Below are 72,089 nucleotides of genomic sequence, written 5' to 3' on the forward strand. Positions count from 1 at the left end.
TCCAGGTAATTTATTTTAATGTTTTGTAGAGACGGATCTCCCTTTGATGCCCAGGCTGGTCTCAGACTTCTGGCTTCAAGTGATCCTCCCACCTTGGCTTCCCAAATGGTTGGGATTACAGGCAGGAGCTATTGTGCCCCGCCAGAGTATGTTCTGATATTCCCTTCAGTTCTAACTTAAAAAAACATAGGTAATGTGTTTGTAGTAGCAGAAAGTGGAATGGACTTCAAATTAACAGGAACAATGTTTCTCAAACTTTTCCCAGTATTCCACTCAACAAAAGTACCACATGGTGTTAAAGGGTGTAAATAGGCCTCCATGAATGAATGAAGCAACAAGTCCAGGGGCTCTGCTCCCCTCAAGTCTGCCAGGTCTCCTTGAGGAATCAGCTTCTTGGTACGCCTGTCACCAGAGGTGGCTTGACTGAGGTGCCCATGAAGTTCATACTGTAGGAGCCCTTACTCTCATGAGTTCCCTCTAAGGTCCTGCATTTAATTTTGCATCTATAGTTTTTGATTCATTTTCTTTTAAAAGAGTCCCCAAATTGCAAAAGCTTCCAATGCCACATTACTGGTTTCCACCTCTGTTCAAACTCACGTGTGGTACACTTGCTGGGAAGTTCTCACCTGTGATGTGTGTTCATACTGGGCCCTATACTAGCAACTCATTCAGTAGCCACTAGGGGCATCTGGAGTACAAGTATAAGGTGGTTGAACTTCTCTACTTATGAAAATTTAGCCCTTGGCTGTCTAAAATAAATAAATACCTTAATTAATTAATATGTGTGTGCTGCACTGAGCACTAACAATATCTATCCAGCCTTCTAAAACACTAAAATCATACCCTTTGAGGCAAGGGTTTGAGAAACATAATAATTAGGCATTAGTTTTCAATCTCTTCTTACAAATGTTCTTACTGCATTCTACCAAGAGTTAGTGCAATAAACCCTGTATTTTAACTCCTCCTTACACAGATGATGGCAATTAAATGCAGGCTCCCAATCTATGATGCCTCTGTTAGATCTTCCAAGCCTAGAAGTATCTCTAATATGATAGGAATCTGGACTTATCACAAGCCTCATTTCCAGATGCCAGTTGATATGATGTGATAAGGGACTGAGGTCTTCTTTCTTTCTATTCAGTTATTCCGAAAGCAATTTTACTTTACACATAAAATACAAAGTAGGTAGAACTTGTCTTTGGGGTTGTTCTACTTTTCTTCTCAAGGCCCCCTTACCTCTCTAACATCTACTTTGTTCAATTTGTTTTCAATGAGTCATGGAATCCCAGAGATAGAGGGAAACTTAGAATTCTTAGAGCTCAACACTTAACTGATTCTCCAATGATATCTACAACATCCTCGCATGCACCACCACATCCAACTAATTTTTGTATTTTTGGTAGAAATGGGGTTTCACCATGTTGGCCTGGCTGGTCTCAAACTCCTGACCTCAGGTTACCCACCCACCTTGACCTCCCAAAGTGCTGGGATTAGAGCTACCGTGCCTGGACATCAAGTCACTTTCAATAGTTGCACAGCATTCCATTGGAAAGATGTGCCAACACATATTTTACCAGGCTTCTACTAGTAAGCACAGCTGTTTTTAGTATCCTTCTGTATTCTTCTTCTTCTTCTTCTTTTTTTTTTTGAGACAGAGTCTCACTCTGTTACACAGACTGGAATGCAATGGTGCAGTCTCGGCTCACTGCAATCTCTGCCGCCTGGGTTCAAGCAATTCTCCTGCCTCAGCCTCCCGAGTAGCTGGGATTACAGGCGATATGTGGAAGCCATTAGCTACCTAAATAGACCCAGGGATGGAGAGTTCACTGCCTCCACCCATTTGACTTTGCTCTAATTGGAGGACTGTTCTTCCTTACATCTGGCTGGAACCATTTTCCTTACCCGTGAGTTTGAGCATCCTACTTCTCTGTTCAGTGATTTCATGATTATTCTCTTTGTACTTTGGCAGAATTTCTGCAAAGATGCCAACTGATGATTTAGTCTCTTATTTCTACAAGGTCTATTCTCCATGAACAAGAAACTTTAGAAAAACATGTAAAAATATACAATCCCCATAAGAACCCCAAAGAATAATTAATACCAATGAAGTTCCAAGCACAAGCTAAAAAGAGGAGCCTGTCCCTTGCCTATTAATTGCTACCTCATGCCTTTTTTGTCTCAGTAGCACTGTGGACAGCCTCAGGATCAATTCAGGACTAAATCCTGAACTAGAATTGACAAGCTTTACTATGAGTGGGACCTGAACAAGACACGACTTCTCTGCAAGTCTCCTATTTTCTCATCTGCAAAATAAAGGGGTTCATCTCAGTTTCAAAATGTTTTCCATCAGCCAAGTACCATGGTTTGGGTGCCTCAATTATTACGTGACAGAGTACTTACTGAGATTTCCAGGTTCCAGAATTCAAGCCATCACCAGCTCAATACATGTAGAACACTGATTTTTTTTTTTTATACTTAAGTAAATTTAACCTTCAAAAACCATTCGCTATAATACAGTAAGTTGGAAAGTTTAAAATCACATCACTGGGTAGATAGTAATTTTTATTTCTAGTAAGTACTTATTAAGGCATTTCAGTCTCTGTTGATATTGGGTTATTGCATATCATAAGAGAACTGTCAGACGGTTATGTGTGAATGGAATCATATGAATTACAATAGTTTACCTCTAAACAGTCTTATTACTATATTCAGATAGAACTTAGAGGTCTTTCTTTGTGAGTCAACTGTGTTAATGCAGTAAAGATTAAAAACTATGTGCATGTGGTCAGCACCAATATTTGTAATTAATTTTTATTTACGGTACGCTAAATAATACATCAGGTTAAAATTTTAGCAGTTTATGTGAATAGTCATTAATATGTTTCTTTTCTATTGCCTTATTCAGTTTTAGAAGTATATTAAATGAGTTTTGGTGTTCTAAAAAGCAGAATAAAGGCATGTGCAGCCTAGATAAAGCCTAGTGAATGTGATTATTTAGCAGCAATGCAGATTGTTCTTACAGCCTTCTCTCTCAGTCCATTGTGATACTCTGTATTTCGAGAGATGAAAAGAACTCTAGAAACAATTAATTTCTGTGAATAGAATTAATCCATTAGGACAGAGACAGACCTTGGGAACCATGAATTATGTTAGAAAAGGAGAATGGTGAAGGTACGTCTTGAGTCACATACTTTCCAAAGTGATAGAAAGAAAGGATGATGTGTAACTTCATATGTGAGTGGACAGAGCCAAATATGAGATAATATTTTCAATGACATATCAATATATAAAGTGACACTATGCGACATTATAGAGATTTTACTCATTTCTAGAATATAAACATTCTCCCTATCACTAATAACTGATTATGGCATGCCTATAATTAGTGATTTTGTCCTTGGTGTGTGGAAAGGTGCAGGTTATATATACATCATGATAGCTAGCCAGGTGCTGGATACATTTTAGGTGCAATTAATTGTTGTATGAATTGAGTGAATAAGCATGAAGTAATTATGTGGTACTCTAAATCTATTATTTTAGATCAAACCAGAATCACAGGTCTTCACTCTATTGCCCTGCTTTCCATTACTTTGCCTTGATTCATGCTTGTTCATTCACAAACATGGAATTTTTGTTTTCTGCTTAACCAAGATACAGCCATTTATTGTAGTTTTTTCATTCATTTTTGTTCATTTCAGAGGCTTCCTTCTGTTCTAGGTGTTTTGGTTGGTTCATGGGTAATGCCTCTCTTTCCTCTCAATTCTCTTGAAGCCCTTGGCATGTCTAACGATGTGGCATATAGCTGACCATAGTCAATATTTTCAGTACTGAGTTTAGCAATATGAACCAAAACTGGCTTGTTAAGGATAGTGAACAGGATATAATGGAAATAAAATTTCTAGTTCTTACAAAGATGCTATGACAAAAATATATAACAACTGACACAAATTTTGAAGAAGATCAGTTGGCATAGGACTATCACCAAAGAAAGCTGCTCAAATGTCAGTCAAGGTTGTCCAAGAGGCCAAAACATGTTCCTTAATATGACAACATGGCTCCATGCTACCACATTTTCACTCCAGCAGAATGGGCTCACTGGACTTCACTGTGGAACCCGCAGGGGTAGTGTTGTGAAATATCACCCTATGGGACCTACAAATGGGCCAAGGAAAATCTAGGTAGAATTTAAAAAGGGAAAACGGAAAGAAGAATGCTTGGTTTCATAAGGACTATGAAAGTTTCAGTGAGTGTATGAAAATATCTAGGATATCATCTTCTTCATGAGCCCGTGAGTTGTTTCATGTTGCTTGGCCCTCTCCCTCTCTCCATCTCTGCATCTTTGTGAGAGTTGCTTCTGAGAATGCAAAATAGGGGTGCTTGTGAGCTGAGCAGAGACTATAGATGGACACAAACTGCTCTTCCATTCCTTGGAGTCACCAATGAGAAGACAGACCCTTGAAGGGGGGGCGTCGGAAGGATGTTGTCAATACTATCTCATATGATTTGTTAAGTGTGTACATATAATGAAAAAACGTGATATAATAACTGCTCCTTATTGCATGTTTTCTCTGTTTCAGAGAGACTTCCAGAAGGTAAAACCTTACCTGAAGAAAAATCTTTATTTTAGGCATGAGGAGACTGAGGTTCTCATAGTTGATGCACAGCAGAGTCAGGATCTGTCCTTCGATCAGTACTGGATTTGTCTTGAATCTGTTCTTAAATCTGTTCTTAGATCTGTCCCACTCCAAGGCATCTTTGCCTCCATCCTACATTGCCTTACCAAACATGGAGTTCTTAGGGACAAGTGCCTATTTTGCATCTTGATGTCTGAACACCAACACATTCTACAGTTGATTAAAACAGTAGCAGAAGGAATGTTCTTCTCTTCAACCCTCTGCCCTTGTATTACAAAGTATTTCCAAAAAGAGACAAGTATAAGGAAAATATGAGAATCGCCAATCTACAAAATGAGTGGTTTTTAACCAAGGTGATTCCGTCCACCCCAACCAGAGGACATTCTGGCAATGTTTAGAGATAGTTTCAATGGTCGTGACATGGAGAGGTGCTGCTTGGCATCCAGTGGGTAGAGACCAGGAATGCTGCTAAATATCCTACCATGCACAGGGCTTTCCTCCATGACAAAAATTATTTGGTCCAAAATGTCAATGGTGCAAAGGTTGAGAAACCAAATAAAGAGTTTAGCAAACTAGACATTTTTAAAGCCTTTTTCATAGCCATCTTGATTTTTCCCTTCTCCCTAAAGCAGGCAGCCTTGGGCATGCTTTATGTATATACTACTAATGCATTTACTATTATCCTAAGTATCTATAAATAATACAATGGATTGTTTTCATATCATCTGTACATATCCTTCCCTGACTCATTTTTTTTTACTTAAAATTAGGTTTTCAAGATTTATGTTTTAAAAATATTTTTGTTTTAAAAAGATTTATCAATTTTAATAAATTTAACCCTAGTTTATTCATTTAAATATTAGAAGTATATTTATTATATGAACACAACACAATTTATCACTCACCTTTTGATAGATATTTAAATTATATCTGATTTTTTCTTTACTATGGTGATTCAATAAGCATCCTTGTATGTCTGTATACACTGGACTTTCTCCGGGGCTTACTGAGAAATGTCATATCTCTGGGTTACAGCAATATACATCCCCACCAACAGTGAATATGAGTTTTCATAACCTTACATCTTCTCCAGGCATGATATGATCTAATATAATTTTTGTGAGAAATTCCTTCTTTTACATTGCAGAGTCTTCTGGGAGTTCTTAACACTTAATCTTAAAGGATTATCAGATTCCTTTAAAATGTTATGTGGACAGTCATTAATATGTCTCATTTCTATTGCTTTCTATTCATGTTTAGAAGCAAATTAAATGAATTAAAGTCAGTGACTTTTTCAACAAACCGTATTGCCTCTTAATCCAACTACCTAAGTGTTTATTTCTGAGGTTGAACTTTCAAGTTCCAGTAAAAAATTCAGAGGTCACTGTAACTCTTCTTCTACCTTTGGCCATACTTAGATACCACAGAATTAACCTTTTGGTTCCATTCACTTCTTTTTACCTCCACTGCTAAACCCTTGGTTTGAGTTCATAATTTTTCACAGAATTTCAGCAATAACATGCTAACTGATTTTCTTGTACTCAGTACTACCTGTCTCTAATCTGTTTTCCACCCATAGACAAGATTAATCTTTCTAAAACACAAAAAAAGGACTGGGTGTGGGGGCTCACACCTATAATCCCAGCATTTTGAGAGGCTGAGGCAGGTGGATCACTTGATGTCAGGAGTTTGAGACCAGCCTGGCCGATATGGTGAAACTCCATTTCTACTAAAAATACAAAAATTAGCTGGGCATGGTGGCACATGCCTGTAACCCCAGCTACTCAGGAGGCAGAGCCAGGAGAATCATTTGAACTTGGAAGGCAGAGGTTGCAGTGAGTTGAGATCATGCCATTGCACTTCATCCTGGTTGACACAGCAAGACTCTGTCTCAAAAATAATAAATAAACAAATAAATAAAACTCAAAAACCGTTTACTGGCTCTTCCCAAAGGAGTTCACACACTTTAACCTGACCTGGCTTGCCTCTACAGCCTGTTGCCTGAAACCATCAATAGTCCAGAATCCTATCTAGAGCACTACATTTTCCCCTATTCAATAAGGGGCAATTAGAGCATACAAAGTGGATATGCTGAACGAAGGAATGATTCATGTTCTGAATGGAGCAAAATGGGATGGTGTGAGACTTCATCACACTACATAGAATGGTGCACAATTCAAAACTTATGAATTGCTTATTTCTGGAACTTTCCATTTAGCACTTTCGGACCACAGTTGAACCCAGGTAACAGATCACTGAGAGCAAACTCATGGATGAGGAGGATGGCTGTACTAGCATGCCCTGCAGTGCCAAGCTTCCCACGCCTCTGGTCTGTGCGTGCTAGTCTCCATGCTGCAGTGTCCTTGGCAAACTCTGCTCAGCTACTTCTACTCATTCTCCAGGTCTCCTAAAGGATTAGGACATCTTCCCTCACCACCCTCACAAGTGTGAATGCCCCTCTTTGTATTGCCCTGACACTGTGTTATACTTCACTAACACGTTTCATTGTTGTTTGTCTCTTTCCATATCTGGTTTCATTACTAGGAATTTAAGGTCTTGAAAACAATGTTTGTATTTTATTTGTCTCCACATCTCTTATTTTTGGCGCAGAATAGGTGTTCATTAAACGGTTGAGGAGTAATTGTAACAGCTTCCTTGACTATGGAATGTCTCCCAGCCCCTCAAATCATAGACCTACACTTGGGTGAAACCTGCGTCCAGAGACCTGACATTCCCTTCTTCAAAATCTCATGTGAGAGAACTGAAGATCTCCTCTGTTTTCTCTGCAGGACTTATGTAAGACCCAACCTACCATGTTGACTTGCTCCAAATTTCCTACATATCTTGAACTTACCATATTGTGGAATGTGTTCTTTCTAAAGCATTTTCATTAGTTTTTAAAGCTCGCATGCATCTCAAAGAAAATGTAAACCACATGTTTGACATTCATTTACACTTAACTACTTTTTTTCCAATAAAAAAGAAAAATGTAAATTGATGTTCAAATGCCTTTGAGCTTTTTAATAAATGCAACGTTCAAGTCGTTTTTCTTTCCATGGAATTATTACAAAGGAAAATGCCTTTGAACAATAGAAGGTCATGGATCAATCCCAAACTCTAAATAAGTGGTATTTTAGTGGGTTTTAAACTTGGTTAAAGTTCTTATCCCAGAGCACTGAACCACAAAGCTCAGTTATATTTGTTCTCTTCATCTGTCAAGGGCAAAAACAGAGGGTATTGACATTTTATTTATCTTTGAGGCTTTAAAGTATAATTTGTTTAAAGAAAGGGTTCTGTACTTTGAACATCTGGGTTCTAGCCTTGACTCATGCTACAAACAGGAATTATATCTGTATTAGCCTGTTCATACACTGTTATAAAGAAGTACCTGAGGCTGGATGATTTATAAAGAAAAGAGGTTTAATTGTGGTATGATTCCACAGGCTGTACAGGAAGCATGGCTGGGGAGGCCTTAGGAAAGTTGCAATCATGGCAGAAGGTGAAAAGGAAGGAATCATGTTTTCTCATGGCCAGAGCAAGAGGAAGAGAGGGAATGGGGAGGTGCTACACACTTTTAAACACCCAGATCTCATGAGAACTCACTCACTGTCACAAAAACAGCAAGGGGGAAGTCTACCCTCATGATCCAATCACCTCCCACCAGCCCCCTCCTCCAATATTGTGGATTACAAATTGACATGAGATTTGGGTGAGGATACAAATCCAAATCATACCAACATCCCTACTCTACTTACTTCATAACCTTGGTGGGAGAATCAGGTGGCATGGAGATGAAGGTAAATGGTTACAGTAAAGAGGACTACTCATGGTCTGAAAGTGGGAGAGTGATTAACACAACGCTTTTAGAGGGAATAACTACAGAAGTTTTTAAAAAATGTATATTCCATCACCAAACTATATATATGAGTGTTTATTGTACTCAAGATTTTAAATATCAAAAAGATACAATTTAAATGAACATATGTGAGAACTGGTTAAATAAATTAATGAAATATTAAATGATTGTTAAAAATCATATATATGTATAGGTATATATAAGAAAGTATAATACTTTTTTTGGTAGGGTACATAGGAAATATACAAGTGGTTACCTTTGGGGCAGAGCTTGGGGAAAGCTTTTAATTTTCATCTTATGCTAGCCTACTCTTGGATTTTCATGCCATCATGCCATGTACATGGATGGGGAATAGGCTTATGGGAGGTTTTCCTTTTGTCTTTACATTCTCCTCTATACACACACACAAACACAAATATAGAAATAATGTTCAAAGAATGATGGAAGTAGACAGTCTAATAGAGGAGAAGATACTAGAGAATTTTGTGCCCTTAGCCTAGTAATAAAGGGCAGAAGCTCCAGAGCAGAAAAATTTGGGTTTGCATCCTGGCCAAGCCCCATTCTAGTTCTGTCACCTGGGGAAAATTACTTGAACTCTCCAAACTTCAGGTTCGCTGTATAAAACTGAGGGCAATACCTACCTTTTAAGCCTATTATGAGAGTGAAATTATAAAATAAATAATGAATAACAATAATGCATAATCAACAATGCATAAAGGCACATACAGCTTGCAACATGGGAAACCCTCATTAAGTTATGTTTATAGCTATTGTTTTTGTTATTTTATTAACATAATTATTATTACAATTAAGATAGCTAACACCTTTAAATCTCTTTCTTCTTTAAGAAGACTATTTCAAGGGATAGTCCCTCAGCCTTGTTCAGGGCTAGTTTTAGGCAAAAGAAACGTGAATGTGCTCCCAGTATGGCTTAGCTGTTACAGCCAAAAGGCTCAGGAGGTTCAGGGTAACCAAGTCTATATGCTGAAGCAACAGATTTCATTTGAAACATTCCCCACGTACCTTCTATGGCCCTGAGTGTCAGCCCATGTTGCATGGAACTCTCAGCTGAGACATGGCTTCTTAACCAGCTCACAACATTTAGCTTTTCCATTATTATAATGAGCTCCAGTGCCAGGTTCGGACTCCAGAATCCCTGGTCTTCAGATTAGTATCCTTCAGTGGACCCATGGCTTAGTGCCTCCCCAGAATAGAATTTTCTAGAGTTTGGAAAAGTTAAAGTGCACTCCTGACCCAAAACCATTTCTTGACTCTGAAAAGAAATTGTTCCTGGAAGTGCTTCAGGGCAAAGCTTTGGAGGAGCAGCTTTCCATTTTGCCTTGAATTGCAAACTCACATTAAAAAACATTAAGGATAATAAACTGGAAATTCAATTACTAGGCTTGAAGCCAGAACACCGCACACTCGATTTGGATTTGCATCTTAACTTATAGCTTGTTCTTGCCAATATTACTTACAATCCAGACCTTTGCTCATGGTATAAAAAGCACTTCATGAACAGATGATTTCTCCCCAAGTGCTTTTTGATGGAGCTGCCCAAATGTCAATTTGGGTATGAGTTTAAATTAGGAAGAAATTTAAAATATTTCTCTCTTTTATTTATAAGTTTTTATTTTTGCACTTTGGGAATCTAGAGAACTACAGGACAAGAGTTTCAAATTCTAACAGCGTTGAGTGTCTCCTCTTGGATACCAATCAGGGTTTCTATTGGACCTACATTCAAATGGTTTTACAAACTCTCATGTGAAGATGTTAGTCACTTTTCCTAATGAAGATGATTCCTAATATGAGGGTTGGATAAAGAATAAGTGGATATGTGATAGCCCTGCCAAAGAAACCAACTTTGAGTATAAATTTTTGTTAAAATAAATGTTAGTTGAACCCTCAGAGATAGAGGGTAGAATGATGGCTACCAGAGGCTGGGAAGGGGAGCAGGGAGAGGAGGAAAAAGTAGGAATGGCTAATGTGTGCAGAAACATAGAGAGAATGAATAAGACCTAGTATCCGATAGCACAAGGTGACTACAGTCAACAATAATTTATTGCATATTTTAACGTAACAGAAAGAGTATAATGGGAACATTTGTAACCCAAACAAATAATAAATGATTGAGGTGATGGATATCCCATTTACCCTGATATAATTATTATATGCTATATGCCTGTATCAAAATAATTATGTACCCCATAAATATATGCATCTACTATGTATCCATAAAAATGAAAAATATAAAAATCTAAGTAAAAAAAGACAAAAAAAGAGTATAAAATTTTGGCTGGCTTTGAATGTTTCATTAACTCAGGTATCCATTTGCAAGTGTCCATGAATCTGGATAAATAACTCCAAAGGTAGATCTTCTCAATCCCTGAAGCATAGTATGTCTTAGCCCTGAAAGGCACAGGCAGTACTTCCTGGGTGTAAACTGCAGCTCTGTCACTTAGCAGCAGTGTCAATATAGACAAGTTGCTTAAACTTTTGAGCCTCAGTTCTCTCATCTATGAAATTGGTATGCAGATGAGAGAGCTTCGTTTATAGGGTTGTGTAGTGACTAAAGACTTAATCATGGATGTAAAGTTCTTAGAATAGTGCTTGGCACTAGTAAGCACTCAGTAAATATTAATTTTTATTGTTATCAGATGGGACTTGTAAAAGTTTTCAAGAATAATTACATGATTCTGCCTGGGATAGAGAAAACAGTGGTTTCTCTTTGGATGCCTTCCAGGAATTTTGGCTTCTCTCTAGAGCGGTGAATCTCAATCTTGGATGCATATTGGTATCACCTGGTGTCAAAGTATAATTTTCACAAGTTGAAAGCTTGACTCTCATACAAATGTATAGCGAGTACTTGCCAAAGAGTTATTTAATTCATTTAAGGAGGGAGCCAGCAGGATAAGTTTCAACTGGTTCAAAGAGAACTAGAAAGACCAAGTAGACATAGATCCTGAAAGAATGCTGGAATAAGATTGCTAGGTGAGTTACAAAATTGATTAATATTTTATGGAGAAGAAAACCCTGTAATCTTGGAATTAGACAGAAATTATTTGCATCTCAGCTAGTGAAAAAAGTATTTGCATTGTTAGTGTACAAGAATCTTTTGCATTGCATGTATCAGACTTTTATAATAGTTGTCAAACTTCAGCACATGTCAGAGTCACCTGAGAACTTGTTAGAATTACAGAAACACAAGCTCTATTCTATTTGAATAAGCTTGGGCCTCTGTTTGTTCTACAAGGCAACATCTGCTTTTATGGAGTTGTGTAATATCCTAAGTAAATATCCTAGTAAATAGTAAAATAAACGAAGGTACATTCCTGTAAAGAATTAGGTAGTCTTTGGGCAGGCATGTTAAACAATCTTCGATCATGACAGTGAATGGCTATGTAGTCATCTCTTAACTTGTCCCCATGTTTTTGATTTTTTTTTCAGTACTGAGTTGCAATTAAAAAAACTACTTGTGGCTAGGTACCATCCCCAGCTTCTGACTAATTGGCCTTAAGTACAACTTAGGAATCAAGGTCATAAAATTTCCCCAGATAATTCTAATATGCTTTCAAGGTTGACAGCCTCTGGTCTTTAAGTTTGCCTCATTTCCTGACTGCATTCTCCATTGTACTCAGTGTCAAGAACATGGTATGTACTCAATATTATGTATTAAAGACTTAATAAATTAAATGAGTACAGACCAATTTGGAATGACTGGAGTTGCAGTAGGCACAGATTTATTCACCCAATCTTCAATAGAAGTGGACGCTTCCAAGGGATGGTTATCACCTCCTCTGTTTCAGGAAGACAGCAGAGACATCCCCAGGTAACATTCTTTTATAACTGGTTACACAATTCACACCACTGTACCCAATTTACAGGTCTCTTGGATGTGGCTAGACTATCTCTTCCTTCTCATCTGTTCTACACATTCTTTTTTCAGTCAAACACAAATCTTATTTTTTTTTCCTGGAACATAATGGAAATATTAATCATTTACAAAAGTCTTAAAAGGGAACTTTCTTCACAGGGTAAAAATGATACTTTATTTGCTTCTGTTTTGCTCTCACAACCTCAAAGGCTGTCATCATCACCCAATATTTTGCCACTTCAAGATTCTCACATCTTCCCCTCAAGGTGGAGCTTTCTGTATGGTGTTGCTGTAGGAAGTCAATAAGGTGAGTAGTTTAGGAAATGGACCCCTCAGCCCTCATTCCCTTATGAATATCCATTCTTAAGGAGTCATCAGTCTTTTCCTTTGGTTGTCATTATTTCATTCTTCTCCTCCTCTTTGCTGTTGTTTGGTCATTCCGTAAGCAGGAATGAAAATTATCTTCACTACTGTCACCAGAATTCTTTTGCTGGGAGGAAGCTGCTTGATGTAGGAAAATAGCATCCCTAAGTCCTTGGGTTCAAAATGAGGCTCTGAGGGCATGGGAGTGCCTAGGACTTCGGCAAAGACAAGATAATGGCTGAGCTGCGTCAAAGAAAGTAGCTGCATCAAAGAGAGGTATTTGTTTCTGCTCCTGAGAGGGAGGACAAAAGACAAGGAGGAGCAGAGAAGAGACATGGTGATGGTGGAAATCTGGGTGCAGCACGAAGCTGGAGAGCTGGATAAAGGCTCTGGTGGCAGAGGGGCTAGGAGACTTGTGAGAACAGACTGGCTTTGCTCAGAGCTCTTGGAATTGCTGTGGCATGAGTCCCACCTCTTTGCAACCCCGCTCCCCACCTCTTCAGTAAAGTCTATTTCTCACATATATGTCTAAGGGGAATATGTGGCCTATGTAAATTATAAAAAGTCACATAGAATTTTACGTGTGGATGAAGGTAACAGAGTCGACATACATGGAAATCATAGCCAACGCCAGGAGGAAACTGTGCTTATGGAAACCCAGGAGAGGATTTTGGATGTATTGAGGTACTAGAATGGAGTTCAAGGCAGTTCTATGTAGGGTTACACTGAATTCACCCTTTCCACAATGATTTAATGGAAGGATAAAGAGTAAATAGATCTCTGCTAGATACTGTGCAGGATTCCAAGACCACACAGAGACATCTCATCAAAGAACTAACAAGCTAGTGGAGGTGAGAGACATCTACAATGAGCTAAATCTTAACATCAGGAAGACTGTATCTTAGAAATGCAAAGAGTAAGAATAAATTCAAAGGAAAAAAGATCTCTTCCGATTAGGAAGACTGTGAAAGTCATGTGGAAAAATGGCTCCTGAGCTGAATTTGGAAAACTAAATAGCACTTAGATATGGGGATGGGAGAATATAATAACCACCACCACCATCATCATCATACCTCTGTATAGATAGGGATACACCTACGTAACCACCACCCCCGTTAAGATATACAAAATATTTATCGCTTTAGTTTCCATATGTCCCTATCCAAGTGACGCCCCGTGACCCTTCACTACAGACAAATATTCTGATTTCTGTCACCATGAATCAGATTTGTACATTATGCTGGCTGTTCACTTGCATTATCTCATTCGATCCTCATAAAAGCCCTTTGATGTAAGTAAATTGACTGTCTCCATTATACAGATGAGAGGCCTGGCTTGATTTAGTAAGTAATTTGCTCCAAATCACATAGCTAGAATTTGGCAAAACTGGAACTTGAACCCAAAGCTAATTTTAAAGCCCAGACTCTTATCTAATTCACAGAGGGAATAACATAAGCAAGATGAAGGAAACTGTAAAATATGTATGGACAACAGTGAGTAATCTGGTTACAGTATAAGGTATATGAAGAAAGTAAAGTTTAGCTAAAATGTTCTGGTCTTCTATGGGTCTCTCTTCCAACCAGAAGTACTGTGTGTATCTGTAATCCTTCCACTTATAACTCTGACCCTTAAACCTGCAGGCTTCAGTCACCTTGTAGATGATTTGTACATGTCAAAGAGTGTTCTATTTATGAGACACAGGATAACTCCCAGGTGGCCCTGTTAAATAATAGTGTTGATTTCATAGTATTTGCTGTTATTTATACATATGCATGTACACATTTGTACAGAAATAAATACACATTGTACACACGGGCATCTGTGCTGAAGTATGCAGCCAAGTGTCAGCACATTATCAGATTTAAATTAGCTGCCTGACTCTATTAATAGCTCTGGTTTTCCAGTTTCTGAAATTAAAGATCCCAGAACAGCTGGGCTAAAATCTGAACCAGAATGGAAGAATACAACCCTGTAAGCAGTAGTAGTCTGTCGATAACTGCTAAATAAAGTTTGTTGCTTCATAGGTTTGTGCAGATGCCTATAAAACAACCCTTGAAATGCTAAGTGCTTTTTAAAAACAGCATAATCTTCAACCAGGGAAAGGGGTTGATTATGCCTTATCAATCATTTTGAAAACCTTGCTGACATCCCATTAAAATTTGAAAGCAGGGCTGAATCCAGGAGCAGATAGTATCCATGCAGGCCATGCGGCTTCATGAAAGGGCAGTAAGAAGCTTTCTACCCACGTATCAAAGTTTCTTTCCTGCCAGTTTATTATTTCTGGAATCCCAACATTAAACATTTGGACTTTTGAAATGCAACGGTGTCTTAGCTCATTCTGTGTTGCCATAAAAGAATACCTGAGGCTGGATTTTTTTTTTTTTTTTTTTTGAGATGGAGGGGCTGGAGTGCAGTGGTGCAATCTGGGCTCACTGCCACCTCCTCCTCCTGAGTTCAGGTGATTCTCCTGCCTCAGCCTTCCCAGTAGCTGGGATTACAGGCACCCGCCCAGCTAATTTTTTGTATTTTTGGTAGAGACAGGGTTTCACCATATTGGCTAGGCTGGTCTCAAACTCCTGACCTTGTGATTTGCCTGCCTCAGCCTCCCAAAGTGCTGCAATTACAGAAGTGAGCTACCATTCTTGGCCCAAGGCTGGGGAATTTACAAAGAAAAATGGTTCTGCATGGCTGTATTAGAAGCAAGGCACCAGCATATGCTTCTGGTGAGGACCTTGGGAAGTTTCCAATCATGGTAGGGGGGAAAGAGAAGCCACATGTGTCACACGGTGAGAGAGGGAGCAAGAGAGAGAGGAAAGGGATGCCATGCCCTTATAAACACCCAGCTCTCTCAGGAAATAACGGAGTAAGGATTCACTCATTACCACAGGACCCACACCAAGTCAGTAATGAGGGATCCACCCCCATGGCCCAAACACCTCCCATTAGGTCCCATCTCCAACACTGGGGATCAAATTTCAATGTGATATTTGGAGGGGACAAACATCCAAACCATAACACAGTTCAATCCAATATCCCTTCTACACTTGATTCCTTGACTTCCTAAGTACTATGTGCTCCTGCCTCACTGCTTCTTGAACGTGTAGTACGTGGTGTTTGCCCTGCCACTTAGTTCACGCTGTTGACTAACTCCATAAGTCCTTCCTTCTTTTGCCGGACAAAATGCCAGTCACTGTTTAAAGCTCATCTCAAATCACCCATCCCATGACATTTTCAAGATACTCCTCCACTGTTTCCCTACCTGCCCAGGCAGAATAAATCACATCTGCCCTGATCTTCCCTCAGAACTGTGTTCTTGAACTATGGTTACAAGTGTTACATCTTTTCATGGTGTGTGTCTCTTGCTAGAGTGAGACAACATTTTAGTTAAACTTTACTTTCTTCATATACCTTATACTGTAACCAAATTACTCATATCTACTGTGGCCTTAAAGTGTGAACCTGGGGCTGGGAGTATTGGTTTTACCTGGGAGATAGAATATCAGAATTTCAGGTGCTTCCTCAGGTCTTCTGCATCACAAACTCATTTTACTAATATCCCAAGGTGGATTCACATAGACATTAACATTTGAGAGAGCTGCCCTAGAGGACAGAAAACATGGCTTAGTGAACCTGTACTCACTCATAGCACCAAGCAGGCTATGTATTCATATGCAAGTAGATGCAAGGAGCCATATGCCAGACACTGTATTAAGAGCCAATGATTTAAAATGACCAGGACATGAAGCATGTAAATTAGAGCACTTATAAGTGCTGTTAGAGGTTAGAATTCCACAGATGAAGTAAGAAAAGGCCAAGTCAATTGAAAGCCTTGAAAAGGCTTTATGAGTCCCAAAAACACAAAACTGGAAATTATTCAATAGGTTCCTTTACTGTGGGACATCTCAGAGCACTTGAATGCATTTGTGTCTTGTGACACTACAACATGTATCATGCCTCAAACTTAATTAATCATAAAAAATATTTATACTTTTACTTATTTACTTACTTATGCATGGCCAATCTTGTGGGATTGTTTTTCAAAACATACATTGGAAATCACTAGTCCACTTCCACATGTTTGGATTTTATTTTATTTGACCTGGTGACAGTATTTGTAATGTCTTCCTTAGTGAATGAACTATTGAACACCTAACTTTCTTCTCAACCAAATTGTAAGCTCTTGAAGAAGAAGGAGAATCTTACACTTATTTGTTTTTCTTCTCCAGCTTTCACACTGCTACTCAGTCAGAATTTGCTGAAGGTTGTCCTGTGTCTGCCTTGCAACCAAGCAAAGCATGAAGGCAGGGTGGATTCTTGATTGAGAACAAGCTCCATGGGGTTTAACATAGTAAGGAATTTTAACATCGTAAGGAAGGCACTTGAATGCAGGTTGTAATCCTGGCTCAGGTCCTAGCTGTGTTGATTTTGAACTGGTCACTTACCTTCTCTAGGTACTAACGTTCATTTCACGTGTTAAGCATAGCTACTGTTTGACAGTGTCCTATGGTGTGAGGATCTGCAAGTTTATGAGTCTTCAACAGATATGAGGCAGGCTGATGGCTCATGCCTCTACTCCCAGCACTTTGGGAGGCTGAGGCAGACAGATCAACTGAGATCAGGAGTTCGAGACCAACCTGGCCAACAGGTGAAAATCCTTCTCTACAAAAATTCAAAAATTAGCCAGGTGTAGTGGTGGGTGCCTATAACCTCAGTTACTCAGAAGGAGGGTCACTTGAACCTGGGAGGTGGAAGTTGCAGTGAGCCAAGATCATGCCATTATACTCCAGCCTGGGCTATAGAGTGAGACTCAGTCTCAAACAAACAGACAACAATAACAACAACAACAACAAAAACAAAGAAACCAGATATGAGATACAAGTAGAGACATTTGAATTGAATTTTAGGGAAAATTCTTTACTCTGCTTTTCTGAAAATAGCTTTTGACAATTAGAAACAATAAATATTTTAGGATGATTTATATGAGAGCCATTCCAGAGGCTATAGGATGCATATAAAATCTTCTAGAGAGAGATTTTTCAGGCCTGACATTCTTTTATCTGTAAAATGGGAATAATAACATTGGTTTCCCTTTGTCATTATTCATTTGGAACTTTAATAAATCTGATAAGATTTAGCCTTACTAATTTTAAAAGCAGCCACTAAAATATAAAATTAGACTACAATCACAACAACAAAATGTTGAATATGCACTGAATTCTAAAGTATTGTTAACACAAGACTAAAAAAAATAATACCACACACTTATTTAACATGGGTCTTCCAAGCTACTCAAAGCACTTCACCCTGGCTACCTGAAATATTAATATCCTCATTTTATGGATGGAGGAACAGAAGTGCAGATTGAAGGTAGCTTAGTCAAAAACCACGGATGTCCTATTCTGAGCTGGGCATTGTCCCTGGGTCTCATGTTTCCCAGTCTGGCCTTTTACCCTCCAAGAGGTATGCAAAGAATGTTCATTTGACCTTCAGCCTGGTTGAAAAAAGCTGTCTCCCCATGAAATATGTGTATGTGCAGGGTGAGTTGCATATTTATATGATTTCCTGAAACCGGCAGATAAACCATGATAATTGGAAATGGCCGGTGTGCATTGGCAGATTTGAAATACCGTAGCACTTAATGTAAGTACCAATGCTTCTCATGATAAGCAGCCTTCACTTACCCAAAATTGAGGCCCGTGATTAACTGGCAATTGGCTGATATTAATTATGAAGGATGCCCTATTAATCTCTCTGCTGATGGGACCCTGGGCAGGTCTGAGACCAGCCTAGGTCTGCAGGGGGACTGAGTTGGGAACACGCAGGAGAGCCTGTGACCCTCCCTCTCAGTCCATATCTGCTTCCTAGTTCCTGGCAGCCCCAATTGCATGAATTTCAAGCTCCATTTCCATCTCAGTGAGGTTATGTCCAATGTGATTGTACTTTCCCCTGTCAGGGCCCATCCACCAACCTTGCTGTTTTATCTCCCCCTTGGCCTCCAACATTGGAGGACTTGTAGAGCCTTATGATGTGCTAAACATTAATATTCACTAACTTGCTCCAGGGAGCTACGCTTCGCCGAGCGCATTTTCACCTGAAAGGAGTTGTTTAATATAAACATTTGGTTAATATTCTGTACATTTGAAAGTATTTTATCAGCATTGGTGTAGGACCAAAAGTCATTTAAATTCAATGGGAACTGATTATGCGCCCAGAATCGGTCCTTTCCAAAAGAGTATGTTTCCCCCCTAATATAATGTATACATTATCAAACTCACTTACATGGTTGATGGGAACACTTTGTGGACAAACCTGCAGCCCTGCATTTCTTCTGACTAAGTATTCATCAGCTCTGATGCTGGTGTTAAATGAGGAAAATATTATACAATATTGCTTTAAAAGCTGTCTAAATATAATTATCAACATCCCTGGAGTGATAATAATTATCATAACAAGAGTTCATCAGAGGAAGCACATGGTTTGATGAGGATCCTCTACTCTCGAGTTACCGCCCCTTCACAGAAAAAGAATACAATAATGTTTCTCTCCTTCTTTACCCGTCTAAACAACCTTAGCTCTCTGAACTGTCTTTCGGTCAATTTTTCTTACATGTATCTCTGTTACACTCATTATCGCAAAGAATTGTTAGATAGACAAACAAGCAGTTCCAATAAGGGTTGGAATAGATAAATGAAAACTACATTCCTATGTGTCTACTGAGATTTACTGGAATTACATTCCATATTTTTGGTAAAGTTTTCACAAAAGCAATTGTTTCTTTCTACTTAAGGTCCCTGTTGGATACTGATTTTTCTTTCAACTTTTTTTTAAACTTGGAAATATAACTTACTGGAGAATAAATTGAAATATATATATATATATATATATATATATATATATCTCTACACACACACATATATATATATATATATTTCTTCTTCAAGAGCTTACAATGTGGTTGAGAAGAACAGTTAGATGTTCAATACTTCATTCATTATGGCAGACAATTCAGATACTGTCACCAGGCCAAACAAAAGGAAATCTAGACATGTATTTATATGTACACATAACATAAAAATCTGCATGGCCACTACTCGCCTACTTTTTGATAGCAACTCTCTCCCTACCCTATATTTTACTGTAGTGTATACTGTATTCTTAAGTGTAAGAATAAGTTTACTATATTCTTAAGTGTAACTGGAGTTTGTTCATTTTCAATGATGATAAATGGATTTTTGGATGAATTGTCAATAATATTGACAGGCACTTGGGAAATTTCTGTCTGTGTCTATTACACGCTATGGTGCTGGGAGCATCCTCATTGGTGTATATACACAATTGTACGCATATCTTGGAGTTTAACTGTTAGGTAATAATTTTTGCATTTCTTTTGTTTTATTGGATAATGCCCAACTGTTTTCCAAAGTGGTGGCAGCAGCTTTAATTCCTACCAGCAGCATAAGAGAGTTCTGGGTGTCTCACATCTTCATTAATACTTGATATTGCTGAAATTTTAAATTTGAACCAATCTGGTGAGTGCATTGTGGTATCCTATTATAGTTTTAATTTGCATTTTTCTGGATATGGATGAGATTAAATACATTTTTGATCTGTTGAAATATGGATATGGATATTGAGATATGTTGAGATATGGATGTGGATGAGATTAAACACATTTTGACTGCTGGGAATTCTTTGGTGACGTGTCTCCTCAAGCCCTTTGCCCATATGTGGAGTGGGCTGTCTTGTTGACTTGGTGATTTGATAAAAGAATGACAGCTCTATTATTGTGTATATGTACAAAGTACTCAGCATTGCCATCTGCAACTTTTACACAATATAACCATGATAAAGACAAAACCATGAATGGTGTACATTGCCTAGCTTAAGTCTGCTGGTTTGGATATTCTTATATATTTCCATAGTGAAAAAAATAAGGATTACTGAAGACTACCATTAGGGTCATATCTCAACATCAAAAGTCCTTTGCTTGTAGTTGGAAGGGCTCTGACTCCTTCAAGGACCATTTAGATTGCTGTAGCAGGGATTTAATAATGCATACCATAGAGTTCCAGAAAAAAATAAATTTCTCTATCAGTGAATAGCCAACTTATTCACAGGACCTTGGAAGAATACCAAAAAGTAATCTCTTGGATTCAAGAAACACTCATTAGTGCTCTGACAGTGGGAACACTGGCGTCCTAATTGGCAACATAACCACATACATGACAGTCACAATGAGTCAGACCATGAAACACTCAGCCCAGAATTATTTATGGGGAGAGAGAGTTGGACAAGAATATGCCCAAATCACCCTCTGAGATGCTGCTTCAAATGGTCCAGACACTGTCAAATTCTAGAACTCTTTCAGGATTTATCTCCTACAAGTAAACACTTCTTGATTCTATCAGTGATCTTAGAATCCATACATTCCCTCTCTGTGTCTCAAGTTCCAGTCTCTAAGAAAGGTCATTTGTGGTTCCAGTTGCCCGATCCTCCCCAAAGAATGTGTCTCTTCTTGACTACAAATCTTTTAAAAATCACTTCGTAGGCCGTGTTTTAACTTATAGAGGACTGTATTTGGGTTAGATGCTGATTGGGATACTGGAGTAGTGGCTACCATATAAAAATCCTTTGCAAATATGTTTGAATAAAGGACATGGCTATGGCATGTGTTCACTCTCAGGCACAGAACAGAGGCTCATATGATAACTTGCTGCTAATAGGACCCTTGGAATAGGTGGGGCTGCACAGCTCCTTCTGCTCTCTTCTCTTTTTGTGATGGAATCACTTGACTTGAAGCTGAACATATGGCAACTGCTGTCATATTACAGAAACCACTCCCTCTGCCATGGCAACCAAGGAATCAATGCACACTAAGGGCTTGGGCTTACTCAATAAACACACAATGGCATAATGTACAGGCATTTTGTTTGTTGTTTTTAGAATAGCTGTAGATAATTAATATGTGTCTTTAAACATGTTTCTCAAGTCTTTCTGTTAAGAGAGATGCTTGGAATTTATGTATCTTCTTTTACTTCATTTCTGAAGCAATTCCTTAATGAAAACACATTTTATTTCCAAATTTCAGGGATATTATTCATGCCTAAATTCACTGGATTCAATTCTGTTTTCTCCCAAAGATCTTTGAAATTAATTCACCAATATATTGCTGCTAAATTTGATAAATAGCACAGGGATTAGAAGAACTGTCCTGATGCATCTAAAACCTATAGACTAAATAATTTGGCTCAGGAGTGATGAGGATATCAGATACATGCTTTCTGCTTAGTATTTTAAGGGTACATGTTTAGTTTTGCTCCTGTGTTCATCTTGGTGCGTTCTTTCCTCGCTCAGTTCCGAAAGAAAATTGCATACTATTGTCTATACAAAAGTAGTTCCATTACATAAAGGGTTGGATGGGGAAGAAATAAAAGGGGGAAAATTTCTGTGAGAAAGCATTGCCAGGGGCTGTTTCTTCAGGCTTTACATAACCTCGTTCCAAGAAAAACCAAGCCAAAGTGTTGAAAGGAGCAATAATAACTGGGACTAGGAGGCATAAAAGTTTGGTTTCCACTTCTGTCTTACTTTCATTGTCCCCAGCCCCTCAGACAGAGCTGAGTAGAACAGGCTGTGGTGCAAAAGGCCTTTCTGGATGAAAACCATGTTTCTTTAGCCCTCAGCAGTGCGCTGTTTTCTCTGTGTCATGCTCACCCATTAGCATTTTAATCTAGCTTCATATGGCACTACTCTGCAGACGGAATTGCTTTCTTGCCTTTGTTTGTTGTATGAGTGACAAACATGATGGCATTTTCATGATTGGGAAAATGCCATGAAGTTGTAAAAATGAGGTGACTTCTTCTTGCCAAGCCCCAAGGAATGGGAAAGCAGAAATGGCTCCAATAAAGACTGCAAATGTTCCCAATATTAAAATGCTGAGGAGACTTTCTCTGGTCAAAATGAGAAGGTCTGGTGGAGCCTAGAGACTCAGACATGATCCTGAATTTCTCTATCTTCTAAATGGGATGTGACTCATCCGACTCTTCAGGAAGTCATTCAATCAATCCTTTCTTTAATATGGACATCTCCTTCTTTCCGTGGCTTCTAAGAAGCATTGGAAAATAAGATACATATTTACATATTGCTTTGGTGGCATAATGGTGAGTTGGTAGGCTGTTCACTCTTATAAAGCTATTTTCAAATTGAAGGGTTTCTGTTTTATGACTTCATCACTCCTTGAGGTCTGTACATTCTAACTTACATTTACCTGGTATTTCCCAAGAAATTGCGTATGGATTGGGTCTGTAAGTAAACAACCTCCCAATAGGAGATTTTAAGTAGAAAAAAAAAGTGACAGTTTTGGGGATGGGAAGCAAAGAAACTATTGACAAAAAGACTCAAACTCTGTCAAATATTTTTAGAGATTTATTCTGAGCCAAAGATGACTGACCATGGCCTGTGACAGCCCTCAGGATATCCTAAGAATATGTGACCAAGGTGGTCAGAGTACAGCTTGGTTTTATATATTTTAGGGAGGCATGAGACATCAGTCAAATACATTTAAGAAATACATTGGTTTTGTTCAGAAAGTCGGGACAACTCAAAGTGGGGGCTTCTAGGCTATAGGTAAATTTAAATATTTTCTGGTTGACAATTGGTTGAGTTTATCTGAAGATCTGAGATCAAAGGAAATGTTGAGGTTAAGATAAAGGATTTTGAAGATCAATTTTTATTGTGCAGAGAAAGTTCTCAGACAGCAGACTTCAGAGACAGCAGGTTGTAAAATGTTTCTTACTGGATCTAAAAGGGTGCCTGGCTCTTAGTTGATTGTCTCCTGGATCTGGAAAGGAAGGAAAGAAAACAAAGGAGAAAGGGGATTCTCTATAGAATGTGGATTTTTCCCACAAGAGACTTTGCAGGGCGATTTCAAGGTGTGGCAAGGGAATATATTTTGGGGTAAAACATTTTGACCTTCTTCCTTGCTATGCCAGAGTCAGATTGGAAAGTAAATTATGATATACAGGGTTAAATAAAACCCATCTAATGAGAATTTATGGTTTGTAGGGCATGACTCCCCAGACTCCTTAGATAGAAATTTGAGCAAGATAAAAAAAAAAAATCAGAGCTTAGTCTTTGAAACGATCTTATAAAGGCTGTCTCTTTTCTATACAGTGTATATTTCTAAGCACTTTCTATCGTTTTAATATTTGTTGAGATGTCTTCAGGTGATGTGTACAGTCTAAGTGATGAATATCCAATAACTTTTCAACAAACCTTCAATCACCATCCAGAGTTCATGAAAGACATAGCTCATCAAGCACAATACTCTTTCTTGCTGAACCACAACACAGTCTCAGAATATTTTTCAGGGTGACATTGCATGCAGACTCTACCAGTTGATCATGGTTGCAATGCAAGATGAAATAACCTGCCCTCCCTGGACTGGGCTCAGCCAGTGATGTGGTTCCTCTTCTTAGGATGAGTGGCCAGATATAGAAGACAACCTTAGTATGGAAAATATAAATATTCAACTTTTTCTGCAGCTCCTTCCTCCTTCTGCTTCTAGTAAAGCATTACAGATACAGCAGGGACACCTTTGACAGGCAAACATAGTTTCTTCTGTCTCATTCCAGGTTACCTCCACCCTTATGTCCTTGTGCCTTCTCTCAGTATTCCTCAAGGGTTTGGGTTGCTTTCTCATGGTGCATCCTCTAATCCCTAATGGAGTTCTGGGTCTACAGGCATGGTAGGCAGAATTCTGAGATGGTCTCGACAATTCTTGCCCCACTAGTGTTCACATTCTTTACTCTCATAATCAGGTTGCCTACTATGACAAAGGTGAAGGGATTCTGCAGATGTAATTAAGGTCCCAAAGAAGTTGATCTTGATTTAATCACAAGAAAGATTATCGTGGAGGGCCTGATCTAATCAGGTGAGTTGTTCAAAGGCCAGGACCTTTATAAATAAAGAAACAGAAATTCTGCTTGCCTTGAAGGATAAAACAGTTACGTACTAAGCTACCTGTGCAAAGGGCCAAGTGGCAAGGGCCTGACAGCAGCCTCTAGCTGCTGAAAGCAGTCCCTGGCCAACAGCTAGCAAGAAAATGGGAACCTCAGTCATACAGTCACAAGAAAATAAATTCTTCCAACAATCTGGAGGAGCTTGGTGGTGGACATTTATGTTGTTCGTCTCCAGGTGGTGATGTAAATGACCAACATCTTGTTTTCAGCTTTGTGGGTACCCAGCTAAAACATGTCAAGCTCCTGACTCACAAAACCTGTGAGGTAATGAATTTATGGTGTTAAGTTTGCAGTCATTCATTATGTAGTAATAGAAAATGAAGGCATGACTTACTTGACCCTTTCTACTGCCTCTCAAAATCAGCAAGTGGTTTCTTTTGAGTGTCTTGCTGTTTTTTCGTATAGGAAAATTAGCACAGTATAAGAACAACAACCAGTGATAATATTGAAGGAATTAAAGAAATTTCACAAGCTCTTATGTCACAATAGTTATTTCTAGTCCATACGAAAACCTAGAGATGGGATCATCACTCCCACTCTTCTTCATTACCCTGGGGCAGATACTGCTTGTCCAAAGATGGAATGGGTGGAATCCCTGTCTTAGGAAATACCCAGTGGTGACGTAAGGTGAGCCTTGTCTTAGAGAAAATCTTAACAGCCCCCAAGCTCTCCTTGGTGAATTCTCTTATTTGCAAGTGTTAAAGTGCTTTACCCTGCCTTTAACTCCACTCCCTGCTCTTTTCCATGGACACCTTATCTCCTCATGAAGGGGCACTGCTTTTCCAAGCCATTTAGTAAGAAACGAACATTATTAATCATTCACATTTTGAAAAGCTGCAGACAAGAGTCTGTTTTTTCATGTGTCATTCATTGCTTGTGGTAGCCAAGTTTTTCATATATACCTATCACAGAATTTCTTACGATGGATAAAATGGGTCCTCTCTCTTTTTTTGGAAAGGTCTTTTTGAGTCATTTTTATTTGGGACTTCTGTTAACTTATACTCTAAATTGGGGAGTGATAATATAATAATTTTACCTACTTCATAAGGTTTTGTGAAGATTCAATTAGGAAATACGTGGTAAGTTCCTAGCACCATAAAGCACATAATACATGCTTAATAAATCTTAGCCATTATCATAATGATTATATTCAATATCTAGTATGCCTCCAGTAGTATGCAAGACCTTCAAGAGGGAAAGCAAAAACTATTTTGTACCAGCTGCATACGTCACTATAGAGACCTTTAGGTTCAACGTCACAATGCTCCTGTCATTCAGCAGTGGGTGGGGCTTGGAGACAGGCTATAAATTGCGGCACCTGAGCTTGCAGAATCCAGACAACCAAACTCCATCAATCAAAGAAACTTAATCCAGGGAGGTAGGGTAGGGGGTTGAGATCAGGAGGGGTCATTTATAAAAATCTCTTATTTTGCGTTTTTTCTAGACTATTGAAGAAATAAGGGAATAGAGTGAATGGTTATAAAACTTCAGAATCATAAAAGTTTAATGTGAGAGTCCCAGTTGGTTATGAAGACCATGGGATATTGGTATTGGGTACTTAAAATATGCCAAATTGGAAAGAATTATGGGCTTTGCCAGAGTTCCTTCTCTTTCTAGGCATGTAGAAAGGCTTATTTACATCATTAGGTTTCCAGTGCTGTATATATACACGTGGGTACACACATGCATAATATACCATAAGGCAGCATAGCTGATCACGGACCTTAAGGTATGTTTCTTTGTCCTTTCTATCAGTTCACAAATTATACGTAGGCAAGAAGCGTTGCCTTATAGACCTTCGATTTTCAGTTTTCTGCTGTTTGGTCTGTATAATCTTTGTGTTTTACATTTTTAGCCCTTTGAAAAAATGTCATCCTTTTCCCAGGGTTCTTCTGCTCACTGGGTCAGAAGCATCCAATTACCTGTCGTCAGTTGCAGTTCAGCCATGTTAATACTAGAAGTATAAGAATATCATAGTCCCAGAGTGATATAAAGACCTTTCCAAGGAAGATGAGATACCCGGAGGCTGTGAAGGGGAAGTCTGAAGGATTTGACCACGTTAAAATGAAAAGCTTCGGTTAGCAAAACACCAGAAACAAATTCAAAAGATAAAATACACTCTGGAGAAGCCCATTCTCTAAATACATCTGACAGTTCACAAACAGCAATTGCAGTCCAGCTTAAAAATGAAGAAAATGGTAGGAAAATAGGCAATGTGCACTGAGGCAATATATAAGAAGAAACGGGAATGCCCAATTAACCAACAAAAGCCTGCTCAATCCTAACAAGTGAAGATAAAATCTTAGTAAAGATGAAAATTTATTGAAGATAAAAATGGATACTCTGGCCATATATAAAAGCATTGTTGGTAAGAGAGTGGGGTAATTGACATGCTCCTGGTACATAATAGGCATTCAAAAACTTCTAATGAGTGAATACACTGGGGGTATCCACCAGGAATAGCAAAAAAACCCCATCAGTGCCTGAGTTTGTGGTCCAGAGTTTGAGCAGTGGTCTAACAAGGCACAGGCTCTTCCTGTGTCACGGGCTCTTCCTGTGTCACGGGCTCCACCTCTTAAGCAAAGAAGCATGCCTTATTTTGGTAACTCATCCAAATAGCAGAACTTTTTTTTTTTAAATTAATCTTATAGCATTTATTTGGTTAAGTCTGAGGCAGAACGTTTTTCTCCTTTGTAGCATCTTTGTTTTGTTTTGTTTTAATCCTTGACGTTTATTACCAAATTACATCTTGGTGATTTTTCAGGATATGGATAGGCCTTTCTATTCTCAATTAAGTCTTTCTTTCCTTTAATTCAGGAATCTTTTAATCATATCTTAATTTATTTTTCTGTCATCCCTCCCCATGCCATAAGCTACCAGTCACTGTACATGTTGGAGCTCTCTTTATTGTGGTATAGATCTCTAATGTCATATCTTTAGTCATTATTTTTTATCAGAGATTTCTGTTCTTCCAGGGACATCTGGCAATGTCTAGAGACACGCTACTGGCACCTATAGAAATGCTAGTGGCTTCAAATGGGTAGAGGCTAAAGATGCTGCTAAACATCCTGAAATGCCCAGGACAGCCACGGCCACAACAAAGAATGATTCAGTCCAAAAATGTCCATGGTGCTAAGGAGGAGAAATCCTGTCCTAGGGTCAAGGCTGGATGCTGATAAGGCTAATTTCAAGTGATTTCAAATGATTGTGGGGAAAGTACCCAGAACTTGACAGAAGCAATATGCAGATACTTCCTCTTGTAAATCACATTTCCCTAATGCTAATGCTGGAGCATTTGGAAGTATGTGTATAAATATTTGAAGTACAAAACCAGAGAGATGCCCTTATGTATTTAGCTTCTAGTTTTAAATAATAGATACTACAATAAACCTTTATTATCTGACATGCTCTGGGTTTGTGCTTTTTGTGTGGGTTACATTTTCTAGTTAATGAATGTTTAACCACAAAATATGTTTGTTTCAAGCTTTGTTTTTTAAAAAGATAGCATTTTCTAACTGAGGTGCTTTTAATGTCCCTGGATCATGAAGTAAGTTGAAAACCCTTAAATCCTGTATAAATGAAAGAGGGGAGAGTATTATGGTTATGAACACAATTTTTTCTAGGTATCAGATTGGACTAAAATGCTAACTGAACACAATGTTAGAATTTCTGAAAGTGATTTTAAAAATAAAAGTCAACATCTAACAATTAATAAACATCTGTCTAAAATTTTATTAAGCACTTCAGTCATGTGTACAACACTCTTACCCTGATTAAGAAACTCTATAAGACTAATGAACTGATCTGTATTCACTTTACCTCTTTTTTTCATAAATGCACATATTTGAGTAGTTGCTGTTCTAATTGTTTGCAAATTCATTTGCATGATTTCCTTCAATATTTCATAGAACCTACAAAATTAATTACTTGATCTCATAAGAATAAGCACCCTGTCTCCTCCCTTTCTGTATTAAGGCTAATTTAAAGGGAGGAATGTAATTTAATAGAATATCATTGTTTACTCACATTACACATGCATAATGAGATCTCAGTAGGAATGGATGCTGAATGCTACCTTTGAGAGTCAATTAGTACCTTGGGGCAAAAATATGATAGTCTAACCATGTAGTCATTAAGACTTCCCAGATGATAGACTTCAAATGCTCAAACCTGTAGTTTCTAGAGCTCCTCTCAACTCTTCTAAAATACTAAAAAGCAGGTTCAGAGGAGGTTGGGCAAAGGTTACAGGAGCCAGAAGTCTCCATCCTCATCACTGCACTGGTTTGTCTGGGTGGCATAATTTGCAAATCTCACTGATACCCTACACTTGATACAATAATGTGATAAGCTAGAACAAGAAAAATTATTCTCTCATCCATTTTTCTTTTTTGGAGCCATTTCTTGATATTTCCTCAATATTCTCTCCATAAAGAGCTGAAATAAAACAGTAGGATGAACCCTGAAACCTGACACAGAGTTTGTTTGATGCAAGCTTTGATTAACATTTTATATTTTTGGTTTCATTCTTTTTCTCAGTTGTTCTTTACATTAACCAGAGCAATCTTAAGTATTATATGCACACTCATTCAAAGATTTTTTTTAAGTTTAACAATGACCATCTTTCTTTATAAGCACAGTTAATTTTAGAGGTTACTCAATCCATTGTGCCTTTGGGTGTGGCAACACTATTTATTCCAAGTTGGTTGAACCACACTTTTGCTTACACATACCCATGTTCTAAGGAGAATTTAAGTTAGTTTACAAAGATGCCATAACAACCACAAAACTATGTTCTGTTCATTTTTTTATCACTGCCTGAAATGTTGAGGGCAATCAAAATAGCAGGTAATGCAAAGAATCTGTTGGTCATTATTGGACACTTATTGCAGTTGAAGACACTGTAGTCACCAAGTAACTTCTTCAGTGTCTGCTGTGTCCTTGGCACTGAGTTGGATACTGTAAAAACATTACCTGATGAGTTTTACCTCAGAAACATTTGCCCTATTCAGAGCTCAGCTATTCAGGAAATTTCTCCAACTAAAAACAGTCAAAAGACATGAATTCAATCATTGATCAAACCTTTGATCATCCCAAATAATGGAATTGTTCCTCTGGCTCTGACTGGAGACTTATTTACTCACACTTTGCCTGTGGTTTAACAGTCATGATTTTCTGATTTCCCATTTAATGATGCTTTAGGAACAGTGAGTTGGAAGGTGATAGAAGATTCCAATTAGTGGCTGGCACAGAGGCTCACACCTGTAATACCAAAACTTTGGAAGGCTTAAGGAGGTAGATCACTTGAGCTTAGGAGTTTGAGGCCAGCCTGGCCAACATGGTGAAACCCCATCTCTACTAAAAATACAAAATTAGCTGGGCATGGTGGCGTGTGCCTGTAATCCCAGCTACTCAGGCGGCTGAGGCAGGAGAATTACTTGAATACAGGAAGTGGAGGTTGCAGTGAACCAAGATCACGCCAGAGGGAAGGAAAAAAAAAAGAAAGAAGATTTCCATTGGCGGCATAGTAATGGCTGAAAGCCTCTGCAATACGAGGAGAAATTTGAAAAACAAACAGATAAAAGACAATACACATCAGACTATGAGGGCAGTAAGCACAAGGATACCCAGTAATAAGAGACAGTATAATAATGGATGGCAAAAACGTGCTTAACATATGATGTTTAAAAAGACAGAGACGTAGGAGATACCATAAATGTGCTTCTTGTCAAAATATTTACACTCTTAAAAATGCTTGGACCTAAGAAAGAAAACCATCAGCTATCTGGAAGACTCAGCCACTCTGGTGGATTGATTTTTCTTTATAGCAGAGGTTTGAGCATTGTTGATGAAGCACAGCTAAGAGTAAACTGCAGGATGTCATTAAATGCTGGGTTGTCTGCCATCCCTTTCCATAGTTTCTAAGGAAAAGTCAGTGATTGAAAGCTCTAATGGTGAAAGAAAATTTAGGAGTCTGTGCTAAGTCTTGAAGCTAAACTAGAATTTGAATAGGTAGTGGGGTTTCACACTGATTAAATATGAAGGGTTTTTTTTTTTATTCTTTATTCTCATCTTATCTCTGGATAGTAATCCAAGAAAATGGACCACTTGGGAGTAGAGATTCTGAAAGCGCTCGACACAAAATCTTCCATCTTCACTATTTTTCTCAGCCCTCTTCCATCTCTCTTCCTCAATCCATCCTGAGTCAAGTTATTCTCCTCCAGCATGACGTGAAGAGCAGAGTAAGGCAGTAGAATCCACATGCTAGGTTTAAATTCTGAAGCTTACAACTGGTACCCTTGTAACAAGATGTTGTATCCCTGCAGATGACACCAACACTCACAAATTATGATCCCATTGATCATGAATCATCAGGACAATGCAGGCGATGAGTATTTTGAAAACCACAAAACCCTTTAAGAAATATTTTAAGTGTTAGTTTTCCATTGAGTGATAAGATTCTTCAGGATTCTTCTTTTCTTTCTCCCCATACCTAGTACCTCAGGAGCCTGATTCTGGGGACAAACTGCCCTTTGTGACTTCAAATTACTTAGCAGCAATACCAATGCTGTGCTTATTATTGTAGGTAGTTTAAATCTCAGCATGAAGAACAAGCAGGTGAAAAACCTCCTTTTCTTTCCAGCATTTGCTACAGGAAAGTATAAAAAAATGGCTATTTGGTTAATCAAGTGAAATGTACTAGGAAATTATCAATGTATAGATGGCATTGGATGAGAGAGGGAGCAGTTATGACTCCAAGTCAGTCCGTCTGGAGGTTTGGGGAGATAGAGTGATTGATGAATGTCTGTTCAAGCCATCATGGTCTGCTAGATTCAAGTCCACAAGCAATTCTTATTAATCAAATGAGTGGGGGCAGAGTGGCCACTCATACAAGATGAGCTTATTCTCATCCAAACCAGTCTGGCTATCATTCCATTTACTAGGAGCAAGGCCCGCTGTGTCTCACTCAGACCTGTACTCTGCTTGGGTTTTCCTCCTGATGAGAAAGAACTCATTGTTCCAATTGATTTGAGAGTGAATCCTACTTTGTGTCCCTGGGGAAATCTGCAAATGCCCAGGGCTCATCTTGTCCTCTCTCATCACCATCCTGCCTCATCCCCTGGAACCCCTCCTTCCATTGGAGCCAGGATGATCTATTTAAAATGCAAACCTAACTACTACTCCTGTTATTTTCCAAGTCTTCCAGAATAAATTCCAAAATTTCTTAGCATGGACTACAAAACCCTCTATGACCTGGTTCCCTGCCTGGCGAAATAGCCTTCCACCTGTGTCTGACTAGAAATTGACGACCTAACAATGCCAGAGTACTTACCATCCATGAGGCCCTTCTCCTCTTACCAAGACACTGTTTACACCTCCATGCTTTTGTGCTGTTCTCTTTATTAGAACTTCCTCTTACAATCTCTTTTCCTTGCTATTCTTTCTCATTCTTCAAGATTTAACTCATACTTGTTTTTCCAACAAAACTTTTTTGTAACTCCAGAGTGGGAGCTTGGGAGGTTGTGCTTTGTGCTCACATCAATCAATCTTTGCGCATAGCTCTCTGCTTGTAATGGTACATTGAAATGATCTGATTATGTGTTCTTTTTCCCATTAGAAATGTGTGCTTTACAAAGACAAAGACTGAATTTTGTCTATCTTCAAGCGCTTAGCAGTAAACTTGGCAGTCTACTCAGTAAGTGTGTGTCAAATTGAATCATTGTGTTTCTAGAACCTTATGACCATGTGGTCCATTCACTGATTCATGAGTGGAGGTATACTTTGATTACCAGGCAAAGGGGAGAACTGGAGTACGTTCCAAGCAAATAGAGATTCCCTGGTGGCTGTCTACATATTCAACTAAATAAAAATTCCTATATTTCTAAAGTCATTTTAACATCTCCCGTGTTGCCTGCATCATAATAGGCATTAGGAGCATCCACTAGTGACCAGGCAGATCACCTGCCCTCAAAAGATTTGTTTTCTAGATAAACAAAGCTAACTCTAGGTGCTGCATGAAAAGTCACAGCCTTGCGGTTTCAGTGAAGATACATACCAATGCTCTTGAAGGAATCAGTAAAGACTATAGGGTAAGAGACACTGCAAATGCCATTGGAAAATGGCTAAGATTTTTAAAAATAGCGATAGGGAAGAGGTAAACCGAAAATGGGAGATGATGCCTTCTAGTCAGAGGACTATTACAAGCAAAGAGATAGAAAAGCCCTGAGCATCGTTAGATAACATGAGCACTCCTGATAATTCACAGTCTGACCCTAATGTAACTCATCTTCCATTCATTATCCCCATCTCCAGGCTCCAGCCGCCTTAATTCCTTTTGCTAGCCTAGTGATTCACAAAAGAATGAACAACAGAATTACTGCTGGACCACAGATTGCTGGGCCCCATTTCTAGATTTCAGATTCAGTAGTTTGAGTGCTGCTATGATCTGGGGCCAGGTTTGAGAACCACTGCAAAACTTCCCTTTTGACACCATCATGGCGAAGACCTGAAGGCATCATCCCCACTCCCACCTCAGACGCTATAGGAGAAGAATTTTAGAACTCACCCAGAGCCTTGGGCACTTTGCATCTGAAGGAACAACTGTCTCCAAGAATCACAGCCAACCGTCCATTGGCAAAGCGGCCACCACCATTTCAGTTGCGGAGCAAGGCAGTGTTTTCCTGTCACTCTGGCAAACGAAAGACTAACTTAGACCATCTGGTTCTGTAACACCCTCCTACACCACTGCTTAAAAGCAGCTGAACATATTTTCTCTTACATTTTGTCAATAAAATATTGCTCCCCCAGGCTGTCGGCTTGCCACATTTGCAGCCCTTAAGCAAACTGGGAGCAGTTAGTGGTGGTACCAAGAGGACAGCCATGGGGTAGAGCCCCTCAGCCTTTTGCTGTTGACGCTCCACAACCCTCTTGGGGGCAGAACCTTAAACCAATGCCTCAAAATAGTTTTTAAAAGCATAACCAAATATATATGAAGATTTTCCTGGCTGCTCTGCCCTTTCTGTCCTGTTAATTTTGCTTGGCTTTAAGAGAGTGAAGAATCAACGCCCAGCATTTCCAATGGCCAGGTAGAGTGTGTACACATTTATTAAGATTAATTAAAAAGTAACAAATTGTAAAGTAATAACATTAACAACCAGTAGAAAAAGTGTAGACATTTTGACAGTCTTTTTGAATTTCATTAAAAGATGGTAGTGACAAAAACCCCAGAGACTATTTCTACTTTACTAAAGAAATAGGTCACAGATTCAATTACAGTCACTGAAGCATGGACTCAATCTATCATGGCAAATTAAGTACATTTTAGCAACCTACTTTCCTTTAAAAATTTTATAGACACTTTCAGTGGAAGAAGAAAGACTATAGAAAAAAAAAAAAGAAATTGCAAAACCAAGTCCCACCCTACTCCCCCCCTAGGCTTTGAGTAAGCATTTGGCTTATTTGCTTTGGGTATAAGACAGAAAATCATTAAGAAATACTCAACGTGCTCACAATTATTACTCTTCACTCTTTCATGGTTTAATGATGCAGATTTGGAATTGGGAGTGGGAAATGGCTCCAAATTAGAATCGCTAAGTCTTCAAAGTAGGGCTTTGTTCTCCAGGCGGGGACCCACCCCCCTGCTTTTAAAACAGGACTATTTGTACTCTATAGCTTTTATGATTTTTTTTTCCTTTCAGTCTCAGCAGACCCATTGAGTTCATTTCTGGAAAGATAAATAAATAAAAAGACTCGTATGGCCTGTGGACATTTGGTTTAGCCAAGTGCTCATATGGGGACAAGGAAACACCATTTTGCCCATAGCAAAACTGGTTTCATGTTGACAACTGACGTTTATGAAGGGCCTCTTGCCCAGTAGCGAGCAGGGACCATCTTCAGGCCACCAGCCTCAGTCAGTAACTGCAGAGAGTGAAGGACTGAGATCCTTATGTGCGCCCTTTGACAAGTAAGAACCTGAAGACAGCTGGGGCTTTCAAAACCCAGGCCAGGAGCTCAAGTGTAGGTAGTTCTCCTAAACGGCAGGGCCACCAAAGGCCCTACTCAGATCAGTGCTTAATCCGCTGCAGCCCCGCCTTTTCTCTTACAACTCTGATGGGTTTTTTCCCAATGCCTCTGTGTAACGGGCACAAAGAAGTAAGCAACTGTGTATGCTCCCCAGAGAAGGGTGATGGTGCTACATGCATCTCTAAATTGTCATGCTATTGCCCAATTAAATCAGAACCTCTCATTGGGCAGGATGAAGGCTAAATTCACTGATAGAATGTCAGTAGAACTAACAGGTAGAACTAAAATTTATTAATTATTATTATACTTTAAGTTCTAGGGTACATGTGCAGAACATGCAGGTTTGTTACACAAGTATAAACATGCCTTGGTTGTTTGCTGCATCCATCCCCCTGTCATCTACATTAGGTATTTCTCCTAATGTTATCCTTCCCCAATACCCCTACCCCTGCTATTCCTCCCCTAGCCTCCCACTCCCTGACAGGCCCCAGTGTGTGATGTTCCTCTCCCTGTGTCTATGTATTCTCATTGTTCAACACCCACTTATGAGTGAGAACATGCAGTGTTTGGTTTTCTGTTCTTGTGTCAGTTTGCTGCAAATGATGGTTTCCAGCTTCATCCATGTGCCTGCAAAGGATATGAATTCATCCTTTTTTATGGTTGCATAGTATTCCATGGTGTATATGTGCCACATTTTCCATTTATTGTGGCACTGTTTATAATAGCAATAACTTGGAGCCAACCAAAATGGCCATCAAAGATAGACTGGATCAATTTTTAATTTGAATTGCAAAATTGCAACTCCCTTAGAGATTAAGTTTCACAGCAACTAGCACTCCTCAAAATATTGCAGATCCAGAGGAATTCACAGCCTACTTGCTTGGTAGTATCTCTCTCTATAGACAGATAGATAGATAGATAGATAGATAGATAGATAGACAGATAGATTGATTGATTTTAGAGATGGATAGAAATAGAGTTAGAGACAGAGATAGAACTGAGTCAAGAGCTACCAGGTCTTCTTACAGTACCAGCTCTTTGAAACTACAGAGTTGGTGTGTCCACCTGTGTGCTGTGGAACTCCCATCTGTGAGACTACTCTGGAAAGAGAGAGCAATGAGTTTGCGATGACTCATGAAACCGGAAAGGCTAAAGACTGGCAGCAAACTGAAGCTGTAGGTTCTCCATATAAAGATGGTGAACTCACATGGGCACTCATGTGCAGTAGCCATACTTGTCTTGAATAGACAAGGGGACAAAAAAAGATGTGTATTTAGGTGGTTTCCTAGCCTCCCACTTAGTTTAAGATGGTGTGCTACGTACGTTTCCTCTATTTATCCTTCAGCTAACTTGATATAGTAGCAAAGCCTATTGGATCCTCTGAGTCTGAACGTGTACTAGCTGATGTCCTTCCTTGTGCCCCTCCAAAAAAACCACTAAATATACCTAAATATATTTATAAATGTATAATATATTCAGTAATGTTTAGCATATAATAATTTTATATGCTAAGTATTATTTTATAGCATATTTACACTCTTTGCGCTGAGATGGTCACACTGTGAAAGGCCCCTGGGAACTGAGACCAAAGAGGAGTTGTTTCCATCTTAAGTTCAGTGGCCAAGTGCAGGAAATGCCTTCAGGATTTACAGCAAGTTTCTGTCCTCAAACGTTCTAGTTTAGCTGTTCCAGAGTGGGCCAAGTTTTGGTAGCTTTTTTTTAAGCTTTGTCAGGTGATTCTAATGTGTAGCATGGTGTGGTATCAGTGATTTCAATTTTCTTTCTCTTTCTGTATTTGCTGAATTTGTATAGTTTGAAGTCACTTTCAGTGTGACTCCCCTATGCTGCTCTCTCCTGCTCTTTAGAGAACAGTCAACTTCCAAGACCAATCTTGTTTCTGGAGAAGCGTTCTTCCCACATGGGAAAGGCAAGGATGGCGCTAGGCCTGGCGAGTCTCTGCACAGGGCCTTTGACTATGCCTGAACACATGTTTGCTAAAACTGACAAAGCAAGACAGGAGGTGGGGCTGGCCAGAAGGACAAGTGCTTTTCTTTGCAGCCTTCAAAATGGTTTTAAATCCCTGAGATCAAGGCTGATAAGAAGGATATCTGAGATCAATGCTGGGCAGTATGAAGCCAGGTAAGAAAACATCTGTAAATACATGAGAGACAGTTCAAGGCTCTGGATAAAATCCACCTTCCTTTTGCTGGAGTTTTTTTGTTTTTTGTTTTGAGGCAGAGTCTTGTTTTGTTGCCCAGGCTGGAGTGCAGTTGTGCCATCTCGGCTCACTTCAACCTCCGCCTCCCGGGTTCAAGCGATTCTACTGCCTCAGCTTCCTGCGTAACTGGGAGAACAGGTGGGTGCCACCATGCCTGGCTAATTTTTTGTATTTTTAGTAGAGACAGAGTTTCACCATGTTAGCCAGGATTGTCTTGATGTCCTGACCTCATGATCCGCCAGCCTCAGCCTCCCAAAGTGCTGGGATTACAGGCATGAGCCATGGTATCTGACCTGTTTGAATTTTTAAAAGGTAGAATCAGATGGTGCACTAAGCTTGGTGTCCTTGGGAGATGGTCTAGCTTAATGGTTAGGATTACAGAAACATAAGCTAATTTGCCTATGTTGAATACTCACCCTGCCACTTGCTAAGTCATTTGGGACAGGATACTTAATTCCCATGTGCCTCACCTTCCTCATCTGCAAGATGAGGACAATAATCACTTCTGAGGATTAAATGACTTAATGCATGTAAATTGCTTAGTCCGGTGCTTGACATAGATGATGCGCTAAAGAAATGTATCCATTGTTCTATGTATTATCAGAGGCATTATCTAGGAGAACTAATTGCTGGATGACTCATGCTATGTCTTCAGTTACATTTTATTTTCCTAGCTTAAATCATGGAATAATAGACATATTTTCAGAAAAAAGATATTGACATCCACCCCCTGGTGGCTCATCGGTGAGGCAATATAGGAAAGTGGGTTTGGAACTGGAAGTCTTGTAACTTTGAGCTACCTGTGCGTGACTTTGGGTTAAGTCCTTGGCATTGTTTGAATCCAAATTTCATTAAGTTTAAACGTAGAAATTCTTGATTTTCATTGGATCCTAAGATTTTCACTAGGCCTTATGAAAAATTCTTCATGTTTATGTCACACTTTACAGAGAACTTATAAATCATTGCATTCAAGCCTCATGGTAACAGGTTGAAAAAGATACTATTATCCCCAATTTACAAATGAAGAAATGGAAGGCAAGACTTTTCCCAAGGCCACCAAACTAACCAGAAAGGCAAGTACTTAAGGCTCCCATGTTCAGCAATGTTTCTAATAGACTGTAGGTGCATCATTTTAGATAAACGGCATATGGAAACATGCCTAGGAAATTATAGTATGCAATGTAAGTGGCATGTTTTGCCATTATTTGGGGACTTTCCCTTTGATATTATGCAAAGAGAAAGGTAGTACAGAAATAACAAGCCTTAGGTTTTATAGTCAGTTACTCATCATTCATTAGCAGTGAAATTGGCGCCCAGTGACTGAATCCCTATACCCAGTGCTGACTTAGAATAGACATCATAGTATTGATGCCTTTTATCATTTACCTCTCTTTTCTTTGCTGATTTTCACTTCAGAGTGAAACACTGCTGACCTATGAAACAGTGATCCTTGTCCACATGGAAATTAATTAGCTGAAAATTGTCTGAAAGATAGGACAGTGACTAAGAGTTTGGAAAGCTGAAGGAAGTTCTCTAGGAAGTAGGCTAACCAGAGTTTTTTTGGTTGAGTTATTTCCTTCCATCTGAGTCTCATTCTGTCTTCCCCTACTCCTGCTCCCCGAGAAGCTTGAATATCTCTTGACGAACTTGGCATAATAACCATGCACAGCTGGACAGCAATATGGCTTGAGAAGGAGTGATCACAGCCTGTGATGTTAGATGAGCTTCAATTTGTTCAAACTACTTGCTGTGTCAGTCTGACTCCAGGCATCAGTGTGAAAAATGAGAAATTTAGTTACCTGTATAGATAGTAATGACAACAGGCATACCCTGAAATTTTATAATATTTTTGAAGTTACTAAGCACACACGTTGCCGGCAATTGTTACCACAGTTTGGTGAAATAGGCAGGTTTATTCTTTTTATGACGAGTAAACAGACCTCAGACTTGGGGAATTTTTTGACTGGTCCTGCTTTATAGGGGCAGACTCATGTCTTTACTTACCCTACACTTTTGTGTGGACACCAATCTTTTGCCTATCCAGGACAACTACTACCAGGACAAACTATTCTTTTATTTTGTAAAAATAGACCCTCTTTTTTCAGGGGAGTGCCTACCTTTCCAACTACAAATATTTGTGTACTTCTACAGTGTATTTATCACACCTTACACCCTGGACACGATTAATTAATAAAGGGTTGGACATCCAGCCCAATGTAGGCCAATGTCTTTCTAGAATGTTTCAAATTGTAAATAGGAAATAGACGTTTACAGCCATGGAAGCTTAGACAGCTGTGTTTTTCACTGTGTTGAAAAAGCTGGTTTGTATGGGAAGAATAAAGCCAGCAAACAGAAAAGCAGAGTTGGGAAAGAGAGAACCTTGGTGGCATTGAAGTCCCTGGTCCCAACTCTTCCTAAGACTGTGTCCATTGGAAAAGTGATCCTTCAATAAATTCTCTCCTTTTTCCTAGACCTGGGTTTATGTCGCTTTTAATCAAAAGAGTTCTAATCAATGGATTCTCATATTCCCAAATGAATTAAGTGACTCTAACCTTAAAAACCATTTTGATTCATGTCAAAAAACTGACTCAGGTATGCATGTTTGTCCTAGCTCAGTAGCTGCTTATTTAATTCATCCACACAGTTGTGGACATCATTAAATGTGATACAGAAAATTGAACAAGGTTGCTAATTAATTAAGCAGATCATATATACTTAAGTTCTCACTATAGAAATTGGTTCATATACAAACAAGTGTTCACTCTGCCCCCTACCAAATCTGCATCATTTAAAATCACAAGGATCATTAGCTTTAACATCACATAAGCAAGATAGTTATTACATTCCTGAACAGATTTTAGTGAGATCTTATTTCTCTGCTTCCCTGATCAAGAATATACATCCTTAAGGGCACAGGAGTATCTTTGATTGGTTTACAACCTAGAATATGGAGATGGATTACTAGGTTGAAAATCTCAGTCTGACATTTACTCTCTGCATAACTTTGGCCAAGTTTCTTTGTGTCTCATTTATCCCACTTGTAAAAGGAGAAATAATAGAGCTACTTCTTATTGTTATACATAGGCCAAATGAGTCAATATCTGCAAAATATCTAGAATATTGTTTAAGGCTTAATACATGCTACAGAAATATAAGCTATTAACATTATTCTATGAATTTTTATTTTGTAATTATTATAAATATATCAGTTCAAGTTGTGCTTTCAAATGTCAAGAGGAAAAGCATGATGTCTAAATGGAAAATCATTTCAGCATTTCTCATAAGTTAAAAGATGTTAAAAAACAGAGTTAATGGATGATTTTAAGTGGTTCTGGGTGAAAAAAAAACCACTCATGATACTACAAAGTAACAAAGGAATGTTAGAGGAAGAGAGATGTTGATGAGGAATTCCTGAAATTTCCATGTTTAAGAAAATAATATTTCTAAGGGCTAGGAATTAAGTGTGTAATTATAAATTTGGAGATGATTTCATTTTAGCTTGAGCTGTGTTGAAAGCAAAGGCTAGCAACTTGGAGCTGGAGACTAACATGTTTGCATCTCAAGCACCAAGAAACACGCACGCAGAACAGCAGTTCTATTTTATATTACATATGAAAAAGACTTGTTTTTGGCGTTCAGGTTGTTGTTATAGAATATGAGTGCCAGAGTTCATTAATGGAGATGATATGGTAAGAATGGCATCTTAACTCTCAGGCAATTCACTCAATTAACTTTTTCAGTTCTAGAAAAACAAAGGGGAATTTAAAAATATTGTTTCTTCTTGTGCACTCACTATCCTTAACGCAGAACTACCCGATAGCGTCTACTGGAACTTTGCAAATGGCATCACAGAGAAAATTAGAAGGGTTTGTAAGAGATTTTTCTCTCAAATTCAGTTCTATTAAGCGATGACAGTCATTGTATTTCAGAACCTTTAGCTCTTTAACAAAGTGTGGCAACATTTTCAACTTTGATTAGAGTTTTTAATAGTTTCTTGTGCAAATGAGGCCAATTTGCTAATACTGAAGACAGGCATATGGATCCACGTATACTATTTAGGTTGTGTAAAAACTTTAGGGAGTACTATGTGGAGTGTGTTAGGTGAACATCTGAGAGATCTGAGATTGATGAAGTGGGAAAATTGGGGATTGGTGAGAACGAGGTATGTGTAATTGACATCCACTCATTTAGTTACAATGTAGAACCTGTTTTTTGGTAGATGCACCTTTATTTTTTTTCTCTACATCATCTTAAAAACTATACATAAAATTCCCAGCAATATAATTCTTACATTTGTAAGCATTTACATTAACAAAGCCTTTTATGGACATTCTTGCCTTTGCTTGTCACAAAACCCTGTGAGATAGGGAGGTCCTACCACTCCAAACTATTGTAATAATGAAGAAAAAGAGGCTTGAAAAAATTAGTGTTTGAGGAGACAGAATGCTCTTGGAGGTTGTATTGGATAGTGCTTCTTGAAGATGTCTATATAAAGGACCTAGCAAGTGTTCAACCTAAGTGGATGTTTTTATTCTTGGTATTTTTTCACACCTCTTAACAGTTCTCTGCTCAAAATGTCTGAATTCTCCAGGGTTACTGAGTAATCCTCTGCTTTTTAGGCACCAGGTATCACTCATGTAATACCTATGAATTTAATTTTTAAGTTTTCTAAATCGAATGCCTAAGGCCTTCTTCAGAACATTTTACAATAGTTTATTGCTTTTTAAAAATAATTGTGTATCAACCAGGATAGGCCTAGAACTCTCATAAGTTTTTATATATTAAAAGAGACAATGTTTTATAATTTGTTAAACTCCAAAAAATATTCCCATTTTCTCCTTCTCCCTCTTAGCAAGGAGGGTTTGAGTACAGTTGGCTTCAGTGTAGGGATTCTGATTAGGTTAAGACAACAAGCCACGCTTATCTTCCCAGCTGAGATTGGTTCAAGGATAGATCTTTAACGACGAGACGGTGAGTCACAGGTGAGGGAACTTCAGGAAGAGGCGCTCTTTTCTCCAGAGCAATGCAGTTCAGTGGGACCCTATAAGACCTGAGCCTGCTTAGATTATTTTGTTACTACAAGGAAATTACCTGGTTAAACTAAAACTATCAGGTGATATTAGCTGTCCTCAAAGACTGGATCCATGATGACATCTTTTAGCAACCAGGACTTCTGGATTTTTCTACTATGGAGCCAATCCATTCTTTTTATTGTTTAAACCAGTTTGGCTGGGTTTCCTACCTTATGCAATGTGTATTTGGCCCTCATAAAGGCACATGCTAACTCCCTTCTCTAATTTCTCTCTTTTCCATGAACTGTGAGAAAGGGAACGCCAGGGCCACGTTCATGCTTATCTCCAGGTTTTACCTGCTGTTCCTGAGTAAGTAAATAAATATCCCATATTGACACTTGAATAAGTAAATATCCCATGTTGTATATTTGTGAAACAGTGATGATAAAAGTATTATTTAGCCTACAGGTTGTTGGGAAAATCAAATGAGATAATGATCATAAAAATACCACACCAATATTAATTATATTTCTGAACAGTGCTAATTTAATCTAGAAATTGTTGTCAGGCCCATTTCCCCTAATTTCTTCCCAGAGATAAATTTATAATAATCTGGTAATAGACCTGTAACCAGGAAGAAGCAAGAAGGGTTATGTGCAAATAGGTCATAGGTAGAATAATAAAACGATAGTGTCATAATTATTTTATGTAGGGCCTGATTTAATGTTTTGTGGAATATTCTACTAAATAAAATCATCTTGCAGACTGTAAGCAGCAGACTAAGATATAAGAGCTGGAATTTGTACACCGTGATTGATTATATTACAATAATGTAGTTCAAAGTAGGCATCATTATATCTCATCTAGAATTTCCTTCCAACGTGAGGAGATGTTTCTGCATGGTAAATTTGCTCAATTTTGCGGCAGCTGTTTCTGAGCCGGAGACCTGTGCAACTCCCTGGGGCCGGAATGCTGGTGTTTCTGGAAGCTGGGCAGCATCCCTTTGACTCCAATATAGAGTGGGCATGTGTCCTCGGCTTTCCCCTTTGGTCTAACCGTTGTCTACCCCAGGCCTACCGTTTTCAGGAAATGCTATACAGTTGCATAAACAAGTTCAAAACCAGCTCCATTTTTCTGGTCTGACTGAATCGGGCTGTTTAAAAAGACATTTGTGAGTACTCCTTTGTAGTTAAATTCATTCCACTTGCCCCATCTTGTGGAAGAAAGGAAAATAGCCAGATTCTTCCCCGCTTTGGGTATATGCCCTAGAAGACAAAATTCAACCCATTTATCTCTCTCTGTCTATAATCTCCTCTCTTTCACACGATATATTCCAAATACATCATTCTGAAGAAAGGCCAGTATTTCCTCACATATTTACAACCTGATATCCTTTCTTTACTGATAGGAGACCAGTATGTTGTGGTTGCCTTCAGAAGTGCTAGACAGAACTATTCATTGCCGCAACAGAGAACTCAAGCTCTGCAACCAGAATGTAGACCCAAGTCAGAATCCATTTGTGCAGGTTGATCTCTAAATCTGCTGAGTTATTCTCAGAATCCTGGAACAATACTGATCACTATATTTCCAGGTATTTGAGATATTCTCCTCTTCTTAAGCCAGCCTACCTTGCATTTACTCAATGGAGATCTGTTTAGAGGAAGAGTAGATGAAATCAATTCATGTATCTGTTCATTCACCAAATTGGTTATTTATCCATTCAGTCACCCTTTTAACTTTTTTTTTAACTTAACATTTATTTATTGAGGATCTTATATGCCATGTACCATGCCAGGCACTAGGGAGAGAGTAACAGGCAAAACAGCCACATTATCTACCTTTGTGGAATTGGCACTTTTACTTGGAGTTGGGTACACAGATATTAATTAAACAATCAGACACAAATATAATTGAAAATTGTGATGTCTTTGGAGGGACATTACAGAGTACTGTGAGACCATGAAAGACCTGATATATGGAGCCTAACCTTTCAGGAAAATGGGACATTTGAGCTGAGATCTGAAGGAGCAGACACTAAAGAAGAGACAAGGGCTTGTGGCAAGGGCATTACAGGCAGATCCTGTGAGCTGGGAAGAATGCAGTGGCTGCAGTGGAGAGAAAGGAGAAAGAGTGGCTCCCAAGAAAGCGATAGAAGCAGTCAGGAACCAGATTATGCTGGTCTTTGAAGACATGTTAGGAGTTCGACCATCTGACCACATGGCTTGCAAATAGAAAGCACTGTTCTTTCATCAAACAAGGCCGGTTAACTCTGACCTTCCTTTGCTCTGGCTCACAACAGTTGTGACAAAGGAGCCAAGCCAGTGCTTTCTGGGTGTCCCTGTCAGCTTCTGGGCCAGCAAAACATGATAGGTTCCACTATGTATCCTGTGCCCACCCATTCCAACCTTTGAATCACAACTGCCTCTTTATAAGTTGCTGTGTAATTTCTCAAATTACAGTTTCTTTGTGGAGGACCTCTACGGTTTACCTAGCACCTAGGGGTGTTTGTGGGTACAAATGACTGTTGATTCTGTCTCTAAGCAACAAAGAACAGCTTGCCTCTGCAAGCAGTCAGCCTGAAAGTTGCACAACACTGACATCTGCTGTTTATATGCAGTTTGAGATTGTACCGGGTCATAAAGAGGCTCCTGAGAGTAGTCCATGTTATAAAATACAGTAAAACTAAATGTTTGAAAACATTGGGCAAACACACACACACACGCACACACGCACGCACGCACGCACACACATGAACAGGTCTTCTACAGTCTTTGGTCTTGAACTTCTGTTTTTTCAATAATATACAAGAATAGAAGGCTAATTTCAACATGATGTTTTCTTACTGTCAATATTTGCCAGTTGGACAAGGTGTTCACATGACGGAAGATGAAGTTTCTGTTTGGCTTTGGAGGAAAAACAATTGACAAAAACCTAGATCAATGTTTTCACTTAGCAAATATTAATACAAGGCATAGAAATAAATGAAAAATGGTGTCAACTTTAATCATGAAAGCAGCTTAATAATAGTGATTTTTGTGGATGACATATAATATTTGCATAGTAATTTACGATTTCTAAAGCATTTTAAGATGTCTTTTCACATTTCTTCAGTCATTCAACCATTCATTCACTATATAATGAGTGCCCACTTTATGTGAGTGATTAGTCTAGGCTGCAAGGATTCTCTTGGTTTCTCAGGGTAATTAAGAAAGAGTAAAGCATAATACTTAACCAAGTATGCATTGGATTCAGGCTTTGCTGCTCTAAGCATCCATGCCCCTGTGTGTTAAATGGCCAGTGATAATAACAATGCCTATCATATCAAAATGTGAAGATTAAGTGAAAAAAAAATGTAAAACATTCACTACAATGCCTAGTACGTCACAAGGTACATAATTATGAACAATGACTTTAGGTATGCCAGAAATTATTTTATTCCCAATTTTTAAGGTAGGACACAAAGGATTTTCAGCTTGACAATGTTTCATGATGAGAAAGTAAAAAATGGGTATGCAGTTCATGAGTTTATGACTGGGATGTCATGAGGATTAATGGAAAAAGGTAGGTTGAAAACATTAGAAAGGAGGACTGGGGCCAGGTGTGGTGGCTCACGCCTGTAATCCCAGCACTTTGGGAGGCCGAGGCGGGTGGATCATGAGGTCAAGAGATCCAGACCATCCTGGTCAACATGGTGAAACCCCGTCTCTACTAAAAAATACAAAAATTAGCTAGGCATGGTGGTGAGCACCTGTAGTCCCAGCTACTTGGGAGGCTGAGGCAGGAGAATTGCTTGAACCCAGGAGGCAGAGGTTGCGGTGAGCCGAGATTGCACCATTGCACTCCAGCCTGGGTAACAAGAGCGAAACTCTGTCTCAGAAAAAAAAAAAAAAAAGGAGGACTGGTCCTATTGTCAAGGAACTCTGGTGTCTAAGATGTTTTGGCTTATTGTGTAGGGAGATTTTAAGGGAACGATATTCTCAGAGTAGTGCTTTAGGAATATAGGTTATTGGGGTTAAATGACAGGAAGGAACAGAGATAGAAACAGAACCATCAGTTAGGAAGTTCTTAAATGGCCCTGGTCTGAATTAACTGGGCCTTGGAACAGACCAGAGATGATGGTGGGGTGTAGAGTAGTAGGTCGATGAGGATGAGGATATCACCGAGAATGAATCTAGGTGAGATGCTGGCTGCTCAGTTTTTATTGGCCATTTCATGGGATGGCTACATTGTTGCCTTTGAGATCTCACTTATTGGAAACACAGAATAAAATATTTTTTTCCTTTTTTTCCTGTTTGCTGTTTACATTGTGTAGATATCAAATTCTACCCCAGAAAATTCAGTGTGTCCCAGCAACTTGTTTATACAGCAAACAATCAGTGTGTGTTTCCTTGGCAGGAACCTGCCAGTGGCCATCAGAACAATCACACATTCTTCCATGTGAAAAAGGCAGCCAGGACATACTTTGAAAATTTGATATGATTGGTCATATGTCTGGATCCTCTGGATTTAGACATCTGAAGAAAAAACTCTCTAAAAAGTGTTTCTAGAAAGTAAAGAGAATTAGATCTTTAAATGCAGCGAAAGTGAAGAGAAAGTAAAGTAAGAAATGGAAACTATTAACCAGCACATGTAATACATACATACAAAACTTTATGATCTATAGCAAATACATGTTCTTTTTTATTATGAAAACATTTGTCAATATCATATTACCATAAAGAAAACCTTAAGAAATCCTAATGCGTACAAACCTTAGAGCAACCCAAACCCAAGGTTACACATTATTTACAAAAGTATGTAGTTTCGTTGTGGATATTTTGATTATTAAACAAGAAAAATATAAAAAAATAAAATAAATATTTAACTTATGAAACTAAAGATAATACCAAAATAATCCAAGTAAAAGTATTAGATAACTAATGATGATAAAAGCTGAATTTAATGAATTAGAAAACAAAGTGCAGTAAATAACCAAAAACTTCTTCAGAGCATCAACACTATCTCCTCTTCCCTGAAAGTCTGATAAAGAAGAGACAAGAAGAAAGAGAACGACTTTAAAAGAAAACAGAAGCTATAAATATAAATGTTAAGAGTTTAGAAAAGCTAGAAGAAATATTATGCAAATTAAGCCTGTGAAATAAATATAATGAAGAGAAAGTGAGTTGGAATTAGTACCAACTCAAAATTTTATAATATTTATAGAGTATAATTGTCATGTTGATTATTGTGGCTGTGGTGTAACAGGAAGAAAATGATATTTGCAGTCTTAATGTTTGTGTAATCTGGATAAAACTTTTTCCAGGCTTTGTTTGCTCTTTTATGCTATCTTACGGAGTTATGGTGAGAACTCAGAGTCACTCACTATTTGACAGTACTTGAAAGCAGGGCTTTAGGTTGACCTGCGGGGTTGGAAACCTGGCTGTGGTCCTTGCTTGCTATGTCATTTTCGGGAATTTCTCTCCTGCTTACCCTGCCTACCTTTCTCCACTGCATTTCTTTTCTTCCCTTTTCATGCAAATTTTGACAGAAAATAACGTTCATATGTGTTAAAACCCAATAAATTCATTATAGAATTTCAGTGACATATCTTTGTCTTAACTTTATCATATATCTGCCTAGTTCCCCCTGTGACCCCCACCCCTGTGAGATGCACTCATAGGTACCCATCTTAATTAGTTTCTTTTTTTTCTTGAGACAGATTTTGCTCTTTCTTCCCAGGCTGGAATGCAATTGCACAGTCTTGGCTCACCGCACCCTCCGCCTACCGGGTTCAAGCTATTCTCCTGCCCCAGCTTCCCAAGTAACTGGGATTACAGGCATGCACCACCAAGCCCAGCTAATTTTGTATTTTTAGTAGAGATGGAGTTTCTCCATGTTGGTCAGGCTGGTCTCAAACTTCTGACCTCCGGTGATCCGCCCAACTTGGCCTCCCGAAGTGCTGGGATTACAGGCGTGAGCCACTGCACCTGGCCTCTTAGTTTCTTATGTGTATTCCAGACTTATGAAATTCAAGACTAAAAATGGAAGCTTACATTTCATGTAAAAGGTGGCATTTTACATACATTTTACTGCACTTTTCTTTTTTTACTTAAAAATTTATCCTGAAGACCATTCTCTATGTGCACGTAGAAGGCTCATTTATTGTTTTTATTTTTTCCAGCGGTGTGGTATGCCTATAAGGATATACTATAATTTATTTAACCTATTTATGAACACAATACTGTTCCTAGTCTTTTCTATTACAAACATCAGGGAGGTAAATGGCCTTATACATAAGTAATTTTACATATTTGCAAGTATCCATAGGAAAATACCTTAGAAGTGGGATTTTTGAGTTAAAGTGTTTATTCATTTGTACTTGGCAGATGTGGGTACGTTTTCTACCTTCTCTTAGCTGTAGTTTCCTCATTTATAATTTAGGGATAATGATAAACATACCTCATGAAGTGGTTTTGAGGATCTAATGATATATCATGTAAAGCACTTAGCATTAAACAAATTTTAACTTCTATTAATATCACTATTAGATTATATAATGTCATGAATTACAAAGTGCTAAGCATGGCACTTTAAATATAGAATATTAATGTTATCAAATTCTGTAAGTGCTAACTTGGGGATAGCACATGCAATCATATTTTAATAACTCACCTAGTAAGCAGGTAGGAGTTCTTTGCAGTTAGCATATTTATATGTTAGTTTTGCTATTAATTTGTTAAAATGTTCTTTTCCTTTACAATATGTTAAACACTTTCCCAATTATCCAAATTATGACAAATCGAGTAACGGTTAACTGCTTGATTGGCAAGTTACCCTTCTCTATTAAAATAACTTAGGCAGCATTTCAGCTAAAACAGCCCAAGTTGACAGTTGTCCAACAGTGTTAAAGGAAAGAATTTAACTCAATATGTTATGGATAATTTTTTTTGTTTTGAGATGGAGTCTTGCTCTGTGGCCTAGGTTGGAGTACAGTGGCGCAATCTCAGCTAACTGCAACCACCGTCGCCTGGGTTCTAGCGATTTCTCATGCCTCAGCCTGCTGAACAGCTGTGACTACAGGCACGTGCCACCATGCCTGGCTAATTTTTGTATTTTTAGTAGAGATGGGGTTCCACAGTGTCAGCCAGGATGGTCATGATCTCCAGACCTCGTGATTCACCCACCTCAGCCTCCCAAAGTGCTAGAATTACAGGCGTGAGCCACTGTGCCCAGCCATTGGACAATTTTTACAGGCATTCGAGGGGTTGGAAGAAGTGCACCCTATTCTAAAGAAGATAAATATTCCAACTGGCAAAAAATCCCAACTCAAAGAATTTAACTCACTCGTAACTAAGATTTCCATGAAATATTTGGAAAATTGCTATAATTAATATGAGCTGTACACCTTACACATTTTAACATATTTATTATGTAGGAAGTTTCTATTTTATATTCATTATTGTTATATACACTCAAAGATTAATATTTGCCCTTTGCTATTTATATGCAGGATAATTTTAGGGGCCAGAAGTTAAACAAAATCACATAAAATCAAAATAATATATGTCTAGCTGTAATTAGCACCTTACAAAACTTTCAATTTGGAGATTGAATTTGAATGTCATAAAAAGAAATTATGGCATTCTGAAATATACTAGACCAGGACTTAAGAGGTCTCTTTGATATTCAGCTCTGATTGCAAAGAAAGGAAATAAACAGTATTGGTAGGGTATGAGGACATCTTTTGGAGCTCAAGGGTAAGAATTACAGTTGGTTTTCACGAGAGACAGTAAATTGTTTAGTTAGTTAATAGCTCTGTTCTACAGATTTGGTGGGTCCTGCTCTCTGCTGCCTTAACCAGCTTTTTTTAATCTAATGGGTTTTGACTGGATTGTACTTTGATATAATTGCTACTTCTAAAAGGGTAGCTTCCTGATTACCTTGAGCTTCTTCTAAAATTTCCAGGAAAAAACTTTTAAAAATTCAGGACAAAACAGAATTATATAATGAAAAGAATATTGGACCAGACAGTAGTCAGTAATCCAGAATTCCAGCCTATCTCAACCATGCTCTTGCTGTGTGAGTAGGAAGAAACCATGTAAGTACTCTCTTAGTCTTTTTGGTTTTGCCACATTTGCAAGAACATTCATTCCCCAAATCTATCTCAAATATGCCTGTGCTCCCTCTTCCTAGTAGTGGAACCTTAGATTTGTGTATTGCAATTGCAGCTCGTTTCCTCTCTTTAGCCTGAGCTCACTGCTGGAACAGTGTAGTCAGTAGACAGAAGAATAAAATTCAAGCATGCATGCATTTTTTAATCCAAATAATAAGCTTTATGATGATACCTCGGATAGAAATGTCTAATATAACAGGAGGAAGATGGTAGGTGGTGAGTTGGAACATTCACTGTTACACATATTGAAGTCAAATTTCTTATGTAAAACCTAGTTGACTTTTCTAAGACTCAGCCAGGAGGTCTTGGCTACAGCTACAGATTTGGAAATCAACAGAATGAAAGTGGTGGTAAATCCACAGGAGTGAATCAAATATCCAGGGAAAGTATATACTGAGAGGAGAAAATTCAAGCAAATAATATGATAAGTGTGTTATATATCCCATCTCCTCCCTGCCCCACCTGGACCCCCTCAAAAAGCTTCAGTCAAACAAACAAAAACAGAGCGTGGGGCAATTATTTCCATGCAGTTAGTTTATTTTGGAAAGTGTTCTCAAAGAACAAGAGTATGGCATTGTTGGAGTGGAAGGAAAGGAGGAAAAGCTAAGTGAAGGTGATTGTCAAGCTGTTCACTGTTGTGAGCAACTGGGGTGGATTCCTTAGAGATCCACAGAGGAGCCACGAGAAATGCACCCCAGAGGGGAGCTTTATCTTCCCAGCAGCTTCTGTCCCCCACTGGATAAGGATGGCCCTGTGGGGTGTCAACTCCCTCATACTTTCAGGTTTTCTAAAGTCAGAATGACTCTGCAAGTTTCCTGCAGGCATCCTATACAATGATGGCAGAGGAGCCCTGGACTTCTCTTTCATTTGTCCATTCATTCTCTTCATTGTTTTTCATTGAATATACACTTATTTTAAATGTCTGGCCAGACACTAGGAAGTGGTTAAAGTTTTCTTTGATATCCAATAAGGATGGGTCAACACAGGCATGGAGAAATCAAGAGGAGGTGGAAGAGGCAGAGAGCATCACATCTGGCAGACATTAACCCAACTTTTATAGCCACACATACCCTGAATTTCCTTTCCATTTAACCATCCACTCTTAATTACTTTCAGTTATTCCTGTTGAGGTCGGAGGAGGGGGTTGGAGGGGTGAATTTTAAAAGGGTTTTGGCTATTACCAGCTGTTTTCTAGGAGTGATTAACAAGTCTCTTCCATTTTTGTTACAGTTTGCCTCTGTGTTCCCTGGACACCACCATTCCAGCGCAAGATTTCCAGGGTGGAATTCATGTAAGTAAAATGAATATTTGGTGCAACTCACCAGAGTAGCTATTATTTATTGGCCTTTTGCTGTGTGTCAGGCTATAGCTACTCTTGCTGAAAGTGTCTTACTTGGAACATTTCATTTGCTTTTTTACAGTAAACCCATGAAGAAGGTCAATTTGCTGAACCTGCCCACAGCCTCTGTAAGGATATGCAGGATAAACTTCATGCTCAACCCTTCACCATGAAAGATTTGACCAAGGTCCAGGTTATCTGTTCCAGTAATTGAACTAGGGGAATTAGAGGCAATTGTCTTAGGAGGAGAGCCAGGGCAGCAGAGCCCGTGGATTCAGGTCAGTGGCTGGTGGCCAGGTCAGGCCATTTTTAAGAAAGGCTGGTGGGTGAGAGATAGAGGAGACCAAGAAGCAGAAATGGGAGGGCCACCCTGAGAGATGGAGGGAGATTCTTCTATTACTGAGAATCTTCATGTCTTTAAAACCTGCATTCCCCTATGGCTTTTGTGTTTCAAATGGTTCTTTTGCATACATTCCCTCTTTCATTGGAGCTAGCTTGAGAGACATTCTGTTCTTTCTAGCCTTGATTAGAACCCAGGCCTGTACTATTGGAACTCCTATAGCATTCATAAATGTTTAATCTATATTGTCAGCAGAGAGATAGCTTTGTCTAATGGGAAAGGCTAATAGAGATAAGGTGATGCGCTTTAGTTACACTGCTACCATTTCCTTACCATGTGTCTTTGGGCAAAAACACCCTTTTGGCTCTCAGTTTCCTGATCTGTAAAGGAGGGATAATATTGCTTGCCATATCTCTTTCATGCAAAGAGGATACATAAAAATAATACTAACTAAAGTGACTTAAAAGTTTACAAAACAATATATAAATGCAAATCATCATTATTATATTTGGCGAAAATAAAAACATATTCATCTTATAGACTTTCACACTAGTAACAGTTCTAAGAACTGATCTAGCACTTCAGTTTCAGCAAAAGTTCTCAGAAGTGCTCTGACTGGCATGGGACCAAGGGGTCACATGCAGGTTTGTAAATTTTTGCCACCTTATGCCTTGTCTCTCCAACAAGATGTTAAGGTCACCAAGAGTGGAAACTATAGGTATGTGTGTTTGTTTCCTTCTCGGAATCAAGCACAATGTAGATGCTTATAAATATGCGTTGGCGGAATATTTGGATAAAAAGAAAGATGGGTAGGTATTATCGTAGGAAATTTTATCATCCGTGGAAATTCAAGGTGAATTTAATTTCTCTGGTTATTATTCTTATTCTAAGGAAATAGTAGAAAAAATAGTCTGAGTAGGTGTACCTGCCGTATGCATGCATATGTATTTCATAGATGCTTTTTCACTGAAGCAATGCAAATAAAATCAGTGTTACTAATCCTTCCAGCTGGTTGAGAGATTATTTTAAAGTCTGAACATTCATATGTTCTCTGGTATGAATATTTTTAGGATATCCTGCACAAGACTGCTCAGTAGAAAAAATTTTCAAGAGCCTTCTTGGGCAGAAGGTGTTCACTTTTTCAAGATTTCAATATTTGGAAAATTATAAATGTAATGTTATATGAGTCAAGCAAACAGAAATCTTAATACAAAAGTGCCCCAAATCTTCACCTGTCCCTCAGTGAAAATGGATAAATTGTGAAGACATGAGTTTTCTGTCACTAGAGTTGTTTGAGCTGTGGCTGAACAATTATCTAGCAGAGATAGTTAATGCGTGGGGGAGGAGCAGTAGGTGGTCTTGATTCCTATCGAAGGTCATGACCATCTCAGATTCTGCAATCAGATCGCATTTACTAGAGACTTACTATAATACTTGTTAGAAATAATGCTAAGCCTGGAAGAAGTCTGTAATCTAGAACAGAGTCAGCAAACTACAGTTATGGGTCCCATCTGGCCTCTCACCTGATTTTGCAAATGAAGTTTTATTAGAATGCAGCCGTGCCCATTCATTTAGTTATTGTCTAGGGCTGCTTTTGCTCTACAGCAGCAGAATTGATTAGTTATGACAGAGGCATTTGATCTGCAAAGCCTGAAATATTTACTATCTGACCCTTTATAGAAAAAGTTTGCCAATTTCTATAAGAAGTAGATGGCAAAGTTTACTGTATATGTTTCAGAGAGTGCATCCTTATCTACTGGAGTGATAAGGTGGATTTGAACCTCTGTATATATTTATTTCTATTACATTTATTTTTAATAAAATTTATTTTTAACTTTAACCAATTCTATGCACTAATTTCTTCATCTCTAGGGTGGTGATATTATGATACTTGATCTTAGCCAAAAAGCACAGAAGCAGTGATAGAGTGGTGATGTCATTAATATTCACTTCACTGAGTGGTTGTGAAGATTAAAAGTGAATATTTGGCATACCGTGAACCTGAACTCCTAACCATTACATTGAACTGCACTGGAACAATATAGAAGGAGATAGGAGTGGATGAGGGCCAGGGATGTCAAGGAAGTTTTGTCATGGAGGGTGTGACTAGAATCACATTTTTGAAGAGAGAGTGAGCACTGAGATGGTAGTGAAAATACTGTTATCACAGTTACAGGGAGGCCGGCTAAGCTGATCTCTGATCTTCCCAGCAAGGAAGTCCTCACCCATTACCCAACACCTCTGCCATGTTTCAAAGGGCCAGAGAGAATTTTGCCTGCTAATTATTCACTTGACCCAGAGAAGTAAGTCCTCTCTAATTTCAATCTGTGCTTTCTATTACTAAGATAAACTAGTAATGATTTGCCAATAAGATGCAATTACAGTGCCTGCTGAGGTCAATATTCAATCAGTGGTTCCATTCTGAGTGCTGCTTTGATCAGTTGGTCAAAAAATTTTCTTTCTTTAGATGCTTTGTAAACTATGATTGATTGAGAGGTTTAGGGGTTTCAGATTGGAATGTGGTTTCATTTTTAATCCAACTTGTGAGCCGCACTTCAAACTCTGGTCAAATGTGATAGTCTCCCTTGGGAAGCTCCCGCCCACCCTGAGACCAGAGTGGGCACTTCTTCCTATCCCTCCCACCATCTCCTCCTCCTCCTCCAATACAGGTCAGACTCTAAAGAATAGCAAATAAAGTAGACTGTTCTGAAGGTTTTATAGAAAGATCAGCAAGTCATGTTGATCACTCTCCAGCAAAATCAACATTTTCTTGTTTTTCAATTATTTTTTAGTTTCTCCTTATCTGCTTCGTTGCCTTTTTCTCCTTTCTCTTTTCCCCATACAGCCTTTCAGACTTTTCTGTATACGTTAGAATGATTAAATGTCTCCTTCACTTTGGAAATCTTACTCTGAATAACAAAGTCCTTGTAGATAACTGAACAAGGCCATTGACTGTTCCTCAGACACGCCTTTGGAAGCACCAGCCGAGATCACCACACCAGGAAATCTGCTGGTTTATAGGAATATAGCAAAATTTGAATAAGAATAAATCCAAGTAAAATTTTGGTACTTCATCCCAGAAATCCAAAATAATGGTACCTCATTGCATCTTGGTGTTCTGCTGGGTCATAATTAAAGTAGAATGCCTGATAGTTTGTGGGCTCCTCTTTCTCTCTCTCCTTCCTCTGATATCCCTTATCTGAAAGTCTAATTATAGTTCAAGGGTAGAATTTCATCTTTGTTTTGATATGAAGTCACATTTACTTAGAATTTATAATCAGAGGCTTCAAGTAGCTGGTGGTAGCTCTTCTGTGTAGCTAAGATTGTATTACTTTATGTATGAAATTTAAATCTTTAATCCTTCTGGATTTTACTTTGGTAATGTGGCAACATATCTTAAATTTAAGATACATCCAAAGCTCTTGTCACAGAAATCTTTCTTATAGGAATCTCCTCTAATGTAACAAAGGCTGGACTTCAATAAACTATAGTGTTTATCACATTATTTGTCAAGGCAAAAACAAAAGAAAGCATAGGGATGTTCATTAATGAGGGAGACACTGAATAAAATCTGGAATAATCCTCTTATGGAAAACTAAATGTTTCCTAAAATGGATAAGTTAAGTCTCTCTCTCTCTTGACCCAGGGGACTGTTGATAATGCGTTGTCATGTGAGAAAGGCATAAAATGACAATAACAACTCTAAATGCCTTATATCAATGTTTATTTTTTAAATGTAAAAAGAGGTCGCTGGGCGCAGTGGCTCACACCTGTAATCCCAGCACTTTGGGAAGCTGAGGCGGGCAGATTACTTGAGGTTAGGAGTTCGAGACCAGCCTGGCCAACATGGTGAAACCCTGTCTCCATTAAAAACACAAAAAATATTCAGGCATGGCGGCAGGCACCTGTAATCCTAGCTACTAGGGAGGCTGAGGCAGAAGAATAGCTTGAACCCAGCGGGCAGAAGTTGCAGTGAGCCGAGATCATGCCACTGCACTCCAGCCTGGGTAACAGAGTAAAAGTCTCAAAAAAAAAAAAAAAAAAGATATAACTAGAAAGACACCAGACTGGTATATTATTTACTATTGTGGGGGATAGAAGTATGATTAACATTTTCTTTACATGGTTTTATATTATTTCACTGGTTTCAAGGATTGTGGTAGACACATGCCAATTTTGTAACTTGACAAAAGATTTCATCTGACAAAAAGATTTTTAAAAATAAAACAAGTAGGCAAGTAAAACTATTATTTCTCTATTTGAAAACTGTGGTGTCAGATATTTTGGGAGCTGCACACACGTAAAGAGAACAGTACATTGTAGTGTTCTGCGCATAGTCAATTTGGGCGAGAGCTGGTGAGATAAAGTCCCCCTTGCACTTATTTCCCTGGTGGCTCACCTTTCTCTTACCCACTGAGGGTTAAGATAGATAGCTCTAACCAAACAGATTCATAGCAAATTTTTAACCTCTCTTCTTTCCACTGCATTCTGACTTTGAGTTATTGCTATACTTTTTAGAAATTAATAAAAGGACTAGACTTGGTGGGTTCATGACCCACGTTTGAGTTGAGTGTTCCAGTACCGTCTATGACCTTGGATAAGTAACTACTAATCTTGGATTTGTCAGCTATGGAGTGGACCCAGAAATTCCTTTTCTGCAGAACTCACCCAGAACAGTAGTAGGAGATTTATGTAATGCATAAGGGTTGTAAAAATACTTTATAGTTTTTACAAATTTGGAATTTAACTACTAGTCTCAATTATCTATGATGATTTATCATAGAAATTATTGATTTGTATGATTACCTTCTTTTTGAAAAAAAAAGTTACTGTTTTCCTAGGTGAGGGTCCCAGTAGAAAACAGTGTTTGCTTTTTGGTCTTTCTGTGTCTGGTGCTTGTGTAACAGAGAGCAGTATTCAGGATGGTTGGTGTCAGAGGAAACTCTACAAACCCATAGAAGAAAATTTCAGGCCTCTTGTCTATTGGGTGAAGATTAAGTGTTCCCATGGTCTCCTCTGTTACAGCAGTCAACAAGCCCATGATAGAAACAAAACCACTTACTCGTCAACTCTGGCTTCATTTTTGCTGTATCTATTGTCCACTGGATAACAACAAGAAAATAATCCCTTTCTGTAATATTTTCAGTTTTTCCTTAGATGTGCAATCTGTTTTTTGTTTCTTTATTTCATCTTTGGTTAAGCATCCTAGCTTATACAATTGCTCCCTCTTTAAATATATAGTTAGAGGCATTGCCTTAACAACAGGAATATCTACATATTAAAAAAGGCATCTTGGAAAGCATGAGTTCATTTTTTAGAATCTATTAATAATCAATGTTAATCTATTATCTTCAGGTAAGTAATTACTTATACACATATTCTCTTATTTAATCCTCAAAACAGAGGCTCAGAGGGAGTGCCTAATTTGCCCTAGGTCACATTGTTGGTGAGTGACAGAATCAAGACCACAGTCATTCTTTTTAGATGAACAACCTAAACTATTTTAACACAGAGTTAAAGAAATAATCACTGACCAAATTAATGATTCTATCAACTAGACCCAACAGACAACTAGCTTAACCAATGTCTACCCCATATAAGCCAAGGAGACTTCTTTTATCTGGGACTTCTCAGATAAGCTAATAGAAATTCTATAATTCAATTATTCTTATAATTGTTAGTTGAACTTAGTCAGTCATGGAACTCTGTTGAAGACCATTTCAGGGGAATAGGTTCTAAACCACATGCTTTGGGAAATGCTGCTCCAGCTAGAGTCAGACTTGTATCAGCTACCCTCTTCCTCCCTCTCTCCTTCAACTCTAGAGACCCTTGCTTAGCTCCTGTAACAGGCAGCACTTAAATATAGCTTCTTTTCTCTTTTGGGTACACAAGTTATTAATTAATTTTAGTTGTAAAGAAATGAGCATTGACAACTGTCTTTGTGCTTGCGATCTGGTGTTCTTTTGTCAAAAAGCACTGAGGCCTATTCTAACCCTTCTCATGTTCACATTGAATTGTTGGTGACAAAACGTATTTGTCGTCTTCCATCCAGATTTTAAGTTCTGTTACTGGGGTTTTGGGCAGTTGCCATTCTGAGGAGGAGAAGAAGAGCATTGCTCTGCCAAAGGTATGCTTGAACAAGGCAGCTAAACATGACCAGACCTGTCTCCCCTTAGCCTTCTGTGTTTCATGTGGATTTTTCAGCACACATGCAAATCATGGTGGGTGTAGAAATTGTTTACTGCCTGGATATTAATTTTCTCCCTATAGAAAAAGAAGCTGGGAGATGAATCAGAGTGGTTACCCAGCACAGAGAATGTTGTCTGCATTCATCTATCTTCCATTCAATCTCCCTTCAGAAAGACATTATGGGTGATCCCCACTCTTTCGACTGCAAGTATCACCAGTGACAGCTTTGCAAGTGGCCTTAGCAGGTTGTCAGGAAACTAATCAATGTATCTTTTCACAAAGGAATCTGCTTGATCAATATCACCAAGGAAGCCCGGACCTAACAAACAGATCACATAAGAGTTTTCATGATCAATAGAAGTTACAGAGAGTAAATTATTGGGTGTATTTCAATGAACATATTATAAATGCTTCCTGCTGATAGCTCTTTCTCTGGGAGCTACAGTAATATGCCAAAAGTGATAGAAGAGACAGTGTGTGCCCTGTCAGGCAGACCCCTAGGGACATGTTCTCAACATGGAACATACATACACAATTAGTTGAGAAGATACAACTCTGGTTTTGAGGGAAAACTGGTTTTAATATTTGTCACCCTACCACCAAGTAGATAATAAATTCTTGATGAATGGGATTATTTTGGTATCCCAGTATCATGGATATAGGCATATCAGTTATGTTCTTGATGAGTTGACCATTATTCCCCACACTTCTAAGAAACTATTGCTACTTCTATGTCATCCCTGCCATTTTCACGCTCTGCCTTTTCCCCCACTACCCTTGGGGAAACCCCAATTCTAAGTGTAAACTTTCCTAACACATAGTGTGGAAGTGTGACATTAGGAAATGCTGAAATCTCTGGAAATAAAACTTAAGGCATAGCTGTGCCATATAATATATTGAGACATTACCAAACTTTTCTCTTCCTGGTGTTTATGTCTCTATCAGGTATCTTGCCTCATAAAAAATGGTGCAACAACTTTGTGGCTTAAATAACTGTAATTTTGTTTGCTCATAATCCTGTGGGTAAGCATTATATGCTGGGCTCAGCAATGGGTTTTTCTGCTGGTCTTGCCTGGAGTGGCTCATGCGTCTTCAGTGATTTTGTGGCTTAATTGGGTTGAAGTTCAAGATGACCTCACCCTATGCCAGGCAGTTGGTCCTGGTCATCAGCTGAGTTTCTCTCTTCATGCATTCTCTCTTCTCCAGGGAGACTAGCTTGGCTTCTTTCACATCATGGCACTGCATGCCAAGAGAATGAAAGTGAAAGCTGAAAGGACTTTGGAGGTCTCGCATTGAGAATCACACAATATCAATTCCTCTACATTCTGTTGGCCACAGTAAAACACAGGATCAGCCCAGATTCAAAAGGGGTTGGGAAATAGATTCTACCTCTTGTTGGGGGAGCAGCAAAGTCACATTGCAAAGGGACAGGATAAAAGGATGGAAAGGTTTACTGTGGGCCTTTTCACAAAAAGTATCCACCACAATTTTCCTGTATTGTCCCCCTACCCAACCTAAACACATCATCCCACTTCATTCGAGAAGCTAGGTTTTCTCTGCTTCAAAAGGAGCCATAGAAGAGAAGAAATGAAAGAGTGGAAAGCAGAGAACAAAAGTAAGTGTCTTCCAGGTTTTTGTTTTAAAGGACTAAACCTTTAGGATGTGGGAGAAACAACACAAAGAGAAAAATGTTAGGAAGAAGTGTACTGAGTCAGCTTCTCCATAGATGAGGTAAAATTTCCTTGGTCTGGGAATGGAGGTGAGGATCAGGGAGGACACAGAGGGGAGGATTTGGATAACTCAAGGAGGGGCCTGAAACAGGCTTGCAGAGATGACATGCTCCAATGTCATGGAAGAAGCAAAATAAATCTCACAATATTAAGCTTGTCTCAAGTAGCCTGAGAGCCACCCATCCTGAAGGAGGCATGAGTCAAAGGGAAAATCAAGACCTATGTGGAACAGTGGCCAAAAAGCAGAAGGTGGCTGGTGTCTCAAAGGATTCCTGCATGAACAAAAAAGACAGAGCCAGATGCCTCTCTTTCCTGTTACTTCCATGCTGTCAATAGCTTCAAACTACTTACTCCCAGTCAACCCCTCAAACCTTCCCTAGGTTAAGGAGAAAAGGAAGAGTCAAGATGATGGAAATTATATTCCCACTGCCTGAGTGAATAAGGGGCTGAATGTCGGCATATTTTGGAGGATTTTATGATCAGATCTCTTGAAGCTGTGCTGCCAGAGTCTTATCAAGCATGAGGTCAGTGAAATTCTGGGTAAATACCTCTAAGGAGAACTCCTTTTTGAAGGGAACTCTTGGTCTTCTAAGAACTAAGGCTGAGTGATATGCTTTTTTTCTTCCCATTTAAGTGAAGAAGAGACCCAAATTTTGTGTCCCAGAACCCAAACATAAATTTTCTCTGCATATGATGATGAAGCAGATAGTTTATCTTGTGACTTCTGATCCAGCAGCTCTGTTCAATATACTTTGTCCATACTCAACATTCTTAAATTAAAATAATATTTTTGAGCACCTATTATGGGCCACGTGCTGTGGAAGATACAATGGTGAGCAAAAAGAGACTTTGTCCTTGCCCTTTTGGAGCTTAGAAGGTCCAAGAAATACCCCTCAATGGAATCTCTTTATAGGTTACATAGTCAAGGAGATAGCTATATGACCCTAAGTGATTCTGTGTAACTCCTGGGAGGGAGGCAACATGGCATAACCGTAAGGGCATCTTTAGAACTCTCCTGACAATGATCTTCCCTGGGACAAGCCAGATCAAACTGGCTCAGCTCTGGCAAATATTTTCTATGTATATCCAAAAAGAAAACAAGTAATTACCATGACCTACCATGGTTAAACACTGTGCTATAGGATTTACCTGTATTATATCCCTTAGTCTCTTCAATATATCTGACTTTCCAATTCTGTGCCCCATCTGCAAGAGTCCACTTGGAAATTACTCAATGTAATGAACATTTCTTTTTTTCCTTTCATCTTAGAATAAATAAACACAATTTTCCTACTTGTTAACATTTCTTAATTTATTATCTCTTAGCTGTGATAAAAGCTCATCTGATAAACTAAGGCGATGTCAAATGGATAATTATAACCCCAAGATGAAAACAATTATGCTTTTATACTCTGTAGGAAATTAAGGTATGAATACCATTAATAATAATCCAAGAACAGAAACAAGAATATTGCAGAGATTTGGGAATTTAGTATCAATTTATCAGTATATTTTTATGACCCCTGATTAGCCATATCCCATGTAAGATGAGAACTTATAACTTTATTTTCTTCTTTAACTTTGAGAGAAATCTAGCAGTCAGCTGGAGAAAAAGTATATACCAGCATTTATGAATGAACACACAGCTCTCTCTCATTGATCATTTCTCTTCTAGCATCCTCTGAGAGACATACATATATACTTCTGGGGACAAAAATCTTTCCTCTGACAATGAACAATCTGTAGTCACATCCTGGTTAAGCCTAGCCAAACTCAAAGATTGGTTAGATATCAGATAAGAGCTTGGAGGGCAGCTTGAAATTTCTAAGGGATGTAAAATATCCTTTAGATCTCAAACAACTCAAAATAACAAAAGAAAAAAAAAATCATTAATCTGTTTGCCTGTCATCAGAAAAGCAACCTTTGAAAGTTTACAATAGTTTGATTTTTTCAAATAGTAAATCAAGAAAAGAAGTCCTTGAAAGTGCCAGTTTAAAAATTTGTTTGCCGTTAACCTGAGGGTAAGCACCTGGGGAGGGGGGAGGTTTCTGCTGCTGACATTCTTTGGGCTTTTATATCTATCAGCATTGGACAGCTAAATGAAGTTAATGGCTAACGCTGAGGTTGGCAGTGAGAAAGCAATGCTCTTACGAGGGTTTAGTTCCACCCTGAAACATGCTTAAACTGTTTCAAGGTGTCAACATTTGAATATTTCTAGGACATTAAGTACCTTGACCTATTGATAAGCTGAACTCCTCTACCTGCATATCATATGGAAAAATTCTGTTCTGAAAGAAGTCAAGCCTATGTCTATTGATTGGCTGAATGGCCAGAATCAAGGCTACTGCTAAATCTCAGGCTGCACAAGGCTTGTAGTGACACATGCATAAGTTCAAATTCCAGCTTCACCTCTTTCTGGGTATTTCATATTTTACAAATTACTTACCCTTTCTGACCCAGTTCTTTTTGGTCTGGAAGGTTAAAAAAATAATAATGATCACTTCATAAAACTGTTGTGAGAATAAAATTGCCTTCTTAAATGGAGTAATATCAGAAAAATTGTGAAATATAAGTTTTCTCTGTCATCTTCATACAGAAAGATTTTTAGCAACAATTCATGGACAAGAGCACATTTGTGGGAGTATAGAAGTCCAGTGGAAAAGTTTAGCACACTATTAAAGCAAAAAACTTCAAGAATAGATATATTGAAGAACATAAGAAGAACAGTTTTACTTTATCTGTATCACCTCTGTCAAGGCGACACAAATCAGTGCGAAGAGAGACTCCCTTGGCCTGCAGTTTTTCCCAGGGAGGAAAGTCAGAATGCAGTGAGTAAGCATCTAGCTTTTTCAGCTTTGCAGGACACTGCCCCCAAAGACCATTTATTTCTTGTCCCGCCCAGAATACTGAAGGGACTGGCATGGCAGAGTGATTTAGAGAGGTTAGCAATAGGGAAGAGAGGCTGGTTCTCAGTGCAGCCAGGACTCAGAAGTCAACAAAGGTCTGTGGATCACAAACTCCATTAGGAAGCTTGCCCACAAGTCTCTTGGAATGTCTTGCTGGCCAACCCCATCAACTGGCGCACAAAGACCCCCAATGCTCTATGTGTCTCACACATGGCTTCCCCTGTGGCCAGCTCACTGAATGCATCCCTACAGATAGCAAGCATGAGCTTTTTCAGATAGGTTGTTAAATCAATCTTGTGCATAAAGACAAAGCTGGAGTCATCACACATCCTGATTTCAAATTATATTACAAACCTACAGTAATCAAAATACTATAAAACTGGCATAACAAAGGAAGCCAGACCAATAGAACAAAATAGAGAACCTAAAAATAAACCCAGGCATATGTAATCAATTAATCTTTGAGAAAGCACCAAAAACACACAGTGGGAAAACAATAGTCTGTACAAAGTTGTTGGGAAAACTAGACATTCACATGCAGAAGAATGAAATTGGACCATTATCTGATATCACAAACAAAATTCAACTCTAAATAAGTTAAAGACTTAAATGTAAGATTCTTAGAAGAAAACATAGGGGAAATCTCCTTGATATTGGTCTTGGCAATGACATTTTTTAAATATGACACAAAAATCACAAGAAACAAAAACAAGAGGGACTAAATAAAATTAAAAAGTTACTGCACAGCAAAGGAAGCAATAAACAAAATGAAATGGTAACCTATGTAATGGATGAAAATATTTGCAAACCATATATCCAATAAGAATTAATATCCAAAATATATAAGAGATTCAAGCAATTAAATAGCAAAATTACAGATTGCTCAATTTAAAAATGAGAAAGAACCTGGAGAGGCATTTTTCTTAAGAGGACATACAGGTGACTAATAGGTATATGAAAAAGGTGCTCAGCATCACCAATCATCAGGGAAACGCAAATTAAAATCTTACTGAGACATCATCTCATACCTGTTAGGATAACAATTATCAAAATTCAATAGGTAGCGAGTAAGCTAGGATGTGAAGGAAAAGGAGCCCTTGTGTACTGTTGGTGGGAATGTAAATTAGAACAATCATCATGGAAAACAAGATGGAGGATTCTCAGAAAACTAAAAATAGAATATTATATAATCCAATAATTTATTTGTGTCTGGGTATTATATCCAAAGGAATTGAAATCAGTATGTTAAAGAGGCATTTGCACTTCCATGTTCATTGCAGCTTTACTCACAATAACTAAGATATGGAAGCAACCTAGGTATCTCTCATTGAAAAAGCAGATAAAGAAAATGGATAATTACTCATTTGAAAAGGAATGAAACTCGCTTGAAAGGAATGAAATCTTACCATTTGAAACATCATGAAGCTGGAGGACATTATGCTAAATGAGATAAGGCAGACACAGAAAGACACTGTATGATCGCACATGTTGAGTTGAAAAAAAAAAAGAACTCATATGAAGAAAGTAGCATGGTAGTTCCAAGGGCAAAGGAGTGGGAGAAATGAGGAAATGCTGTGTAAAGGGTACAAATTTTCAGTTACAAGATGAAAAAGTTTTAGATACCTAATGCACAGCAAATGGCTATAATTAATAATATATGCCTATTGTATACTGGAGATTTGCTTAGAGAGTAGATATTAAGTGTTTTTACTATAAAAAAAGATAACCAAGTGGGATTGTGAGATGGTAGGCATGATAATGAGCTTGTTTTTGCAATCATTACATAATGCATACATATATCAAAACATTATATTGTACACCTTAAATACATACAATTTTATTTGTCAATCAAACCTCAATAAAGCTAGAAAAAAACCAAAGCCTTAAATAAAGAAATAAACCTTCACATTTATAGTTAATTAATTTTTGACCAGGGTACCAAGATAATTTAATGGGGAAACATAGTATTTTCAATGAATGGTGCTGGGAAAACTGAACATTTACAGATAAAAGAATAAAGTTCAATTTTTACTCATACTATACACAAAAAGTAACTCAATATCTAAACATAAGGGTGAAAATTATAAAACTGCTAGAGGAAAATACGGAAGTAAATCTTCATGTTCTGTGATTAGGCAGAGCTTTCTTAGCTATGGTGTCAAAAGCACAAGGAGAGAGAAAATGGATAAATTGGACTTCATCAACATTAAATTCTGTCCTCTTCAAAGCACACTGTCAAGAAAGTGAAAAGACATCCACAGAATTGTAGAACAGTTGAAAATCAAATATCTGATAAAAAATCATGTTAGAGTATAGAAAGAACATACACAAGTCCATAATAAAAAGACAGTCCAGTTTAAGAATGGGCAAAGAACTTGAATATATATTTCTCCAAAGAAGAAAAACAAATGGCCAGTAAGTGCTTACAAAGTTGTGCATCATCACTTGCCATCAGAGAAATGCTCTTCAAAACTGTAATAAGATACCGCTTCACATGCACTAAGAAGGCTATAATAAAAAGGTAATAACAAGTATTAGATTAGTTGTGGAGAACTGGAGCTCTCATGTAGTGCTGGTGGAAATGTGAAATGGTATAGTCACTTTATTTGAATATTTGAATAACTAATGCTACAGTCACTTTAATTACTTGAATAACTATTCAAAAGTTAAGCATGGAGATACCACATGACCTAGAAATCCCACTCTTAGATATACCCAAGAGAAATTTATGTCCACACAAAAATTTCTACACCAATATTTATAACAGCATTATTCATAATAGGCAAAACCAGAAACATCTCAGATATCTAGCAACTGATGAATGAATAAACCAAATTGTTGTATCTGTATAATAGAATATTATTCATCAAAAAAAGAGAAATGAAGTACTGATATATGCTACAACATAGAGGAAGCCTGAAAACATGCTATGTGTAAAAAGCCAGTTATAGAAAACCACATACTGTATGCTTTTTTTTTTTTTTTTTTTTGAGATGGAATCTCACTCTGTCACCCAAGCTAGAGTGCAGTGGTACAATTGTGGCTCAATGCAACCTCCACCTCCTAGGTTCACTTGTTTCTCCTGCCTCAGCCTCGCAAGTAAGTGGGATTACAGGTGTGCACCACCACGCCCAGCTAATTTTTGTATTTTTAGTAGAGAAAGGATTTCACCATGTTGGCCAGGCTGGTCTCGAACTCCTGACCTCCAGTGATTTGCCTACCTTGGCTCCCACAAAGTGCTGGGATTACATATGTGAGCCACCATGCCTGGCCTGTATGATTTCCAGAATAGCAAAACTGTAGAGGAGATTAGTGGTTGCCTAGGTCTGGATGAAAGTGGGGGGGGAAGTGATTGCTGCAGGTGTGGAGTTTCATTTGAAGAAGATAAAGATGTTCTAAAATTGTGCGGACAATTGCACAGCTCTCTGAAAGCCACTAAAACCACTGAGTTACATACTTTAAATGAATAATTGGGTGGTATGTTAATTATATCTGAATAAAACTATTGCATTAAAAAAACCTGACTTCTGCAGGCACTGAACACTGTGTGGTGGGTACCTGGGTAGAATCCCAGTAGGGAAGGGGAATGAACTTGAATAAGAAAAAAATACCTCTGCTAACTTCTACCTATTACAATTGTAATCTGTTATGAAATGTTTATAACAAACTGCAATGGTACTAATGGTACCTGTGATTCTATTCACCAATAGAAATCCCTGATATTTTCATTTTATATTGCAGTTGTCTCAGGGATTTGAGAAAATTTATTTATGCTCAATGGCATTTCAAAATTATAGTAGCTATTAGATTAACTGGTAGATGTTATTAGTTAATGTTACTGGCCCATGTGTTACCGGTGACAGGCTCATTTAGGTAAGGGGTGAAAGGGAAATACAACTTGCATCTTGCATGGTCTGTCTGCATGAGGCAGGAACTTCTTCAAAGAACCAGCCTCCCAATCAGGACTGGCAAGCTTTCCCTCTTTCTATTTCTCTCTGCTGTCTGTGGCTATTAGCCACCTCAGATTCAAGGCAAAAGCAGAAAGCAAGAGCCCTACTTTAGTTTTCTGGCATAAGCAACGTTGTTCAATCTATTTTTAATCTCTACAAGAAGGAATTGAAGCAGGAATCATAATCCCAATTAGCTACTCTTTATTCTATTTAGAATTATGTGAGCAAGATCTTCATAAAAAAAGAGAAGTTAGTCATCTTATCCAGGTCTCACACCTCTATTACAAACCTTCTATTAATATCTCAATGTCAGATAATCCCTCCAGTTAACATTTAATGAGCACCTACTACAGCCTAAGGAAATATGTATTAAGCAAGTCATATATATATTATCCTATCTGATACACTCAGCTGAGATAGGGACATTAATACTCTGTATTAGTAGTACAGATGACAGAATTGGGATGTAGAGAAATTTATACCAACATAATTGACGAAGTTCACCCAGCTAATAAGTGGAAAATCTTGGGTTCAGACACAGGCTCCTCTGACTCCAAGTTTTGTGTTGCTTCCAGTTTCCATAAAGTCAAACAGAACAAACAAGTTTTACTTCCCATTTTGGATTCTTAATAGGCCACCTGATATATTTATCATACTATGTCATGGGGAAAAAATCCCCCACCTCTACAAAAATGACAGAAATAATGTTTTTTCTGTATGTTTTCCTTCTGGTGCTGGGGGGAGAAATTCTTTTTCTGAAGCACATTTTTTGCTTCCATGATTACTTGGACATATTTTTAAAAATACCTGCACTGTCAGTTAGAGTTGAGTTTTTTCTTGCTGATGAATGAATGTTGATATAAGCCTTCTGCTGGAAACTGTTCTTGGACACTAGAAAGTTTTGCTAATGGAAACCCTGCTTTTGGCTCCTCTTTTATTATGAGCCATCTCAGTAAGTGGTCCCATCATTTGTCCAGTTGGACAAGCCAGCAATATGGAAGCCTCCTCCTGTTTCACTGCTCGTAGTCTATCACCAAAGTCCCATCAATTCCAACCTCCCAGATAGACCTCAAAGATGTCCACTACTTCCTGTTTCTGCCACCACCACTATAGCAAAACTATCATGATATCTTGCCTGGGCCATGCAATAAATCCTTCATTTTAGATCCTGCAGTAACTTGTCTTTGCTCTTAGGATGGTATCACCTCTTCTTAATGTGGCAAATAAAGCTCCTTACTTTTGACCCTAAATACTGCCCTGTCTTGGGTTACACAATATGCTCTTATTGCCAGTTTCATTGACCTTCTTTATGAATCAGGATATGGTACGTTAAGCTGAAGCAACAAGGAGCCCCCAAATCTCAGCATCTTAAAATTTTTGCACAAAGCCTCATTTATTGCTCACAATACATATCTAGTGTGTATTAGCAGTGGCACGCTGCAGGGGTGCATGCGCACTATAAGAAAGCATAGCCAATTGCATGCTAGCTCTTGAGGTTTCCATGCAGGCATGTTGTTCATGTGCACACATGTATGTTCATATTCCATTGGCTAGAGCAAGTCACATGTTTACATCTACTTTCATGGAGGCAGGGAAGTGCGATCCCAGCATGTACTCAGGTACCGAGGAGGACACAGAACCAGCCTCAGGGCATCGCACCTGCTTCCTTCTTCCACAGGCCTTTGAACAGGCTGATTCCTCTGCCTGAAATGCCTTTTTAAATTCTTTTATGTTTTCAATGTTGCCTATATTTAAAGAATACCCTGCATTCCTTGATGAAACTCCTGTATTATTCTCTGTATCTAAGCTCAAGCTTAGGGAAACCTTCCTTAACTGGGTCAAAATATCCATATTATAAGCTCTTATAGCAACATATACAGGTATAAAACTTGCCATGATTGCAATTTTATCTTTGTTTGAATGAGTGTTTGATAAGTATCTGTCTCCCATATAAGACTGTAAGTTCTTTGAAGACAGTGACTACGTTGGCTTTTGCTCACTGCTGTTATAACAACAAAAAACAATACCTATTGCAGGCCAAGCGTAGTTCTAAGTACTTTGCCTGGCACGTGACTCTTTCATATTTACAATATGAGCTAACTCATTTATATTTACAATAACCCTATGAGGCAGATATGATTATTACTGCATTTTATATATAAAAAAGCTGAGGCACAGAACTTGTCGAGGTTCACGTAGTTAGTAAGTGATGTGAAGCCAGGCCTCTGATATAAGCCTCTGACACCAGAATCATGCTCTTAACCACTGCAGTTTACAGGCATCTAGACATCCCATGGTGCCAAAAGAGGTGTTCGGTAAATATCTTTTGAATGGCCTGATGAAGGTTTAAACCAGTATTCTATGATACACATTCAGGAAAAGACTACCATGGGGTGATTTCTCTGCAATGTCAAAGCTGGAAATTTCCTTAATGATCACCTGGTTCAACTTTCTTCTTTTATGGACAGGGAAATCACGGCTCAGAGTTAAGTTTGCTGCAGAGCTGGATCCCCTATCTGTCTTGCTTGGCAGGAATGGCACATGGGCTGGCATCTCTCAGAGCCACACTTTTCTTATTTCATTAGGCAACAAGGTAGAAAATGGCACCAGTGGGGATTTCTTCTAGTAGACCAATGCAAACGTTTGTGTATGTGAATGATTCGAGCGCAGGGAGTGAAAGTGACTATTACCTTCTCCTCTCTGTTCTGAAATTAGACTTTCTAGGACAGAAAGAAAAAATGCCAAAGGTAATGAAATCTCCACGGTTACACACACAGTTTAAATTAACAGTGTGAGTCAGTGTTTCAGAATAGAAATAGCAACAAAACCTGTCATCCTGGGAAAAAGTGACTGAATTAACTGTATGTGCACTGCCACCAGAGACCTGTGAAAATTAAACCCCAAAGAGACTGTGGCAGAGTTTGTATCTGTTTACCTGGGTAGCTGGTTCAGTGGGGTATGTGGTGGTGATGGTTGAGAACCTTTGATTTCCTAACCCACTGTGGAGTTCTAGATGCTTGTTACCCATCTCTTGGAGACACAAAGTGCCTCATGGATGAGGAAACATGCTAATTATCACCTCCATAATTCTCTCTCCTGGCATCCAAGTCCTTAGCAAACTCCATTTACCCAGCTCTCTGAGAAGGGAGAAGATATGTAATAGGTTTTGGCTAAATATTTCCAGAGAAAGGAGTAGATCAGGTGTGCAGAAGGCAAATATCTTTATGAGACTTACTTATTTTCTCTCCAAGGAAAAAAGAGCACCAATATTTAGCTTATTAGAGATGCTTTGAACCCTGAGAAGCTGAAGAGTCTCCCCTCTGGAGAGGACTGGGTCTCTTGTTTCAGAAAATTGCAGCAACATGGAAGAATGGGGAGACATGAACTTGTCATGAGGGCAGAAGACGATCAGTTTCCATAACTTGGGCAATGACCTCAACTAGGACAGTTAAATGAAATCACATATGTGTGTTCTTTCTTTCTTGTATTGGTCAGTGCTAATTTGAAGAAAGTTCTTTCAAGCAGCCATCCAGAATCTGGTGCAGAAACAGTAAGAGCATTAATCATTATTTGAGACTGCAGATGATTTCATCCTATGAAGAGCTAGCCTAGGAAGAGTTTCTCTGCGGGCCTCTGAGGTAGGCAGGGCAAGAAATGACCATCCTATTATACAGAGGAGAAAACAGGACTTTAGCAATAATGGCTATGAGCACTTCCTGTAAGTCTGCTGCTGTCCAGAGCATTCTCTATATAGGATGCATTTTGAACTTTTACAGATGAGGAAACTGAGGCCAAGAAAGGATAGGTCTTTTTCCCTAAGACATACAGATAAGGATGTAGTAAAGCCAAATTTCTAGACCAGGACTTTTAGACCGCAGTTCACACTCTTAAAGACCCCAGCTATCTTATATTATCCTAAGGTCACATAGCCACCAGTGGTGGGTCTGGGAGGTGAACCCAAGTGCTTGACTCCCACCCCTCTAGTATTTCTCCATTGCTTTATTTTCCCAGTATGGTCTCCGCCCTCCTGAATTCCCCCTTAGCAAAATGACATCTGGAGAAGTTGTGCTGGCTGCCACTTCAAGGAGGCTGAGTGGTGGGCATGGGTTCTCAACCACTCCCTGTCAACATAGAAGGAAACTGTTCCCAGTAAAAGCCTTAAATCTGTGGTGATGAGAACATTCTAGCTCACTTGAATGCCATGATCTCACCTAGGCTGGGCTACCTGGAATCACAGATTCACTGGGCAAAGACAAACCATTTAAAAATGCAGGTTCTCCCATTAGTAGAGCCTACAGAGTCTACAGAAATTGGGCTCATTTACTGCATGCTGGGCAGGGAATAGCCACTCATACTGAGCACTTGGGAGGGACAAGTCCCCACACTAAGCACGTGGTCTGCATTAGCTTAGGTTAGTATTGTTGTCTTTACCTAAAAGATAAGAAAGCTGAGATTCAGAGAGGCTAGTGTGCTCCAAGTCACACAGCTGGAAAGGCCAGCTAAGATTTGAACTCTAATTTCTGTGGCTCCCAGAATCTAGTCACCAAGAGGCATCCTCTGTTGTCTACTAAGCCAGGCTGCCTGCCAGAATCAGAAGAGGAACCTCCGTCTGGGGTTCACATTATGAAAAAGAAGTAAGAGAAGAAAGGCAGGGCTGATGGGAACAGAATACAAGTCAATTCCAGGAGGCTGATGTTAATGCCCACGAGGGTCTCTGAAGTTTTGCTGCAATCAAGAAATACAAATTGACAGTGGCACAGTCCTCTCTCTGGCAGGACAGTGCAGTATCTGGAGTTTCTTCTTTGTCAATGAGATATTCACCCTCAGGAAAGGCATTTAGCATTCCACATTTTTCTTGAAATGTACAGGTTGAACATTAACATTTTCTTGAAATGTGACCTACTTATTGATTTAAACGTTTGTAAACATTTACATATTTATATAATTTTTATTGCTATGTAGAATCTTCAGTTCTGTTTGATTTTGCTAATTGCCCAAGTGCCTCCTCTGTACTGGAGTATCAATAATAATAATGATGAAAGGCCTAAAAGTGCATAAGCATTTTCTGTTTCCAGCTTCTATTTTACGAATAAAACATTGATGCTCTTTTTAAGTTGGCCATCACTCATCTGGGAGGTTTTGCAGACAATAACAGTTCATTAGTAATATCTGGTGGGGGAAGATATATGATGCTGTAAATATTTAAAATCAAATTTGAAAAAGAAGACAGAGATGAATGCATGGGATGGGGGAGGGGATGAACATGGTGCCCAGGGCAATGGTTTTCACAGCAACTTCCACTGGGGCCCTGCCATTGTCTTCCCTTGTAAGTTCCATGAAAGGGGACTTAGCAATGAAGCTGCACCCAGCAGGGGCCAAAATGGCCTTTGTAGAGTTTAATGGCCATCTGAGCCTGTGGTCCTTCTAAAGGTAGCCCTCTTGATGGGGACTCGTGTACAGGTAATTTATTTGGAAGCGAATTCCAGGGA

General features: G+C 38.6%; 2 long non-coding RNA genes across 2 annotated transcripts; one reads left to right on the plus strand and one right to left on the minus strand.

The window, feature by feature from the left end:
- Positions 1-12,210: 12,210 nt before the first annotated feature.
- LOC108305419 lies at positions 12,211-25,907 on the minus strand. The gene is made up of 4 exons (XR_001825723.1): positions 25,785-25,907; positions 16,212-16,327; positions 15,167-15,175; positions 12,211-12,970 (listed from the first exon to the last, which is right to left on the minus strand). It is a non-coding gene; the product is annotated as an uncharacterized LOC108305419 (long non-coding RNA).
- A 172-nt stretch (positions 25,908-26,079) lies between these two features.
- On the plus strand, positions 26,080-28,142 carry LOC119471513. The gene is made up of 2 exons (XR_005200587.1): positions 26,080-26,122; positions 26,630-28,142. It is a non-coding gene; the product is annotated as an uncharacterized LOC119471513 (long non-coding RNA).
- Positions 28,143-72,089: the final 43,947 nt, after the last annotated feature.

Source organism: Cebus imitator, unplaced genomic scaffold (assembly GCF_001604975.1).
Source record: "Cebus imitator isolate Cc_AM_T3 unplaced genomic scaffold, Cebus_imitator-1.0 Scaffold63, whole genome shotgun sequence".
Classification (NCBI taxonomy): Eukaryota; Metazoa; Chordata; class Mammalia; order Primates; family Cebidae; genus Cebus; species Cebus imitator.